This window comes from Nicotiana tabacum, chromosome 7 (assembly GCF_000715075.1).
Source record: "Nicotiana tabacum cultivar K326 chromosome 7, ASM71507v2, whole genome shotgun sequence".
Classification (NCBI taxonomy): Eukaryota; Viridiplantae; Streptophyta; class Magnoliopsida; order Solanales; family Solanaceae; genus Nicotiana; species Nicotiana tabacum.
In genome coordinates this window covers 50,957,895-51,029,983 of record NC_134086.1, presented here as the reverse complement: position 1 = coordinate 51,029,983, position 72,089 = coordinate 50,957,895, and the positions used below count along the sequence as shown (strand labels likewise).

General features: G+C 39.8%; 2 protein-coding genes across 3 annotated transcripts; both read left to right on the top strand.

The window, feature by feature from the left end:
- The first annotated feature begins 27,893 nt into the window (after positions 1–27,893).
- On the top strand, positions 27,894–34,832 carry LOC107775704 (S-adenosylmethionine decarboxylase proenzyme 4-like). 2 transcript variants are annotated; one of them, XM_075257215.1, is made up of 2 exons: positions 27,894–29,954; positions 34,573–34,832. In XM_075257215.1, the coding sequence occupies exon 1, from the start codon at positions 27,941–27,943 to the stop codon at positions 28,955–28,957; it is 1,017 nt and encodes a 338-aa protein (XP_075113316.1). In that variant the 5' UTR covers positions 27,894–27,940; the 3' UTR covers positions 28,958–29,954; positions 34,573–34,832. The 2 variants fall into 2 exon arrangements, with proteins under 2 accessions (XP_075113316.1, XP_016450940.1); XM_016595454.2 differs by having other exon boundaries at positions 34,570–34,832.
- On the top strand, positions 30,203–30,676 carry LOC142162084 (uncharacterized). The gene has a single exon (XM_075218391.1). The coding sequence runs from the start codon at positions 30,203–30,205 to the stop codon at positions 30,674–30,676; it is 474 nt and encodes a 157-aa protein (XP_075074492.1).
- Positions 34,833–72,089: the final 37,257 nt, after the last annotated feature.

The window sequence follows — 72,089 nt, the reverse complement described above, 5'->3', positions numbered from 1 at the left end:
TTTTATTTCCACACTTTGCTTCTCAACACTCCCACTAATTTCACTATTCTTAATGAATCTTGCATTGCCAGTTTTAACAGTTCTCGAACTATGGTTTGGACAGTAAAACACATACCCTTTAGATTTCTCTGGGTAACCAATAAAGTAACCACTTACTGTTCAAGAATCTAATTTCTTTTTTGTGGATTATAAACTCTAGCTTCCGCTGAGCAACCCAAACATGCAGGTGCCTTAAACTAGGTTTCCTTCATGTCCATAGTTTAAAAGGGGTCTTTGGAACTGCCTTACTAGGAACCCTGTTTAATAAGTATACAACAGTTTTAAGAGCATACATCCATAATGATTTGGGTAATGAGGAATTACTTATCATGCTCCTAACCATATCCATAAGTGTTCGATTACGCCTTTCTACAAAACCATTTTGTTGAGGTGTTCCTGACATAGTATATTGTGCACATATGCCATGTTCTCTCATTAACAAACACTTTGAGAGCATCCGTTACTTGAGATTTTTCTTTCAGCAAATAGATGCATCCATAACATGAAAAGTCATCGATAAAAGTGATAAAATATTTTTCTCCACCAAAAGATGGAACATCAAAGGGTCCACAAATATCGGTGTGTATAATTTCAAGAAGTTGGGTGCTTCTTGTGGCACCTTTCTTACTATGTTTGGTTTGCTTTCCCTTAATGCAATTCAAACATATAGTAAGATCAGTAAAATTTAGATTTGGAAGAATCTCATTCTTTACTAATCTTTCTAACCTTTCTTTGGATATATGACCCAAACATCTATGCCTGAAGTAAACAGAACTTTCATCTAGTGAACTACGTTTAATTCCAACATTATGTTGAACAGTAAGAAAGGATTCAGAAAAACTAATATCGAGTTTCAATTTATATAAACTTTCACTAAGAAAGCCAGAACCATAAAAAATAGCATTCTTATATAAATTGAAACATCCATTTCCAAACTTTAAATCAAATCCAAAAATATCAAGTCTTGAAAGAAAAATTAAATTCCTAGAAACTGAAGGTACATAAAGAGTCCGTAATAGATCAAGGTGACGTCTAGTCTCCATGATCAAACGATAAGTCCTTATGCCTTCAATTGGAGCCTTCATACGATTTCCCATAAACAAGAAATCCTTATTTGGATTTGTAGTTTGGATCGGAAGGAATCCCTGCAATGTAGTAGATACATGAGTAGTTGCACCAGAATCAAGTCACCAAGTATTATTAGGAACTTCAACTAAATTTGATTCCAAACATGCAAAAGCACTAATTGTGCCTTTCTTTTCGAACCAAACTTTACGTTTCATGCAATGTTTCTGACAGTGTCATTCCTTGTTACAGAAACGACACGTATCTGCCTTATGTGTTAGCATCCTGTGGAGCTTTAGCAGGTGCTTTCTTCTTCTTGAACTTGTTGGCCTTCACTTTAAGTCCTTTACCAGCTCCTTGACCCATGAGGATAATTGAATGACTCCCTTGTTTCTTAAGTCTTGACTCCTCCTGAGTAAGCATACTGGACAATTTACTAACATTCCACTTATCCCTATTAGTGTATAGTTAATTTGAAAAGGTCCATACTCAGGAGGCAATGAGTTCAGAAAAACTGAACCAAGAAGGAATCATTCACTTTCATCTCCAAGGTCTGAAGTCTTGCTGCAATGTTAGTCATCTCAATGATATGGTTTTGCATACTACGCAACCCATCAAACTTCATGGTCGTGAGTTCAGCCATTAGTGTACCAGCGAGAGACTTATCTGCAGAACGAAAATATTCTTCCACAAACTTCAGGTATTCTCTGATACTTTATGTTTGTGGAATAGTACTCTTAATATTGGCAATATTCATTCGCATAAATATAAGGCATAGCCTGTTAGAGCGTTCCCGTGCTTTATGGAATGACTTCTCATTCGCACAACTCGAATTAGTAATGGCAGCGACTTATCATTCAGCAGAGAAGTCAAGATCCATCACACCTAAGTGGAACTGGACTTGTTCACGCCATTCAGAGAAATTCAATCCATTAAACATAGTAACAGACGAAGCATGCGAATGAAAAGGAATAGCTGCAATATAGATAATACATTCTCACAAATCAATATGGATTCAACAAAACAGTTAAAGCATATCGCAATTCTCCTTTGGGTAAATACTACGACACACTATCATAATTTAAATGACATTTAGTCTTTAATAGGTAATTAAATATTTTTAACCAAATATATATGCCATCTTTGGACAGACAATATATATTTGACTAAGAATATTAATTTACCTCATCATATTCTCTATTCATAGAATAATTGATTCAGCTTTGGGTAAATCCTTAAGTTCTAGCAATAGTGAAAATTAATTTATCCACTAATTTTTAATTATAGGCATTTTATTAATTTCATGGATAAACTGTAATTTTATGTATGCATACTTTTGATAAACATACTAGTTTGGCGACTAACAAACTATATAAACATAAATGCACACATAAAATAAGCATCAGGAAATTTTATGCATGTGAATATTTTAAAATATTTTAGTTTGATCACTTTGGTGACTAACAAACTATATAAATATTAATAACATACATAAAATAAAGATAATAGCTCTATCAATAACTTAATGATCAAAGTACTTTAAACAGCTTAAAACACATTTACTTTATGGCCCAATAAATTTCAAAATAATCTAACAGATCAGACTTTAATTAAAATAAAAACATAGCTTCAGCTCCTGTTCCGTAAAAAGCTTGTATAATTTGGGTCTTGGAAGAGAATGAATACTTAAACTAAGTTAAATAAAGCCATCAAATAAATCCAATTTGCCATGTATAGGTATTTCTGCCCTTTATGGATCTGTATGTAATTGGTTCATGTATAACTTCAATAAGGCCGTCTTCATCAAGATTCTACTCAACTCCTTTATTTTTATTTTTATTTTATTTTTTATTTTTGAAAATTCAGTTATAGGGCAAATAAATAAAATCCAGTAAGACTCCCGGAATCCTTTGAAACAAAGAATCAATACTGGGAGTCTAATTTACCTTCATAATCATAATATAATCAATTACGTTAACACCGTTACACATAATTATAAGAATTATATATGTCAAAAGTTCATATTCACCAAAACGTTACTACATTCATTCGGCCAGATTCTATCTTTCTCTCGGTATGCTATAAAATTAATCCCTTCAATCGAAGATTATCAGTTCAAATATCCATGTTCATGATACCACAGGTAAACATAAACTTTAATTGCATATCAGGATCTTGAACATGATAATCTTATACAAAATCGTTACAAAAAATATACCTGAATCGTAAGCTATCATCGTGAAGCGGAAACGTTAATTAAAATTGATTTCTCGCCTAATGGGTGGGGAGAGCACCAATTTATGGAGGTTCTCATTTAATCTGGTACGTCCATTAAGTAACCGTTCGGACGGATGAGATTTGCTATTAAATATTAATTATGGGCCTTAAACTTATTGGGCCATCAATAAACCTAAGAAAATCTTACACTTCTTGCCAAAAGTTTTCCTATTTCTAAAACTTATACCTAAATATTTTTAAACTAAAAATAGATATTCTATCCAATTCTATCATGTGCATCAGATTCTGTTATAAAACCAAAGTATAGGGTTTATCCCACCTAGAAAATTTAAAATGTAACTTATGTACACTAGAAATTTTACTCTATTCATTAACTGACAGTAACATGTTATTTATCATTTTTACCCTACCAAACAATACTAGAATTATCTACAATTGTTTTTTTAAGTATTCGAAATATGTAAATATCTTTTGTACCGTCATCAAAGATGTTGACGTCTGAGGCTGCTTCTTTCCTCTTAAAATAAAACCGGTGAAATCCTGAATTAAACTTAAATTCATAAATTTATCATATAGCCGCATACATCAAGTTAAGAGGAACATTAATCACAAATCATATTATATTTTATTAATTAGACAATTGGAGTGTCACGATCCAAAAATTCACCGATTGTGATGGCACCCAACCCAACCCACTAGGTAAGCCAACTAATAACTATCTAATTCCATCAATATTAAATAAATAATTAAACATAGGAGTTATTTGAATCTTATACAATTTCCAAGGACTGGTAGTACAAATCATGAGCTTCTAAGAATAGAGTTTACAAAGCTGATATGAAATAATTCCATCTTCTGTTTGAAAAGTACATAAACAGAGTTTTATAAATCCACGGCTACCATAAACAAGAGGCAGCCACAACCGGAATGCAGGAACTTCTTTCAATTCAGCTCTCATCGAACACATCAACATCGACATCCGAAATCTACACACAATATGTAAGAAGTGTAGTATGAGTACAACCGATCTCATGTACTCAATAAGTGACAAACCTAAATTTAGGTTGAAAGTAGTGAGTAGTGACAAGCTGGAACATAGTCGGGTCCAACACCAGAAGCTAACAACAATTCATAACAATATAGAGTATATAATTAAGGAAGTAACTCAGAGATAAGATGCTCAGCTTTTTCATAATTTTTTTTCCTGAAAAATAGTTCTGTTTTTTTAAGAATATCAGTGAAAACCCAAATTCTTTACCGAGAACGCCATGAAGTATGAGGGTTTGAAAAACTATATTTCTTTTTCTAAAATTCTTTTCATAATAAATAAGATGTTTTATTTTCTTTCTAGATAGCAACTGTGAGATACCTCTCTATGACCACATATCAATGTGTGTAAAATGTCATGAATGACGCGATGCCGTACAACATGAGAAAAATGCGTTTCTATGCATGTATGTCATATATGCATGCCAATGCCATATATCTCAAAGATGAATCATGTACTCACACTCTCAGAATACTCAACCTCACTGTATCATACTTTCCACTCATCATACTCAACCACTCAGTACTGCATATGACCCATACGGCCCAGGAAAATCCATCCCAGAACATATACAACACTGACTATCAGTCACCCAGTACTGAGGAAATAGGCCAAATCCAGCCTCATGGAGAAGATCCATCTCCAGGTATCAAGTACTTCGGACCAATCCATGACCAGGGAAATCCATCCCTCCATAACAAATATATGCTCAACCACGCGGTACTGCATATGGACCATGCGGCCCAGGAAAGATCCATCTCGAAATATATATATCACTGACCATCGGTCTCCAGTACCGAGGAAAACATGCCAAGCCAGCCTCACGGAGAAGATCCATCTCTATACCAAGGGAAGATCCATCCCTGAATATAATCAACCGCGCCCACTAGGGTGTGCAAACTCCAGAGGGGCTCCTTCGGCCCAAGCGCTATAACAAGCCAATCATGGCATAAATCAATCAGGCCCTCGGCCTCACTCAGTCATAAATCAATAAAACATGCTGCGGCGTGCAGCTCGATCCCATAACTGCCACTCATAATCAGGCTCTCGGCCTTACTCAGTCATCAATCTCTCCAGTCTCACCCACGGGCTCACAATACCATAAAAACTGACCCGAAATAATGATATGATGTATCAATAAGTAATAACAGAGACTGAGATATGATATGAATGTATGAATGCGACTGAGTATGAAATATCAATGAAATCGATGAGATGACAACAAGAAACGACCACTATGGGTCTCAACAATATTAGCATAAAGCCTAAACAAGATATTTAGCATGATGTACAGCTCAATTTACTTTATCACATGGTGAAAACACAGATATCAAAAAATTAGGGCCACCATACAGTGCCATGGAAATAAGGGAGTCACAATTCATAGGGTGCACACTCACACGCCAGTCACCTAGCATGTGCGTCACCTAAACACCAATCACATAGCACATAAGTTCGGGTTTCATACATTCAGCACTAAGTTTAAAAGAGTTACTTATCTCAAACAAGCCAATTCCAAATGCCAAGCAAGCCAAACAATTCTCCAAGAATGCCATCATGCGCGTAGCGACCTCCGGACGGCTCAAAACTAGCCAAAAGCAGCTCCAATGCATCAGATAAAGCTCAAGGAAGTAATTACAAATGATAAAGATTGACTCCTACATCAAATCCCAAATCTGGCCAAAAATAACACCCCGGGCCTGCAGCTTGGAACCCGACGAAACTCACAAAATCCAAAAATCCATTCAATTACGAGTCCAACTATACTAGTTTCACTCAAATCTGACTCCAAATTGATGTTCAAAACTCAAAAAATTCATATTATAAAACTTTAGGCCAAAACCCCCAATTTTTATCTCAAAATATTAACTAAATGATGAAATCAGTGATATATCCACATATACTGACCAAATCCGAGTTAGAATCACTTACTCTGATGAATTTCTTGAAAAACCCCACGAGGAATCGTCACAATCCGAGCTCCCAAAGTCCAAAATGTGAAATAAAACCCTAAGCCTCGCTTATATAGTACTTCCTCTGAACTTCATTGTGTGGTTCGCACAAATCCAAGTGCGGCCACACACTGCCCAAATCCTACGGTTGCACAAAATCGTGCGGCCGCACACCACAGTTTCCTCCAAACCAGGTTTCAGTATTTTGACCATAACTTTCTCTACAAATGTCTAAATGAAGACTTTTTTACCTTTCTGGAAACTATACAGGAAGAGCTACAACTTTTATTTTGAATCATCTCAAAATTCTTTGTAGATCAAAAGATATAAGCTTCTGAAGTCGGACCATCGAGTCTGCAGAACTCCCTTAAGTACGGCCGCAGACAAAATTATGCGGTCCGCACTCCTCCTCTGAGGTCTGCATTTTTCTGTTGCGGTCCGCACTCTTATGTGCGGTATACACCTCTCCTTCGCCTCAGCACCCTAAAATTGTGGTCTGTACCCCTAAAAGTTACAGAACAATATCAGAGTGCCGAAATGCCCGAACTCACTCAAAACTTACCCCGAAACACAGCTGAGGCCCCCGAGACCTCAACCATAGGTACCATCAAGTCCTAAAACACCATATAAACTTAGTCGAGCCCTCAAATCACATCAAACAACATTGAAAACATGAATCTCATACCAATTCAAGCTTCATAAACTTGAAACCTCAAACTTCTATAACCGATATCGAAACCTATCAAATAATGTCCGATTCACCACAAATTTTGCACACAAGTCATAAATGATATAATGGACCTATTCCAATTTCAGGATTTCGATCTCGATATCAAAAAGTCAACTCCCCGGTCAAACTTCCAAACTTAAATTTTTGAATAACCTGAAAATCAAAACCAACGATTCACATAAGTCATAATACATCATATGGAGCCACTCATGCTCTCAAACAACCGAGAAAGGTATAAATGCTCAAAAAGATCGATCGGGTCGTTACATAGAGGTCAAATTTACGACTGCTATCTGAATCAACTTGTTTTAATTGTATTGACTATCAGTTATATATCCATGTTGATGAAATGGCAGCAAATCCAAAAACTATAAAACTATTAATTCCAATACCATATAAGAAAATTTAGCAACATGCATATCCTAGAAAGAAATCAAGAAACACGATCCACCGTGCCAAAGGCTGTGTTGATCATAACTAGCCCTCCATTTTATGTACGAGCTTTCAGTTTGAGTCCCGGGAAGAAGTTGTGATAGAGAGTACTCCTAATGTGAAATTTTTCGGCGCGAATTTGAATTTATCGGAACACAAAGCTAGTAAAAAAAAGAAGAAATTTTGATCCTTTTGTATGTCATTGATAATGGAAGAGTGGGAATAACCACACTATTAAATATCTTAACGTGAAATGAAAATGAAGTTGTGATGACCGGATAGGTCATCTTACGATTTAAAACTAAATTCTATATTTCGAGGCTTTAAACAATTTATTTTATCCCTCCTCCATTTATGTGCACAGTCCGGGCATGTTTCTGAAAAGGTTTTATGTTGAAAGATGATAAAATAAGAATTTTTGCCTTAAAAGTTAATTTTAGTTGACTTCAGTCAATATTTTGAGTGAATAGACCCAGACCCGTGTTTTGATGATCCCGGTGGGTCCGTATTGAAATATGGGACCTGGGCGTATGTACGGAATCAAATTTAGAGGTCCCTAGCTCGAGATATGAATTTTTTTGTTGAAAATTAAAAGTCTAAAAATTCAATGGTTTTAAGAATTGATCAATGTTTGGCCTTGTTGATACCGGGTCTGTATTTTAGTTCCGGAGCTCGGTATAGGTCCAATATAATATTTATGACTTGTTTGTGAAATTTGGTGAGAAACGGGGTTAGTTTGCATGATTTAGACGTCCAGTTGAGAAATTAGAAGTTTCAAAACCTTCTTGAAAATTTCATTTGATTTGGTGTTAAATTCATAGTTTTAGGTGTTATTTTGGCAATTTGATTCTGCGAGCAAGTTCGTATGATGTTTTAAGACTTGTGTGCATGTTTGGTTTGGAGCTCCAAGGGTTCGGGTGAGTTTTGAATAGGCTACGGAGTGAATTGAACTTAGAAATCATAGCTGGTGTGCTTCAAGTATGCAGACTTCGCATTTGCGAAGAAGTATCGCATTTGCGAGCAATGGGGCTGGAAGGGGACCTTCGCATTTGCGAACAATTGTCCCCATTTACGAAGAAAGTAGGACTATGGAAGCTTTGCATTTGTGAAGGATTTCTCACAATTGCGGGGTTCACAATTGCAAATCCCTGGTCGCATTTGCGATATCTGTAGTTGTGTAAAACATAACTTAGACAGGATTTTTGCTAATTTTTCAAAACTTTCAAAACAAGAAACCCTCTAGGCAATTTTTCAAAGATCATTTCTTCTCCAAATCATTGGTAAGTGATTCTTAACTAGTTTCTTTCAATCTTTCACTTCATTTTACAAGATTTCAACTTAAAATCTAAGGTTTTTGTGGTGAAATTGGAGATTTTTAAGTAGAAACTAGAGATTTCAAAATTTGGAAATTTAGACTTCAAATTAAGGTCGGATTCCAAAATCAATTATATATTCGGGCTCGGGAGTGAATCAGTAATCGGGTTTTGGTCCGAATTTCGGATTTGGACCAAGCGGTCTCGGGTGTTGACTTTTGTTGACGTTTTCAAAAATTGCCTAAATTGAATTCTTTGCAACCGTGGGTAGTTCCTAAAGCTTAAATTAAATTGTTTGGTCAGTACTTTTCTAAATTCCATTGGCCTGGAGGCTTGTTTGAAGGGAAAAGCTGTGGTTGAGCTTTGAGTTTGGCTTTAGAGCGAGGTAAGTATCGTGGTTAACCTTGGCTTGAGGGATTAGGTCTCATTTGCCTATTTGCTATGTGTTTGAATGTTTGGTAAATCGTATAGGTAAGGTGACGAGTACCTATGTGTTGGTGTCAAGTTATAGCATGCGAGTGGGTCATATTCTTGCAATTGTTGCTTTCCCTGATTATATTATCCATGTTTAGACTAGGTAATCATTATGTCGATCGCTCTTATCGTGTTTACAGACTTTGGTATTGATTCAAAGTTGGGATTGGTATTATGGAGCCAAATGTTGAAGTAAGGCTTATTCTTGTTATTTCTATCTCCCTGCTATTATTGTTCATTGTTTTGGTGAGGGAGAGTGTTAATGCACGAAGAGTGATGTCGTGTCATGTTTTGTGAGTATTAATGCATGAAGGGTGATGTCGTGCCATGTTATGAGAGAGTTAATGCACGAAGGGTGATGTCATGTCGTTTTCATTGCTTCATATGGTGAGGGTGAGAGTAAAAGCGCGAAGGGTGATGCTGTATAGTTTTCTTTACTACTTTTACTTGTTTCTATCTATTTAATGCATATTGGTTGATCAAGTCTTTATCACTGCTTTGATTCCTTATCTTGTGATCCCCTCAGCATTCCCCCTCCCAATATTACCTACCTTGTTTTTTTTATTACCGTTATTGGTATATGTATCGTTATACTGCACATGTTGTTTGTGGATGTTTTGTCTTAGTCTCATCACTACTTCGCTAAGGTTAGGCTCGACACTTGCCAGTACATAGGGTCGTTTGTACTGATATTGCATTCTGCACTTTCTGTGTAGATTTTGGTACTGGACCGAGTTGATCCCGAGTTTAGCTGCTGGTTTCATTTGATCAAAGACCCAAGGTAGTCATGTTGGCGTCCGCAAGCCCTGACATCCCCTTTTATACATTCTCTTTACTGTTTCATTTGTATAAAAACAATTGTATTTCCTTTAGACAAATTACTTGTAGTTAAATCTTAGAAGTTCTTGAATTGTGACTCTAGATTCTGGGTAGCTTTATATAATAAGATTGTTATGGATTTTTGCACTCTTTTCAACTTGTTATGGTTTAGTTGTTGTTAATCACTGAAAGGTATAAGAATTGGTTTAATGATCTCTAACGATGGCTTGCCTAGCAAGTGAAATGTTAGGTACCATCACAGTCCTGACGATGGGAATTCCAAGTTGTGACAAGTTGGTATTAGAGCACTAGGTTGCCTAGGTCTCACAATTCAAGAACATGCTTACTAGAGTCTGGAGGATCGGTACGGAGGCATCTGTACTTATCTTCTAGAGGCTATGAAGTTTAGGAACAAATATCACTTATATTCTTCTCTGTCATGCGATTTTGTCCTCTCATTGGTAATCGAACACTTCTACTCTTGTTCCTTCGCAGATGGCGAGGACACGTACCGCATCTTTAGCTGCGCAGGATCCAGAGCCCCCTGTGGCAGCTCCTACGAGGGTCAGAGGTCGAGACCGTGCCAGAGGCCAAAGCAGAGGCAGGGCTCAACCCAGAGCTCAGGCAGCAGCACCAACGGCGGAGCCTTAGGTAGAGTTTGATGAGGAGACTCTAGCCCAGATCGTTCCAGCAGGACCAACTCAGGTCCCAGAGGGGTTCATCGCCACCCCGGTACTTCAGGATGCATTTGTCCGTCTAGTGGACCTCATGGAGAGTATGGCACAGGCTGGCACATTTCCTGTAGCACCAGCTATCTCTCAGGTTGGAGGAGGAGAACAGACTCCCGATACTCACACTTCGGAGCAGATAACTCCCCAATTTTAGACTCTAGGAGCTCAGTCCGTTGGGGTAGTTCAGCCGGGTACTGCGGCACAAACCGGTGATGGATCATCTATGTCATCTGAGGCCTTATGGCGATTGGATAGGTTTACCAAGCTTTTCCCAGTTCACTTCAGCGGTGTATCTTCAGAGGATTGCCAATGTTGCTTGGCGAGTTGAGATGGTACTAGCTCATGGGAGTGGTCAGGGATCTGACAAGAGACCTCATCATTCCAGTATATTCGGCGGTGCCTCGTATGGAGGCAGAGGTACTTATGGTAGAGGCCACCCTCCCAAGTCATTTCATCGGCACTTCAGGATTCTCACAGTACTTCAGGTGGCCGTGGCCCTTATATGCATTATTCCGATCAGCTAGCCTATAGTACACCACCATCTCCTATTTGTGCACCTCCACTCCAGAGTTTTGAGGGTGGTTACTCAGGCCGATAGGGTCAGTTTCAGGTTCAGCAGTCACAATAGCCAAGGTCTTATTATACTTGTGGTGATCCGAGGCACATAGCTAGGTTTTTCCCTCGAGCATCAAGCAGTTCTCAGCATCAGGATTCTCATGCCATGACTCCAGCACTAGGTGGTTCACCGCCCGTGTAGCCAGCTAGAGGTAGGGGTCAGACAGCTAGAGGTGGATGTCGGGGCATTAGAGGTGGAGGTCAGGCCGCTAGAGGTGGAGGCCAGTTAGACAGGGCCCGTTCTCGAGATGTAGTTTATAGTGGTGGGGCCCAACCAAGATGTTGTGCTTTTCCAGCCAGGCCTGAGGCTGAGTCATCTAACGCGGTTATTATAGGTACAGTTTTAGTTTGTAGTAGAGATGCCTCAGTTCTATTTGATCCGGGTTCTACTTATTCTTATGTGTCATCTTATTTTTGCTTCATATTTGGTTGTGCCTCGTGATTCTTTGAGTGCCCCTATGTATGTGTCCACCCATGTAGGAGATGTTATTGTTGTAGATCGCATTTATCGCTCATGTGTGGTTACCATTGGGAGTCTTGAGACTCGTGTAGATCTCTTGCTTCTCTATATGATCGATTTTGATGTCATTTTGGGTATGGACTGGTTGTCACTCTATCACGCTATATTGGATTGTCATGCTAAGATAATGACCTTAGCCTTGCAAAGGTTGCCTCGATGGGAGTGTAGAGGGACTCTAGGCTATTCTACCAGTAGGGTTATCTCGTATGTGAAGGCTCAGCATATGGTCAAGAAGGGGTGTTTAGCTTATTGTCTTATACCTGCGATTCTAGTGTGGAGGTTCCTTTCATGGATTCAGTACCTATTGTTCGTGAGTTTCTAGAGGTGTTTCCTGCAGACATACCGGGGATGCCACCCGACAGAGATGTTGACTTCTGTATTTATTTGGCTCCGGGCACTCGGCCCATTTCTATTTCGCCATACCGAATGGCCTCGCCGGAGTTGAAAGAATTGAAGGAGTAGTTGCAATATTTGCTTGATAAGGGATTCACTAGACCTAGTGTCTTGCCCTAGGGTGCGACCATGTTGTTCGCGAAGAATAATGATGGATCGATGAGGATGTGCATAGATTATTGGCAGTTGAACAAAGTCACCATCAAGAAGAAGTATCCATTGCCAAGGATTGTCGACTTATTTGATCAGCTTCAGGGTCTCAAGATGTTTTCAAAGATCGATTTGAGGTCTGGCTACCATCAGTTGAGGATTAAGGCATCTGATGTCCCTAAGACAGCTTTTCGGACTCGGTATGGGCATTATGAGTTTCTAGTGATGTCATTTGGGCTGACAAATGCCCCAGCAACATTTATGGATTTTATGAACCAGGTGTTCAAGCCCTATTTGGATTCCTTTGTGATTGTGTTTATTGATGATAGTTTAGTATACTCCCGCAGTCGAGAGGAGCATGAACAACATCTTCAAATTGTTCTTCAGACTCTGAGAGACATCCAATTATATGCTAAGTTCTAAAAATGTGAGTTTTGGTTGAGCTCGGTTGCTTTCTTGGGGCATGTTGTGTTGGCAGAGGATATTCAAGTGGATCCTAAGAAGATTGAGGTAGTCAAAAACTGGCCTAGACCCACATCAGCTACATAGATTCAGAGTTTCTTGGGATTGGCAGGCTATTACTAACAGTTGTGTAGGTGTTCTCATTTATAGTAGTCCCGTTGACCAGGTTGACCTAGAAGGGTGCCCCGTTTAGATGGTCAGATGAGTGTGAGGCGAGCTTTTAGAAGCTCAAGACAGCTTTGACTACGACACCGATGTTGGTATTGCCCACAGGTTCAGGGCCTTATACAGTATATTGTGATGCATCTCGTATTGGTCTGGGTACGGTATTGATGTAGGGTAGCAAGGTAATTGCATATGCTTCACGACAGCTGAAGGCTCATGAGAAAAATTATCCTATTCACGACTTAGAGTTGGCAGTCATTGTTCATGCGCTAAAGATTTGGAGGCACTATTTTTATGGCATGTTGTGTGAGATGTTCATGGATCATCGGAGTTTGCAGTATTTGTTCAAGTAAAAGGAGCTCAATTTGAGGCAGAGAAGGTGGTTGGAACTATTGAAAGACTATGATATTTCCATCTTGTATCATCCTAGAAAGGTCAACATGGTGGCCGATGCTTTGAATAAGAAGTCAGTGAGTATGGCCAGCCTTGCATACATTCTAGTCGGTGAGAGACTGCTTGCATTTGATGTTCAGGACTTGTCCAATTAGTTCGTGAGGTTGGATGTTTCTGAGCCCAGTCGTGTCCTAGATTGTACGGTCGCTCGATTTTCATTGTTTGACCACATAAGGGAGCGGCAGTATGATGACCCTCATTTGCTTTTCCTTAGGGACACAGTGCTGCACGGTGATTCCAAGCAGGTTACGGTTGGAGACGATGGGTTTTGAGGATGCAGGGTCGTGTTTGTGTGCCTAATGTGTGTGGACTTCGTGAGTTAATTCTAAAGGAGGCCTACAATTCTAGGTATTCTATTCATCCAGGAGCTGTCAAGATGTATCAGGACTTGCGACAGCATTATTGGTGGAGGAGAATGAAGAAAGATATAGTGGCATATGTGGCTCGGTGCCTAAATTGTCAGCAAGTAAAGTACGAGCATCAGAGACTTGGTGGTTTGCTTCAGAAGATAGAGATTCTTGAGTGGAAGTGGGAATGTATTACCATGGATTTCATTGTTGGACTTCCACGGACTCAGAGGAAGTTCGCTGCAGTTTAGGTCACTGTGGATAGACTAACCAAGACAACGCATTTCATTCCCATGGCAGTTACCTATTCTTCAGAGAGATTGACAGAGATTTATATTCGTGAGATCGTTCATCTTCACGATGTGCCCATGTATATCATTTTTTATCAAGGTACACAATTCACCTCACATTTCTGGAGGGTAGTACAACGTGAGTTGGGTACGCATGTTGAGCTTAGCACACCATTTCATCCTCAGACGGACTGACAGTCCGAGCGCACTATTCAGATATTGAAGGATATGTTTCGCGCTTATGTTATTGACTTCGGAGGTTCGTGGGATCATCTCTTGCCGCTAGCGTAGTTCGCCTACAACAATAGCTATTAGTCGAGCATCTAGATGGCTCCCTATGAAGCATTATATGGTAGACGGTGTCGATCGCTGGTTGGATGGTTTGAGTTGGGGAGGTTCAATTATTGGGTACAGATTTAGTACAAGATGCCTTCGATAAGGTTAAGATCATTCAGCATAGACTTCGCACAGCTCAGTCCAGGCAGAAGAGTTATGCCGACCATAAGGTCCGTGATAATGCATTCATGGTTGGAGAGAGAGTGTTGCTTCGTGTGTCACCCATGAAGGGTGTAATGAGATTCGGAAAAAGGGCAAGTTGTGCCCTAGATTCATCGGGCCTTATGAGATTCTTGAGCAAGTGGGAGAGGTGGATTACCAACTTGCGTTGCCACTTGGTTTATTAGCAGCCATCCAGTGTTCCATGCTTCAGAAGTATCACAGTGATCCATCCCACATGTTAGACTTCAGCACTGTCCTGCTGGACAAGGATTTGACCTACGAGGACAAGTCGATAGCTGCTCTAGACTGGCAGGTTCGTCAGTTAAGATTGAAGAGTTATCCTTTAGTCCAAGTGCAGTGGAGAGGTCATCCAGTTGAGGCAGCTACTTGGGAGTCCGAGTCGGATATGCGGAGTAGATATCCCCACCTTTTCACCAGTCCATGTACTTTTCTATGTCCGTTCGAGGACGAACGATTGTTTTAGAGGTGGAGAATATGATGACCCGATAGGTCATCTTATGATTTAAAATCAAATTCTGTGTTTTGAGGCTTTAAACACCTTATTTTATCCATCCTCAATTTGCGTTGAAAGATGATAAAAATAAGAAATTTGCCTTAAAAGTTCATTTTAGTTGACTTCGATCAATGTTTTGAGTAAACGGACCCGGACCCGTATTTTAACGGTCCCGGTAGGTCCGTATTGAAATATGGGACCTGGGTGTATACCTGGATTCGAATTCGGAGGTCCCTAGCTCGAGTTATAAATTATTTTTGTTGAAAATTCAATGGTTTTAATAATTTATCAATGTTTGGCCTTGTTGATACCGGGTCCGTATTTTGGTTCCGGTGCCTAGTACAGGTCCAATATAATATTTATAACTTGTCTATAAAATTTGGTGAGAAACGAAATTGTTTTGACGTGATTCGGATGTCCGGTTGAAAAATTAGAAGTTTGAAAACTTTCTTGAAAATTTTATTTGATTTGGTGTTAAATTCGTAGTTCTAGGTGTTGTTTTGGCGATTTGATCGCGCGATCAAGTTTGTATGATATTTTAAGACTTGTGTGCATGTTTGGTTTGGAGCCCCGAGGGCTTAGGTGAGTTTCAGATAGGCTACGGAGTGATTTGAACTTGGAAAAAATAGATGGTGTGCTTCAGGTCTGCAGACTTCGCATTTGCGAGCAGTGGGGTTGGAAGGGGACCTACGTATTTGCGAAGTTTAGGATCGTAATTGCGATCATCACGGGCCACATTTGCAAATAATTGTTCGCATTTGCGAAGATAGCAGGGCTGGGGAAGCTTCGCATTTGCGAAGGATTTCTCGCAATTGCGAACCCCTGGTCGTATTTGCGACATCTGCATCTGTGTAAAACTTAACTTAGATGGGATTTTTGCTCATTTTTCAAAACTCTCATAACAAGACACCCTCTAAGCGATTTTCCAAAGACCATTTCTTCTACAAATCATTGGTAAGTGATTCTAAACTAGTTTCTTTCAATCTTTCACTTCATTTTACAAGATTTCAACTTAAAATCTAAGGTTCATGGTGGAATTGGAGATTTTTGGGTAGAAACTAGTGATTTCAAAATTTGGGGATTTTGACCTTAAATTGAGGTCGGATTCCAAAACCAATTATATATCCGAGCTCGGGTGTTAATGGGTGATAAGTTGGGATTTTGACTACTTATTTGCGCTCTTTTACTTTTGTTTTAGCTCAAAATTGCTTAAAGGTGTTCCCGAAAACTAATGAAATATGCTTTCTTGCAGGAGTGTTAGAACATGAGCCACAGAAATAAAAATCAACTCAAGAAGGAGTAAATTTGGACAAAGAACAAAACATGGCTAAAAGGGGCACAGTGCGAACCGCACAAAAGTGAGTACGGCCACAGAATCTAAGGGCGACCTTTGATAGAATTTCAAGGAAAAATGCGGACCGCACAATTCTAGTGCGACCGCAGAAGATGAAGTTTAGAGAATTGTATTTTTGGGCCATGAAGAAGTGCAAACCGCACCATTATTGTGCGGCCGTAGGATGTCAAGTGCGGCCACATTCATAATTTTGCGGTCCGCAGAAGAGAAAAATCAGAGAGCCATGTTTCAGTCCAAGTTCAAGTGTGCGACCGCACTCAGAATTGTGCGGTCCGCACAATCAAATGAAGTGCGGCCACATCCCACTTTTATGCGACCGCAGAAAGCCTAGTTGACCCGTCAAGCTCAGAGTGCAGACCGCACATAGAATTGTGTGGTCGTACAACCTCCACAGGGGCATTTTTGTCAGATATTTTCAGCTTAGTATAAATAGAACTTTTTATCATTTTTAGGTTAAGTTGTATCAGTGTAGAGCACCTGAGCCATTTTTCTTTAGTGTTTTGAGTAATATTGTACTAGATTAGCTTCTAAACATTATATTTTCTTTCCCTAATCAATTATTATGCATTCTACTTTAATTTCTTCATTTTTCATGAGTAGCTAAATTTCTAGCTAGGGTTGTAGCCCAACCCTAGTGTGAGAACTTAATGGGTGTTTAATTTAGGACTTGTTTGTGATTGAGTTAGTGATATTTAGCCTAGTTCTTGCTTGAATTCAAGAATTAATGGTTGCAAACATTGATTCATGCCTAATTGACTTAGTCTCTACTTGAGAAAGAGAGACTAAGTCTAGGAAAGCTTAGCTAACATGAAATTGGGGTGAACTCAAGAAATTGATAGCCCTAATAAAAGGGTCAAATATAGAGATAGTAAGACCTGACTTGAGCTTATATCACTTGTTTTGTGCAATACCCATTTGGACTTGAGAAAGCTAAATTGGGCAAAATCACTCAAACTACCGAGAGGTATAGAGTGGGTAATTGCGTGTGATTGCTATATTATAACTCTGACCAGTCAAACTTGCCCTAGAGTTTACAACCCATTAGATAACCACCTAGGTGGAAGTCACGACCCTAGATCTTTTATCATTTGAAAAATAACCAAAATCAAAAATACTATTTTCTAGTTTTATAATTGCAATCAATAGCTTAAAGTAGAAATAGAAACAACAAACAAGAATGTGGAAGTGTAATTTGAGGCACATCATATAATTACACTAAATATATACCTAATATCAATTGTAACTCCCTATGGATTCGACCTCGCCTTGAGTTGGGTTTTTATTATTGCTTCGACTGCCTCACTACCTATATTTGTGGTGTGAGTTTGGGCGACATCAATGGGTAATCGGGTTTTGGTCCGAATTTCGGGTTTGGACCAAGCGGGCCCATTGCCTTTTGTTGACTTTTTCAAAAATAGCCTAAATTGAATTCTTTACAATTATGGGTAGTTCCTAAGGCTTAAATTGAATCGTTTGGTTGGTAATTTGCTAGATTCTATTGGTTTGGAGGTTTGTTTGAAGGAAAAGGTTGTGGTAGAGCTTTGAGTTTGGCCATTAGAGCAAGGTAAGTGTCGTGGTTAACCTTGGCTTGAGGGATTATGCCTCATTTGCCTATTTTCTTTGTGCTTGAATGTTTGGTACATTGTATAGGTGAGGTGACGAGTACCTATGCATTGTTGTCAAGTTATAGCATGCAAGTGGGTCTTATTCTTGCAATTGTTACTTTCCGTGATCATATTATCCATGTTTAGACTAGTTAATCATTATGTCGATCGTTCTTATCATGTTTACGGACTTTGGTATTGATTGAGTATTGACTCAAAGTTGGGATTGATATTATGGAGCCAAATGTTGAAGTAGGGCTTGCTCTTGTTATTTCTATCTCTATGTTGTTATTGTTTATTGTTTTGGTGATGGAGAGTGTTAATGCACGAAGGGTAACGCCGTGCCATATTTTGTGAGTGTTAATGCACGAAGGGTGATGACATGCCATATTGTGAGCGTTAATACATGAAGGGTGATGCCATACCATGTTGTGAGAGAGTTAATGCACGAAAGTTGATGATGTGCCATTTCCATTGCTTCATATGGTGAGGTTGAGAGTAAAAGCACGAAGGGTGATGCCGTACAGTTTCCTTTACTACTTTTACTTGTTTCTATCTGTTTAAGGAATATTGGTTGATCAAGTCTTTATCACTGCTTTGATTCCTTATCTTGTGATCACCTCAGCATGCCCCCTCCCAATATTACCTATCTTGTTTCTTTTATTAATGTTATTGGTATATGTATTGTTAAACTGCACAAGTTGTTTGTGAGTGTCTTGTCTTAATCTCGTTACTACTTCACCGAGGTTAGGCTCGACACTTACCAGTACATGGGGTCGGTTGTACTGATACTGTACTCTGCACTTTTTGTGCAGATTTTAGTACTGGACCGAGTTGATCCCGAGTTTAGCTGCTGGTTTCATCTAATCGGAGACCCAAGGTAGTCCTGTTGGCGTCCGCAGGCCCTCGCGTCCCCTTCTATACATTCTCTTTACTGTTTCATTTGTATCGAAAATAGTTGTATTTCCTTCAGACAAATTACTTGTAGTTAAATCTTAGAAGTTCATGAATTGTGACCCCTGATTCTGGGTAGCTTTATATGTTAAGGTTTTTATTGATTTCCGCACTCTTTTCAACTTGTTATGATTTAATTATTGTTAATCACTGAAAGGTTTAAGAATTGGTTTAATGATCTCTAACGTTGGCTTGCCTAACAAGTGAAATGTTAGGCGTCATCACGATCCCGACGGTGGGAATTCCGGATCGTGACAGAAGTACTAAATTATATTTGGCTAAAAATTGAAGCGAATCGAGATAAAATGGCATAAAGAATGAAGGATCATGAGAAAGGAAACATTGGTTCCTAATTAGCCAAACAAAAGTCTAAGACACAGCAGCATTCAATTTACAAATTCAGAAACTCAAGAGGACACAAATGATGATTCACAGATTCGTATCAGAATTCAGAAGGAAGAAAGACATTTCCCTATAAGTTTTCTTCTATCTGAATTATAAAAATAAATAAATACACAAAAAATGAAAAGAAGAATTAATAATAAAGGCACGAGATAATGATTTGGCGTGTAAGTTTGCACCAAACACCGAGAGATTTGCTTCAGCTTGTGGCAGGGCTCGAGGAGAATATACATTGATGAATAGTCATGTGATTGTAGAGAAAAACAAACTCTTTTTTTTTTTCAAATATCATTTTATAGAATAATAAATTAAATAGAAACTGGTATATATCATTTGTAAACAATATATAATAATCAATAAATATTAAAAGCACTTGAAAGTCCTAACATGTCTTTGTTTGCTTCAAATAAATCTTCCACCTTGTGGCTTTTAACAATCACTAGTATTTGAGTACGTGCGTTGCACGTGTATCCTATCTCAATAAATATATAATTTTAAGAATGCACATAAATATTATATTAAAATTTTGCGTTTCAATTATAAAATAAAGGTTAATTAAAGAAAAGTGTGAGTTCCTGAAAATAATAATTGTTGATCTTATTTAGCTAATTCTATAAAAGAAGAAATGTGATAATAGAAGTCTTCATCAATCATCTTTGTTCATATTTTAAAAGCACTATTCCTTTTAATCAAATACCGTTCATTTTTTTTACTCTCCGTAAGTGCACTCTATATTGGATAAAATTATAAATACATACAAAGTACTTTTTTAGAAAATCATAGTTTTTTATTCTATTAAAAAAGGTCAAGTAATAAATATAAGAAAATAATAAATTTAGTACTTTACATAGGATAAATTTCGTATGATCAAGAATAGTTCTTTTAATTAATGTATTTTTTAAATCCAAGTAGAGTTTATTTGTTTCTCCATAATTAGAAATTAGAAAGGCAAATTCATTTCGATGTAGAGCCTCAGCTTGTATTTATGCAAACAAATAAAATTTCAAGAGGTAAGTTCATCATAATTAAAATTGTCTAGCAATAATTTAAATCAAGTACTAATAGTTTTTCACTTGATTTGTTATTCAAGTGATGGACTCACTTGAGTTCAAGTTGACTCTTTTAATAAATCGCAACCTAAACTAAAACTTGAATTCAAGTGAGGATATTACGTGTTTGCTATTTTATAATAATAGAATATTTATGATGTTAAACATTAGGAGTTCTTACACAATTCAAACAAAAAAAATTAATATTCGAAACATTTAATTTCAAATCTAAACATTCGGAATCGATAAATTTTTAGTTAATTTCAAATTCTTAAATATTAGAAAATAATTAAATGATAATTTTGTTAAATGTGAAATCTATTTTCAAAGATAAAAATACCTAACGATTCCCAAAAAGAATTCATGCTTTTATCTTGAAAATCATGTTATTCCCTTAGCTTTGAATTGAATTAAAATTCATACATTTAAAATTATGTCATTTGTTGCTTGCTCTCGGCCAGAAAACTTGGATGGAAGAACCTGCTTGTTTCATTGCCTTTTGCCTTTACAAGTATTTTTTCTGTCTTTTAAGAGGGAAATTTTGAAATGAGAAAAAGAAAAACCAATAATTTCTATGCTAAAATAAGATATGGAAAACACAGACTCCTAGATCTAAAAAGAATTGAAAGTAGGAGAAGATTTTACAAAATAATTTGATTATCGTGTATTATTATTTTTCCTTGGCAAATTTATTACTACCATAGTCATTTATTCAATTTCCCCAAGTCTCCTGCCTAACTTATGTATCTTTTAGATTATCAATATACAAGTATAAATCAGTACTAAACGTCACGGTAGGATAGATAGAATCCTTCCATAATAATAAGATGTTTCGAGTTTAAGCCCAAAAATAGAAAAGATTCTGATAGAAAACGCTTTCCCTTTTAATGAGTCTTACACGACAAAAATTTGAATTAGTCGGAACACTAGTGGGATACCAAACGCTGGATAGAAAATAAGAAAAATAAAACATAAAAATAAAAAAGACTATGAATCAAATGAGATTCTCCTATTTTATAAAATTTATTAACTTTATATGTGTATATTTTTTTAGTGTAATAGACTCTATCTTACCTTTTTTTTTTCTTCTCTTACTCCGTATCCTCTATCCGTTTTTCCTAGAGGTGAATTTTTATTTGGATGTTAACTATTAGGTGAAAGCTATTTGTTTATAAGTAATATAATTATAGATTACTAACAATTTTTCAAGTAAAATGTAAGAATAATAAATACTATATCAAGTAAATCAAAATGTAACGCGTGCAAAATTTTAATCTTACATAAAGGTCGAGAGACAAAGGATAGAGTTTCTTATGCTTTCTCCGTCAGTGATGTTTGCATACAAGAAATTATAGAGGGTAAACGAATTATCTAATGCGAAGACTTTGATAAATGATAATATATATAGTGATCTTTCACAAAAAAAGGTCAAACTATATGTTACCATATTAGAATATAAACGATAACTAGAAAAAGACTAATTAGATTCTTTGATCAAACATGCGAGAGAGAAAAAATTATACATAAGTCCTAATCTCAAAAGTTATGACCTTAGTTGGTGGTGTTACTATTAGAGATAAGTGCATTATTTAATTTGAAAATCGAGAAAAGAGAGGGGATTAGGGATAGGAGTTTGGAGATTAAGATTGAAAGTGATCTATGAACTAATCTTGTTTAACCATGGCAAATGCAAACTCCTAGCTATCCTCCAACCAAAGGAGTGGAGGGCACCACTCATGCACAAAAATTATGCGCATGAAACAGTTGCACTTACAAAATGTTCACATATCAATTTCTTATAATATTGGTGGCGACTTTTTTTTTTTTTTAATTTCCCCCACGATGCTCAGGTATTCGTTTTAGGGCACAACTAATTCGAATTCGCGCTAAGAAGTCCCATTTTGGAGGTAAGGCGTACACTATCAAATGCAATTATATATTTAAGGCTCAAATCCAAAATTTCTGATTAAGAATTGAGGAGTACTTATGACTCCACCGTAATCTTTGATAGCGGCGAGTTAATTTACATGCATTTCTACTATGTCATTGATTCTGTCAACTCTTACCACCATCACAAATATAAAGTAAGTTTGTCTAATCTAAACAAGTTAGAATGTACATTGCATTCATTTACGTACCTAAAAGTGCATATGTACATGTCGGTATGTATATATATTGTATATATCGAATACATACATAGATATAAAAAAAACAGACACCCAAACTCAACACTCCACTATGTGATCGAACACATACATAAGTTTTACATGGATGTAGAAATTTACGCGTGCAAGCATGTCTGGCGGCTAAAGTCACTTGTAACCCTCTCCAAACTCATATAATTGTCTCCCTATCCATTAACCCTATGGTCCCAAGTGGGGACTCTTTTGTTTCCATATTGCCAAGGTGGCATTCAAGAAAGTTTGGAGAGTTGCCTTTAAATGGGGTCCTTTGGTGCCTTGGAGGTAGGACAAGTACTTAGATGATGTAAGTTTATGTGGGGGTAATAACACAATTCTTGGAGTAGGTCCTAATCGTGGCTTTGGTAGATATCATTTTAGTGTGTAATAGAAAAATGTGATTACAAAAAAAAGGGTTCAATAAAAGGATATAAACTCAAGATTTGGGTCCATCAAAAGACATGTTTTGGTGTCTTTCTATTCTCTAGATCTCTTTTGTAGTTTATTGGTTTTTGTCCATTTGTAGATTCAACCCTCCACCCTTCCTTCCACTCCCCCCCGAACTCAATCCCTCTACCCTCAAGAGGGGGACATTGGTTGACTTGTACCTTTTCATGTAAAAGTTAGGATTTTCTTAGAATTTGGTTTTTGAGACATACATTCCAAGAAAGATTTGGATTTGGTTCAATATACGAAGTCCACCTTTCCCTCTTTCTCATGTATTTGAATTGGAAGAACTTTTATTATGCTTTTAATGCTTCAAGTATTCGAGGTAAGGAATTTTTTGTTCGATTAAATCGAATTCGTACAGTAACAAGTCTATTATTGGGGTGACCTTGTCCTATTGAAGAAAATTCTAGTATCTAAATCGACTTTGAGATCTAATTAAAAATAAATGAATTTTTACCATTCCACCACATCGTTCGATGATGAGTTGGAAGAATTGTTGGCATATATATACTCAATTAAATTACTAACATAAGACTAAATGAGACTAATATAATAGGCATATATCTTCCCAACTTAATTTGTTGTGGGTAGGTGTATGTGGAAAGTAGATCAATTTATGTGTGTGTGTGGATGATAGGTATACATCTACTAAGAGCAAGAGGGGATGGGTTGGTGGTTAGCGTGCAGCACAAAGAGGAAGGGATATTTGTGGTCATAATTTGAGTGTGCCATCCACCCATAAGAATATTGTTCATGAAGCATACACTTCTCAAAATCATTTCTATCCTGATCTCTTAAAACCTTCAATAGTATGTATACCTTTCTTGATTATGTAAAACTCACCACTTACCATCATTATCTTTTTCTACTCCCAATCCTTCCCCTTAACTCTTCTCTCTACTCTTTTCTACCCTCTAATTTTGACAGTCACACAAACACATATTTATACATATATTAATACTACGTACTTACTCTTTACAATGATTGAGGTATAAGTCTTGTAAGGTGAAACACCTAAAGTAACTTAAAAGCTAAGGGGAGAACAGAACCTTTTTTTTTTTTTTTTTTTTTTGCTATTTATGATGAGTAGATACTACATTACCTTCCTAAAGCTGTGTAATAATCTTCACAATCTTTCTCGAATTGGAATAAATTATTAACTTAGTTTCACCTTGTTGTATGACTTTAGAAGCACAGACAACTTCCATGCTTGATGTTATCATGCAAATACATACACTGTCTAACTAATTCTCATTTTCTTCCTTTTGTTAGTATATTCATCTTGAGTATAACTAATTAATTCTCATTCTCTTGATAAGGTTTGGTTCAATTTTCCTCCTTTTGTTAGTCTATTCGTTTTGAGCATGACTAACAATTATTGACGGTGTAAAAAATATTTTTCGTTATCCAATTCTTTAAGAGCCAGTTATAGTTAATCTTAAGCACCAATCATAGATTGGTAACTCACAATTAAAATGTCGTAAATAATTAACTTAATACAAATAGAAAAGTCGACATAATAATCTAATTTTTTTTATTATAGTGTCAAGCATACATGTTAAACCGAAAACATCTTCTTGATTGTTGTTTCTCCAAGTACTGAAAAAGTGAAAAAACAAACAAAATATTTCCACGATTTATGATTCATATATGAATTGGTAAAACTAAAAACTAAACCCCCTTATTAATTTCTATCTTAGGTCAATTTACTTTGTGTCATATTATTAAATTTGGCTAGGTAGTTGGCAAATTATTTAACGTATCTTTTGTTGTAATGAAATAATTTGAATAGTTTGAATACTATAAGTATTCTAGAAAAAGAAATGATGATGATGATGATAATACATTGTATGAAGCATAAAATATGATGTCAATTGGCTTCTATTTTCATCTACGGACCCCATCCTAATGTATTGTATATTATAATTATATTAAGTTGCCACGCCTGATACTTACTGTTTTATTATGCATATAAGAAATACACAATTGATTATATTTGGGCACGTCTATTAAACTTTATTTTGAAAAGATAATGGTGTCCTTTTCAACCAGTTGAATTTAGCCTCATGCCCCTCCAGTTTCCTCATAGCCATGTTTGTCAAAACAGAGTAGTGCCTTGCCAGGGCTTGCAAAAATAACCTCTAATTCTTTTCGAACAGATATATATATATATTTTTTCCGAAAAATAAAAATAAAAACTGATTTTCCTTGTAATATTTTTTTTGCAATTCATGTGCAATTACAAGCAGAAAAAACCTAAATTTTCACATCATTCTGCAAGAAAACGGATGTGTTAAAGCACAATTTTATCACCTCTATGAAAGAAAAAGATGGACTGATCTGTAGATCTTTAGCCGATCTCAATTTATTTGGGATTGACACATATTTATTTTTATTGTTGTATAAATTATTTTCAAAGTGTTTTGGCTTAGTGTGTCCACTTGAGCATATCTATATAAGGGAAGAGATATAGATTAGACAAAGCTTGCATGCCTCCTCGTAGCAAACTCTAATAATTGATGTCATGCATTCAAGCATCTTGTTTATAATTGTGTCTCTGTTTTACTAAGCTGCTATGTGATTTTCTAGGGTACATTGGTCTCTCATATTTTCAACCTATACACTACACGCTTATTACTAACACATGCAGAATTTCAAGTAAAAGATGTCCACATATATCACTATTTAGTTAGTACATGAGTTTAGATTTGAGATTCTGAAGCTTTCATAAGACTCTACTTTAATCCCAAACTAATGTTTACTTTGCTTATAAAATATTATGTACATATATATTATTGTTTTATTATTTTCGTACTGAACAAAACACTCCTTTGTTTGAAGTAAAATTAATACCTCAAATAAGCCATTTATATTTGTATATTTTACTCTCAAGGAGAAAAAATGAGAACAAATTTTTGAAACAATAGGAACACCAATTACAATGGTTTGATTTTTAACATGGGACTAGTTAATAAGAAAGTATGACAGGCTTAATTGATTAGCCTTGGTCAAGAGATAATCGAATTAGATAACATTTCCGATTGTAATATCTTGAATCTTGACCATTTAACTAACCCTCAATTATGATACGGAAATGGGTCAAATATGCCCTTGTACTATGAGAAAATGTTTAAATATACACTTCGTTATACTTTGGGTCCAACGATGTTGTATGAGACTGAGTATTGACCAGTCAAGATCGCTCATGTCCATAAGATGAAAGTAGCAGAGATGTGGATGTTGAGATGGATGTGTGGGCACACCAGGTTAGCTAGGATCATAAATGAGATTATTCGCGACAAGGTGGGTATGGCCCCTATTGAGAACAAAATGCGGGAACTGGTTTGGTCATGTGAGGAGGAGGAGCACAGACGCCCCGGTGAGGAGGTGTGAGAGGTTGACATTGGAGGGCTTACAGAGAGGTAGAGGTAGGCCAAAGAAGAGGTAGGGAGAGGTGATTAGGCAAGGCATGACGCAACTTCAGCTGACCGATGACATGACCCTTGATAGGAATGTATGAAAGTCGAGAATTAGGGTAGTAGAGTAGGTAGTCTAGAGTGTTCATAACAGTAGTATTGACACACAATCTCGCTTTCTGTTGGTAGTAGGTTTTTATTACTAACCGTTGTTTTCTTTCATTGTTGATCACCTTACTGTCTTGTTGTTTTTATTCTACTTTTATATGGCTTATTGGTACTGTTCCTTCTTGTCTTAATTTTCATTAATGTAGTGCTTATGCTTTCCAGAGCCGAAGGTCTATTGGAAATAACTTCTCTATCCTCACAAGGTAGGGTTAAGGTCTGTGTACACAGTACCCTCCCCAAATCCCACGGTGTGGGATAATACTGATTATATTGTTGTTGTTATATTTTGGGTCCAAATATACCCTTGCCGTAATACTATTAGTTCAAATATACCTCTCTTCCGTTAAGTTTGTCCAAGATAGACATCCAATCCTATATAGCACTGATATTTGATGAGGTGGATGCAACATGGCACGCCACCTCAGCGTCCCTAACCCATTTTGTAAAATAGATTTGGGGCAATAGTGGTGGAGGGGAAGAAAATTTTATTGGTGGATAAAAAAAATAAAAGGGAGGGGTAAAAAGGGTTAAGGTGCTCACCTCATCAAATGTCAGTATCACGTAGAATCGAATGTCCAACTTGAACAAACTTAACAGAAGAAAAGTATATTTAAACCAATAGTATAACAACATGGGCATATTTAAACCCAAAGTGTAATAAGGGGTATATATATTTTAAACTTTTTTCTCATAGTACATGGGTATATTCAGACATTTTTTATATTATAATAGGTTGTTTTCGAGGTTTGAGCGAAGGAAATAGAGTGAATAGTACTCAAAATATAGACAACAAATGAGGGGAGAAAGAAAAAAAACTTGCGCATGGAAATGAATTTGGATTCATGTTGTTGTCTCAAGAAAAGAAAGATATCTCTCTCTCTTCACACAAACAAAACAATTTCATACCATCATCTTGTATTCATTATGCCTACAATTATTATTCTTTGTTGCCTCACCCCCGCATGGCCCCTTTCTCCCCCACCCCCTAACACCCCCGTCCCCCATCTTATTCCCCTATATATACTCACTTCCCTGTTCCACTCTTCCTATCTCCACTTCTTTCTCTGTTTTTTGTTTTTTATCAAACACCTTTCAATTTCAAAGTTTGATCATCAATGGCTGTTTCTGGATTTGAAGGATTTGAAAAAAGACTGGAGTTACACTTCTCCGGTGACGATCCGGTGATCGGAATGGGCGGTCTCCGGCAGCTGGACTTTGAGTCAATAGAGGAAGTATTAAATGCAGTTCAATGCACTGTAGTGTCAGCTGTTGGAAACCAATATTTTGATTCTTACGTACTATCAGAATCAAGCCTTTTTGTTTACCCTACCAAGATTATTATCAAAACATGTGGCACCACACAACTACTGAAATCTATTCTTCCTTTAATCCAATTCTCAAACGAAATGGGATTTGTCATAAGTGAGTGTAGGTACACAAGAGGCAATTTTATCTTCCCAAAAGCTCAACCTTTCCCTCATACAAATTTCAAAGATGAAATCTTTTATTTACAAGAACAATTACCTATTCATCTTTGTTACAAAAAAGCCTCTGTTATGCCATCAAAATTCATTTCTCATTCTTGGCATGTTTTCACTGCTTGTGACAAATTTTATGACCCTCTTGAAATTAGCATTATACCAAATGAACTTTTCACTATAGAAATTTGCATGACAGAACTAGACCGAGTACTTGCTAGGAAATTCTTTAAACATCCAAATATGGCTGCAAATGAAATGACTGAGATTACGGGTATTAGTGAAATTAATCCAAATGCTTTGATTTGTGATTTTGTGTTTGATCCTTGTGGATATTCAATGAATGGTATTGATGGGGATCGTTATTCTACTATTCATGTTACACCTGAAGATGGTTTTAGTTATGCCAGTTATGAGTGTGTTGGATCAATTTATGATGATCCGAATGATATTATCAATATTTTGAAGAAAGTGGTGCAAGTTTTCCGACCGGGGACTATGTCGATTTCGACTACGTCGACAAGCAACGAGGTTTGGACGAGGATTGTTAAAGCTGTGGAGCCGCTAGGAATGAAATGCCGGAGCTGCACAATGGATGATTTTCTGGCAGTCGGAAGTGTGGTGTTTCAGACTTTTATGTCTTGCCGAAAGTAGGCGACGGTGGGAATGGCAGCGGTGGTAGGAAGGTGGTGAACTGGTGGTGCAACCATTGGTGATGGTAGATATGTGGGAAGAGGTTTTGAAAGCGTAAAGAGAGGGAGTAGGAGACCTTTTTTTTTGTATTTTCTTTTTATCTTATTTTTATTTTGCTAGAGTTTAGTTGAAATTTTTTTAATTAAAAATGAAGTAGAATATTGATATGCATTGGATTGGATAGAGGGATGATCTTGATGATCAATATTGTAAGCTTTGACTTGTGTAGAGTGATGCAAGTAAAAAGTTGCACTAAATTATCCTATAGTGTCATTGTTCGTTTCATGGAAAAATGCAATTACTTAAAATAAAATAAAAAAAGGAAATTTTCAAAAACGATGTAGAAGGAGAAGAGAAGGGAAGATAGTGGGCTTAGGTTGATATATCATGATAATGCACCCCACTTATGTTTGTCACGCCTATAGAAATTGTTTTGAGATTGCCTTGTTAATGTCTTGCAGTAGTGAAAAGTGCATGGATCTTTTTCTTGCTAAGTTTTCATTTTGTCTTCCTTCTCATCTCTTTGTCTTTAATGAGATCTAGCATGGGCTTGTGCTGGTTTTTTCCTCCACAATTAAGCATGCATCTTAATTAGATAAATAATTGTATATAGTTATGGGTGGACAAAAATATAGTATATTTTTATGTAAGCTATTGACATAACATGTTGGAGCGGAAGTCAAGTGGGCCAAGCCACCTTAGCTTAGTTTTAGCTTAAGTCAGTTTTATTGTTTGGCCCATTTGTGTAGTTGATAATTATTTTCATGTACCCAGCCCATTTGTTTATATAAGAGACTTGTACAGTGAATCACAAAAGAAGAAAAAGTACCCGATATTTCTCTTCTACAAAGGTGTATATTCTGCCATTTTTAATCTTATTGTGTTGATCATGAATTCAATAGTTAACATGGTATCAGAGCCCGGAATTGATTAATCCAGTACCGGAGTTTACTTTGTAGTAAGTTTCTAATCGTTTTTCTTCGATTATCAAGTCATTTCATGGTGGTAATCTGTTATGTCCGACGAGATATACTACGACGGTTTTGGTGGTCGTTTGTGGGCGATTATGTGGTTGATTTTCTTCGTTCTTCGATTCTCTTTAAGCATTCTGTTTCGTTGATGACTTGAGAGAAGTTTGGTAAATTTTCCCCAATTTTGAAACCCTAATTTCAATTTTTATCAAACATTTGTTTTTTTGTTGTTGATATGGGTTCAATTAGTGAGGAAATCCCTAATGTTGTTGATAATTCTGTTGTCGCACCTTCGTCCCCCTTGTATTTGCTCCCTTCTGATTCTCCCGACACTGTATTGGTCACTACGACTTTTGATGGCACGGGGTATGGGAGTGGGCGTCGGGGAATGTTGTTAGGTTTATCGTGCAAACATAAGTTGGGAATGATTAATGGTACCGTTACTAACCCGAGTTCCAATTCTGCACTTTTCGAACCTTGGACTAGGTGCAACGACATGGTTGTTGCCTGGATCCTTAATAGTTTAGATAGAGAGATTAGAGAGACTGTGAAGTACACTGAGTCTGCTGAAAAACTTTGGAAGGAAATTGAGCGTCGGTTTGGCCAAGCTAGTGGGATAAAGATTTTTCAAATCCGCAAGGAGATTTCTTCAATTTCTGAGGGTAATTCTACTGTTGCCTCTTACTTCAATAGGATTAAGAAGTTATAGGATGAACTTTCTTTCTCCATTTCACATCCTGAGTGCATATGTGGTTGCAAAGAGGCCTTCCTGAGGTTAGGCGAGGAGCAAAAAGTTCATCAATTTCTTATGGGACTGAACGAGTCTTATTCTACCATTAGGAGAAATATCCTGATGATGAAACCTCTGCCCGATGTTGATAGTGTTTATTCTATGTTGATAAATGATGAAAGTCAGTCTGGAATTCAACCTAATGCTCCTTCTTTCAATTCTGATTCTGTGGCCTTCTCTGCTGGGTTTCAAAAGCCTTATAATCAGCGGGTCAATTTTGATTCTTCCAAGAAAACTAATTTGGTGTGTCGGTATTGCAAGAAGCCTGGTCACTCAGTGGACAAGTGTTTCAAGCTACATGGCTATCCAACTGGTTTTCAGTCTAGGTTTAAGAGGAGTGCAACTTTTGCTCAAGTTTCAGATTCTCAGCCCCTAACACATCCTGAGACTCTTGTTTGTGAGAGCAAACAACTTCATTCTGAAGGAGGGGTTCGCAGTATTACCAAGGAGTAGTTTGATCAGCTTTTGATTCTTCATCAACAGTCCAAAGTCTCACCTGAACCTCATGAAATTTCTGCTGGATCTGCCAATTTTGCAGGTCTTGACTTTGTGAATTCTGGCTTACTTGCTTGCAATTTTTCTAGGGTAGAGAATAGTCCTTGGATAATATATTCAGGAGCAACTAATCACATGACCCCAAACTCTTCCTTTTTGACTAATATTAAACGACTCACTGTGCCTTATCTTGTGATTTTACCGAATGGATATAAGGTAAAGGTAACTTGCACTGGTACTCTCATTCTGTCTCCAGATATTTCTCTTTTCAATGTCCTTCTTGTTCCCGCCTTTCAATATAATCTCATTTCTCTTGCTCAGCTTATCATTCAAATAAATTGTCTAGCTTATTTCTCTTCATCTGTATTTATAGGGTAGAGAATAGTCCTTGGACTTCTACTTGGTAGTCTTCATGATGGGCTCTATATTCTCAATCCTGCCACTTTTACTGGTTCTTATACTTCTGCTGTAAGTGCACCCTTTGTAAATACCATTACTGCCAAACATTTACATGAAATGAATAAGAGCAGTAGTTCTATCTCAAATGTTGCATCTTCTGTTTCTATGCCTGATGTTACATCTGATGTTTCTGTGAATAATGTTGTTGTTTCTACATCCACTCAGGCACATGCATTGTCATTTGACCATTCTTGGCATTTAAGACTTGGACACATGCCTTTTAGTAAAATAACGACTATCCCTTTTTTATCTAAGAAGTTACCCAAAAAGCAATCTTTTATGTGTCCTATGTGTCCTATGGCTAGACAACAAAGGCTTCCCTTCCCTGAAAGTACTATGCGTTCCACTTCACCTTTCCAGTTAATTCACATAGACCTTTGGGGTCCTTGTCATACCTCTGCTTACAATGGGTTTAAATATTTTATGACTATTGTAGACGATTTTTCTAGAGCCACTTGGACACATTTGTTATCATCTAAAGGAAGTGCTTTCACTCTGCTTCAATCATTCATTTTCATGATACAAACGCAGTTTAATTCCACTATCAAGGTGGTAAGGTCTGACAATGCCTTTGAACTAAGGTCTAGTACTACAGCTTTAGCTTTCTTTTCCACTCATGGCATATTGCACCAAACTTCTTCTCCACATACACCTCAACAGAATGGTATAGTAGAAAGGAAGCACAAACACCTTTTAGAAACTGCTAGAGCACTTCTTTTTCAGTCCAAGTTGCCTCTAAAGTATTGGGGTGAATGCATCTTAACTGCTACCTATTTGATAAATCGATTCCCTTCTCCTTTATTGTGAAACAAAACTCCTTTTGAATTGTTTTATGGAATTATTCCTTCTCTGAACCAACTAAGAGCTTTTGGCTGCCTCTGTTTTGCTGTTGTACCTAAACCATACAGGGACAAGCTCAAGTCCAGGTCCATTACTTCTGCTTTCCTTGGGTACACCCCTGGTAAGAAGAGTTACAAATTATTGGATTTGTCCACTTACAAAATATTTTATTCTAGGGATGTCTTGTTCCATGAAAATGTTTTTCCATACTCCGATCCTACCTCATCTCATTTGTTTTTTCCCCCTGCACCATCATTTGATTCAGTTCACATCCATTCTTCTCCTTTTTCTTCTCCTGTTCCCCCTCCTTCTCCTCCTACTTTTTCTCATGATTTGTCTGCACTTTCTCCTATCACATCTGATGTCCATCACTCTTCTTCCTCCTCTGTTCCTGTTCCACCACTTGCCCTCAGAAAGTTCTCTAGATCTCACAATCCTCCTCCTTATCTTGGTGATTATGTTTGCAATTCTGTTTCTAGTTCTAAGGTTCTTTCCTTGTTCTCTGATAATTGCTTGCAAGAGCCTCTGTTTTATCATCAAGCTGCTTCTCATCCTTCTTGGCAAGAAGCTATGATGCAAGAGTTTCAGGCCTTGGAAGCTAACCACACCTGGGATATTCTTCCCCCACATGCTGGTAAGAAGGCCATTCCTTGTAAGTGGGTCTACAAGATGAAACAAAGGGCCGATGGGTCAATTGAGAGGTACAAAGCAAGGTTAGTAATTAGGGGTGACAACCAACAAGAGGGGGTGGATTCCACTGAGACTTCTCCCCTGTAGTCAAGTTGACCACCGTCAAGTGTCTTTTGTTTATAGCTACTAAAGGAAATTGGAAAGTATACCAACTTGATGTCAATAATGCATTTCTACATGGGAATTTGGACGAAGAGGTTTTTATGAAGATCCCTCCAGGGTTGTCTGTTTCAGCATCTACTTCTGTACCTTCTTCCTTTTTGGCTTGCAAACTGAACAAGTCTCTATATGGTCTTAGACAGGCCTCTAGGCAGTGGTATGCCAAACTCTCTTCTACTCTTCAGTCTTAAGGTTTCCAGCCTAGTATCAATGATTACTCTTTGTTTAGAAAGGCTTCAGGTTCTAGTCTCACTTTAGTTGCTATCTATGTTGATGATATTCTGTTGGCTGGTGATGGCATTTCTGAAATCCATGCCCTTAAACAGTTTTTGGATGACCAATTCAAAATCAAAGATCTTTGTGAGATTCATTACTTTCTTGGGCTTGAAGTTGTCAAGCAGCCCCAAGGGTTCTTGGTTAGCCAACACAAATTCACTATGGATTTGCTCTCTAAATTTGAGTGTTCTTCAGTGACTCCAGTGGTGGCTCCATTAGACCCTCATGTTAAGTTGTCAGCTGATATAGGAGAGTTACTCCCTGATCCATCTGTGTATTGAAAATTAGTGGGGAGATTGAACATTTTGCAGCATAACAGACCAGATCTTTCTTATACCGTGCAACACCTAAGTCAGTATATGTCTGTTCCTAGGATTCCTCATTTGACAGCTGCTTATCATGTCTTGAGGTACCTGGCTGGTTCCTCTGATTTAGGTGTTCTTCTTTCCAACTCTCCTGACTTCTCTTTGCACGGCTATTGTGATTCTGATTGGGCTAATTGTGCTGATAGCAAGAGATCCGTTTCTGGTTTTGTGTTGTTTTTGGGTGGCTGTCCCATTTCATGGAAGTCTAAAAAGCAGCCCACTCTTGCCTTGTCCTCTGTTGAGGCAGAGTATAGGGCTCTTAGGCTTCTGGTTGCTGAGATAACTTAGTTAGTCCGACTGTTGGCTGACTTTGAGGTGGTTGATCTTCGTCCGATTGCAGTCTATTGTGATAATCAAGCAGCCATCCACATAGCCAAAAATCCCGTTTTTCATGAAAGAACCAAGCATGTTGAGGTGGATTGCCATTTTCTTCGAAATGCCTTGGCTGATGGTTTGATTTATTTGCATTCTATTTCCACTTCTGCTCAGATTGCTGATATGTTTACTAAATCCTTGCTTGGCATGCAGCAGTAGGCTTTTATTCCCAAGCTTGGAATGGCAAGCCTTTCCAGCTTGCGGGGGGTGTTGGAGTGGAAGTCAAGTGGGCCAAGCCACCTTAGCTTAGTTTTAGCTTAAGTCAGTTTTATTGTTGGGCCCATTCGTGTAGCTGATAACTATTTTCATGTACCTAACCCATTTGTTTATATAAGAGACTTGTACAGTGAATCACAAAAGAAGAAAAAGTACCCGATATTTCTCTTCTACAAAGGTATATATTTTGCTATTTTCAATCTTATGATGTTGATCATGAATTCAATAGTTAACATAACAAGGTGAAAAAATTGAAGCAAAAACTACAAAACATCTCTCAAGATTTCTTCCTTCTTTAGTTTTTCTATCTTTTGCTTGATAGCACTTTTATTTCATTAACTTCATTTTGAAATAGCTATCATTACTTAGTTAGGTGTTATATGTTTTTCTCTTGCTTATATATGCACTCTCATTATAAAGACATACGTTCCATATTACATTGCTAACAAGAAAATAGCTACCTAATTAAACAGCAGAGATACAACCAAATCAAACTTGTGACATTGTGAATTAAATTATGATTTTTCGATCACTGAACTGTTTGGGATAAACATTCGCCCTTCAAAAAGTGGGGATTAACGTAGAAATAGTGCCTAATGACCACTTTTTGATTCTGTCTTTGAAAAATAGCTATTATCCTAAAGTTCTAAATTTTCACAAGTGAAATATTCATTATCCTCTCTAGGACAATAGCTATATTTCAAAGTTATTAACTGAGAAATGGCTATTCACTCATTTTCCTTTTTGGAATTTTTACATTCCTATATACTATTTGAAATATTTTTACCCTCTCTACTTAAGTTTCAATTTAATTACATCTTATATATAAATTTACCAATTTTATATACTTTAGGAATTAAATAAGTATCCTTTTATATTAGGAATCAATTATTTCTCATCTCTACGTCTCTCTTTATCTCACAATCCATAATTCCAGTAATGTAGAGCAAAGAAAAAGAGAGGAGCAATTCCACCATTGACAACCATTAAGAAGCTTTGAATTCGAATTTGGGTTTTCAAAAACTATTATTTGTTTGGATTGGGTGTTGTTGCAAACAATTAGGAATATTGTTTGTGTTAGTAAACTATATTTGTAAAATAATTTTGGAAAATATAAATGAACATAAACAGAAATGAAAAACAGAATAGAATTTTAATCCGAGCCCACTGAATTCACAGTGTTTCCTTAAGGAATTTAATCCCCTCCTAGTACCCAAGGTCGTGGATTATTTCCTCCCAGGATATAACGAATTATACACTGCTGTAGTGGTACTTCAAACCCTAGTGTTTCAGCGAACACAAAGTTCGGTAGCAAATCACACTTATTGTTGCTTGTTTGATGTTAAAAGTATGCAGAAGGAGGAGAAACTCAGAAAATCGTATGGAAATTCTGAGCAGAATAATCTTGTATCTATAGCCAAAGTTGGGCTGAAATCTGAAGAGGTGCAACTCTTCAGAATGGCTGTTTATGCAAAACGGCCACAACATAAATGCCATAACACAAATGGCTATTTACTAAACAATAAAGAGGGAAAATAAAGAGGGAAAATTGAAGAAAGTAGTTTAATTTTCAGTTATACAACTGAAAAATGGATTGGATTTAATATTAATATTTATTTTAATATTAATATTATGTTATTAAAAAAAATATTTAATAATATTTCTGTTAATATTTTACTATTAACAAATAAATTTGGTCCCAAAAAATTAATCAATCAATCGATCATTTGACCAAATCCAAATCCGAATCCGAAGCTGAGCGAGGGATGACGACGACGACACGAGGCTTGCCTTTTCTTCTCAACTCTTTAAGAGCTGGAAGAATAGCAATTGCTTATATACCCATAAAAAACCTCTTCCTCTTCCAATATGGGACAATGTCCCTTTGCCAAGGGGGAAAACTTAAAATTTCACTGAAATATTTTATTTTCCTCCATTTCCCATTCGCCCTATTTTAAGCATATCATATAATTAAAATCCCACCAATCCCCCACATGAATGGGGAATGGCTATATCACGGAAATATACATGAAAAAATGTGTGATTCGCAAGCAAGGATTAATTGCATCTGCATAAGTAGGTTTCCCTTTGAACTTTCCGTAGTGAACTTATGTCGGATATACTCGGTCAATCGGTAGATTTGATATCTTTGAACTATCGAACTTTAGTGTATACCTAGACAACCATAAGTCACACAACCAACCCTTAACCGTCTTTGGTTCTCATTGTTGTGTTCGTTTCAGCCTTGAACGCCGCCTGTTTTCATAAGTGCATAGAGAACTGGCCTTGCAAGATTCTCCTTGAAGCGACTAACACTTCACACTTACATAGGTGATTCCTAAACGTGTCATCCCATAGATACACTATTTGATATACCACGTATCAAATTTAGAAATCATTAAAAAGCCTTAATGCTTTATCCTTAGTACTGAACATTGTCTCATCACGAGGATGGACCAAAAGTTTAGTTGACAATGTTGAACCGTCATTAATGACTTTGTTTGATCTCCTTGAACCTAGATCTTGGGATTTCCGGTCTTCTAGATAGAGTTACCGCCACTATGACTTGTTCTCAGCCATAGTTCATTCCCCTTGATGATTTCTCAACTACCTCTCTAGTTAGGCCTTTTGTAAGTGAATCCGACACATTATCACTTGACTTTACATAGTCAATCGTGATAATTCCTCTAGAGAGTAATTGCCTAACGGTTTTATGTCTTCGTCGTATATGGCGAGATTTACCGTTATACATAACGTTCCCAGCCCTTCCAATTGCCGCTTGACTATCGCAATGTATGCACATTGGTGCCAACAGTTTGGGCCAAAATGAAATATCTTCCAAGAAATTTCGGAGCCATTCAACTTCTTCACCAGCTTTATCTAAGGCTATGAATTCAGCCTCCATTGTAGAGCGAACAATAAAAGTTTGTTTGGATGACTTCTAAGATATCGCTCCTCTACTAATAGTGAATACATATCCACTTGTGGACTTAGAATTAGTTGAACTGGTGATCCAATTTGCATCACAGTATCCCTCAATCACTGCAGGATATTTATTGTAGTGCAAAACAAAGCCCTGGGTATGCTCTAAATATCCCAAAACTCGTTTCATTGCCATCCAATGAGATTGACCTGGATTGCTCGTGTATCGACTCAATTTACTTATAGCAGAAGCTATATCTGGTCGTGTACAATTCATGATGTACCTTAAGTATCCCAACACACGAGCATAATTCAATCGTGATATGCTTTGGCCTTTGTTCTTTGCTAATGCAAGATTCACATCAATTGGAGTCTTTGCAACTTTAAACCCTAAGTGCTTGACCTTTTCAAGTACTGTCTTAATATAATGAGATTGTGACAATGCCAGACCTTGAAGAGTCTTATGGATCTTGATCCCCAGAATTAAATCAGCAACTCCCAAGTCTTTCATATCAAACTTGCTAGTTAGCATACGCTTAGTAGAATTTATGTTGGCAATGTCATTACTCATTATGAGCATATCATCCACATATAAGCAAACAATGACTATGTGATTTGGAACATTTTTAATGTACACACATTTATCACATTCATTTATCTTAAACCTATTTGACAACTTTGTTTGGTCAAATTTCGCATGCCATTGTTTGAGCGCTTGTTTTAGTTCGTAAAGGGACTTAACAGGTCTACAGACCTTCTTTTATTTACCTGGAACCACAAACCCTTCAGGTTGTTCTATGTAGATTTCTTCCTCCAAATCTCTATTCAAGAAGGTCGTCTTAACGTTTATTTGATGAATTTAAAGATCATACACAGCAACTAATGCTACAAACATCCGTATGGACATAATTCTCGTAACTGGAGAGTATGTATCAAAGTAGTTAAGACCTTCTCGTTGTCTATCCCCTTTGACTACAAGTCTTGCCTTAAATTTATCAATAGTGCCATCATCTTTCATTTTCCTCTTAAAGATCCATTTAGAACCCAATGGTTTATTTCCAAATGGAAGATCAACCAATTCCCATGTATGGTTGTTCAATATGGATTCTATTTCACTATTGACTGCCTCTTTCCAAAACAATAATTCCGAAGAATACATAGCTTCTTTAAATGTTCGAGGCTCATTTTCCAATAAGAAAGTCACAAAATCCGGTCCAAATGAAGTAGACGTTCTTTGACGTTTACTACGTCTTTGATCCTCCTAATTAAATATACTTTCTTTTGTTTCTTCCCGAGGTCGTTTAGATCCTTCACCAATCGACTCAATTCCTTTTTATATGGATATATATTTTCAAAAAACTCAGCATTATCTGATTTTATAACCGTATTATTATGAATGTCGGGATTTTTTGATTTATGAACCAGAAATTGATATGCTTTACTATTGGTCGCATATCCTATGAAAACACAATCAACGGTTTTCGGTCCTATTTTTACCCTTCTGAGTTTGGGAACTTGCACTTTTTCCAAACACCCCCACACTTTAAAATAATTCAAGTTGGGCTTCCTTCCTTTCCATTTCTCATATGGAATGGATTGTGTTTTTCTATGGGGTACTCGATTTAGTATTCGGCTAGCTGTAAGAACGGCTTCCCCCCACAAGTTCTGTGGCAAACCAGAACTTATCAATAATGCGTTCATCATCTCCTTTAATGAACAATTCTTTCTTTCTGCAATCCCATTGGATTGGGGCATGTAAGGGACCGTTGTTTGATGAATAATTCCATATTCTAAACATATTTGTTCAAAAGGAGATTCATATTCACCACCCCTATCACTTTTTATTATTTCGATTTTCTTGTTAAGTTACGTTTTAACTTCATTTTTGTATTGCTTGAATGCGTTTATTGCTTCATCTTTATTATTAAGTAAGTAAACATAGCAATATCCAGTGCTATTGTCAATAAAAGTTATGAAATACTTCTTTCCACCACTAGATGGTATTGACTTCATGTCACAAATATCTGTGTGAATTAAGTCTAAAAGATTTGAATTCCTTTTAACTGACTTATAAGGATGTTTAACATACATAGATTCCACACATACTTGATATTTTGATTTGTCACATTCAACTTAGGCAATACTTCCAAATTAATCATTTTCCGTAAGGTTTTATAATTGACATGACCCAAACATATATGCCATAATTTATTTGACTCAAGTAAGTAAGAAGAACCTGGAATTTTATTATTATTTTCAACAACCATTACATTCAGCTTGAAAAAGCCCTCGGTGAGGTAACCTTTTGCTACAAACATCTCGTTCTTACTTATTACAACCTTATCGGATACAAATACATATTTAAAACCATTCTTAATAAGAAGTCCAGCAGAGACTAAATTCTTCCTAATCTCGGGAACATGAAGGACGTTGTTCAAAGTCACCACTTTGCCGGAAGTCATTTTGAGAAATATCTTCCCACATCCTCCAATCTTGGCCTTTGCAGCATTTCCTATAGAAAACGTCTCATCGGGTGCAACAGGAGCATAAGTAGCAAAAGCTTCTCTAACAGCACAAACATGGCGAGTGGCTCCAGAATCAATCCACCACTCTTTAGGATTTCCCATCAAGTTGCATTCGGAAAGCATGACACACAAGTCATCAACATCATCATGCTTTTCAACCATGTTTGCTTGACCCTTCTTCTTGTCTTTCTTCGGAGCAGGACACTCCGTAGATTTGTGTCCAGCTTTTCTACAGTTGTAGCAATTTCCACTGAACCGCTTCTTACTTGGGTTGTATTTCGGTCTAGAAGCCTTCTTCCTCTTTTTGTTCTCTTCAACAATATTTTCACCCTTTATTGTTGAGTTTCCACGGCCTCTCTTGTCAGCAGCTTTATTGTCCTCTTCGATTCTCAACCGAACAATGAGATCTTCAAGGGACATCTCCTTGTGTTTGTGTTTCAAATAATTTTTGATATCCTTCCACAATGGAGGAAACTTCTCAATCATCGCTGCTACTTGGAATGCTTCATTGATGACAAGACCTTCAATGAAAATTCTGTTAGTAAACATAATAAAATTAATACTACCAACACTAGTATTAATTCTACTTATACCTTCAGTAAGGAGATCGTGAATAATCACTTGCAATTCCTAGACTTGGGTAATAACAGACTTGCTATCTACCATTTTGTAGTCCAAAAACTTTGCAGCAACGAGCTTCTTCAACCCGACATCTTCAGTTTTGTATTTCTTTTCAAGCGCAATCCACAGTTCTTTTGACATTTCCACGCCACTGTAGACGTTATACAAAGCATCCTCCAGCCAGCTTAGAATATAATTCTTGCACAAAATATCTGAATGCTTCCACGCCTCAATCACGAGAAAGTGTTCAGTCTCTGGAGTTTCATCGGACAGCACAGGAACATCTTCCTTGATGAACTTCTAGAGACTTAGAGTAGTAAAGTAGAAGAACATCTCTGCTGTCAGAGCTTGAAATCAATCTTGGAAAATTTTTCGGGTTTCTCCGCCGGTGCCAATGCTGCCGGTATTGTTCGGCTCGTTAAGGCATTGACAGTCACCATTGGAACAACTTGGTTCACATTATCATTAGTCATTTCTGTAAAAGAATGACACAAGCGTTAAAATCACGTAGATTTTAATTTCCAATAGAGTACAAAACCACAAAAGTTTTACTCTCCAGAAACAGTTAGTACAAATACAAAAAATATATTAAATTCCTTAAGCTTGTTAGTAAACTGTATTTGTAAAATAATTCTAAAAAATATAAATGAACATAAACAGAAATGAAAAACCGAAACAGAATTTTAATCCGAGCCCACTGAATTCACAGTGTTTCCTTAAGAAATTTAATCTCCTCCTAGTACCCAAGGTTGTGGATTATTTCCTCCCAGGATAGAACGAATTACACACTGGTGTAGTGGTACTTCAAACCCCAGTGTTTCAGCAAACACAAAGTTCGGTAGCAAATCACACTTACTGTTACTTTGTTTGATGTTAAAAGTATGCAGAAGAAGGAGGAGAAACTAAGAAATTATATGAAAATTCTGAGCAGAATAGTCTTGTATCTATAGCCAAAGTTGGGCTGAAATCTGAAGAGGTGCAACTCTTCAGAATGGCTGTTTATGCAAAACGGCCACAACATAAATGCCATAACACAAATGACTATTTAATAAACAATAAAGAGGGAAAATAAAGAGGGAAATTGAAGAAGGTAGTTTAATTTTCAGTTACTCAACTGAAAAATGGATTGAATTTAATATTAATATTTTTTTAAATATTAATATTATGTTATTAAAACAAATATTTAATAATATTTCTGTTAACATTTTACTATTAATAAATAAATTTGGTCCGAAAAAATTAATCAATAAATCGATCATTTGACCAAATCCAAATCCGAATCCGAAGCCGAGTGAGGGATGACGACGACAACACGAGACTTGCCTTCTTCTCAACTCTTTAAGAGCTAGAAGAATAACAATTGCTCATATACCCATAAAAAACCTCTTCCTCTTCCAATATGGGACAATGTCCCTTTGCCAAGGGGGGAAACTTAAAATTTCACTTAAAAATTATTTTCCTCCATTTCCTATTCACCCTATTTTAAGCATATCATATACTTAAAATCCCAATAGTTTGGAGTTTATATCTCATTTTTGAGGGTGTTTTGGTGAAGATTAGACTTGACTTTGGCTGAATTTCAGATTGAAACTCGAAGAAGAAAAAGAAGAAGACATGACATACATTATACTTACGAAATTGTAGTAAAATTGTAGAAAAATTATATTGTAATGTTTATATATATATATTATTTATATATTGTATGAAAGTTGAACATCATTGTATAAAGGTTGTATTTAAATTGTATGATATTATATTTGTATATAACAAGGTAGAAATAATGTATGAAAGTTGTAGATAAGTTGTATAATATATAATTAGTTGTATGAACTTTTATTTTTATTATGTATAAATCAAATACAAAATATACAAAAGACATATTGTATAAACTTTGTATTAAAATTGTGTTTAAGTGGTATGATATTGTAGTTGTATATAACTGGACAGAAATAATATAAGAAAGTTGTAGATAAGTTGTAAATTGGAACTGTATCATGGATCCTGCAATTAGCAATAGAATAAAATTGGCAAAGCATTTACTTGAATATTTGCTTGGTGAGACAAAGCGTTCTGTTGATTTCTGTTCTACTTGTCTTAACAGGGTGATTCTAGTAAGGTTATATTTTCTTTTTCGTTCTGTTAACCATTGCATAAATTGAAAAGAAGAAATGAGTCTAAAGGGATCAAAAGAAGGAAAAGACGACATCAACCATGAAAAAAACTCGTCTGCAAATTATTTTCCCAAAAAACTTACTGATGTGATTTTTGTATTTTTTTAAGTGGGGAATTGGTAACTGTTCAAACTGAGTCTGAATGGCAAATTGACAAACTTCGTCGCAAGGAAGAAAGAAAGCATAGACGAGGAACAAATAATGGGGCTGAAGATGATTTGTCTACCGTGAGTTTTAGTTATTTACTTCATGCAAGTGAGAAGAAAAATATATTTAAGGCTGAAGAAAAATAAGGAAAGAGAAGAGGAGAAAAAAAGAAAAAGAGTGTAACTAAATCTCTTAATTGAAGGCACAAGTAATAGATTTGGGAGGCTTTTAAGGTGGATTGTATATATTTTATAACTAAAATTTGTTTAGGTCGAGTAATTACAAAAACACGAACATTTTTCGTAATAAGGTTTTAAATAGGTAAAAATAGCACGACTTAGCCAGTTTTCGGACCGGTCATTCACAAGTAGTCAGCATTTGCAAAGTCATTGAAAAATAGCCACTATTTTGCTGTAACACAGAAAGTTCCAGCATAATATATTGGAGATCGGTGCACCTATGTATGAATTTTCAGCATATTATGCTGGACCGACAAATTATATTGGAACTCTAGTATAATGTACTGGAACTCCATTATAATATACTGAAATTTCAGTATACTTTGCTGGAACTCCAATTTATTATACTGGAGTTCAGTATACTTATGTTGGAACTCTAGTATATTTTATATTATGCTAGAGTATTTTCGGATTTTGAACAGTATTTTTGTTCAGATTTATCTTTACATGGAAAATGGCTAAATTTCAATTACTTTTGAAACTATAGCTATTTTTGAATGACTACTTGTAAATCTGGCTATTTTTGAATTTCTTCCTTTAAATGGTGTATAGCAATGAAAAAACCCTTTTTTTTCCCCGAGATTCACCCATAATGAGGGGCCCAAGTGTATTCGTTACTATTTATAAGGCCCATAATAGACCCAAAGTGGAGTGGACTCTTAAAATTCCAAAGAAGAATCAAGGAAAAACTACTCAAACTAGGGAATATTACGAAAATGTTCAAAATAAGTCCAAAATTACCAATCTCTAGCCATTAGTCACATACTTACCAAAACTGCCCAAGCGCATCCAAAAACTAAAAACCTAGATAAGTAAGGATTTTCTCTCCAAGAATCATATGCAGAAATGTCCTTCCATATTTTTAAGTGTGATAAGCAATATTAGATACAAGACGGGAAGAAAATTTCATGGGTGAGGTAGCAAAGATGAAACACAAAAAGAAAAATATGTAAGATTCTAAAACCTAAACAAAAAAGGACCTTTTTCAATAGATATGGTTGAATATTGAAAACATATAAATGAGTCAATATACAAAATTTAAGGAAGATTGGAGGTGATTTGGACTAGTTTTGAGTCAAAGTTCGTAGTTGAAATCGAATTTAAAAATTTCTCTGACATATGAATCAAACATATATCTCATATATATGTATACATGGATGTACGAGAGATATATAAGAGATATATATTTGATACAAAAGTGATACACAAAAGATACATGGAGATACACAGTGAGATACACATATCAACTTCTTCCATGCTCATCATGTGTACTTCAAATTTCGCTCAAATTTCAATTCAGACCACCTAAATCTCCACCAAATCATCCAAAAATTGAGATTTACACTCCTTGAGGTGTAACCAAACATTTCTAACAAATACCCACTCGAGATAAATTCTAATTTCATAAATCTAAAATTTTGAATTCAAGCTTAAACAAGCTTCAATGGCTGTCCATGATGTTTTCAGTTTAATCCTTCGACTCAATCCAACAAACTAACATTTAATAGTGATGTATATGGTGAAATCGGAAGGTCAGATTTCTCGCCATTAAGGTGTGTTCGGGGAGTCATATCGATATCTTGAGGCTGCACGACTGCAACCAAGTTCTCCCCCTCGAGGTTCATTCACGATCGACCCAACAATAATCCCGAGGGTAGGGAATCCCCTAAGGCGAGCAAATGGCATCAGTAGAGTCTGATATCATGTCTAGCCGTCCCATCTCTGTGTCTTTACAATTAATGCATTCTGTACTATGTTGTATTTCCCCTCCTATATAAAGGGGATCCTCACCACTTTGTAAGGGGTTTCTCTTGCTCCAACCATTCCATACAAATCAATAATCTCTCTCTCTCTCTCTCTCTCTCTTTTCTCTTTAACTTACCCGCTTGAGGCTACTCTTTCCATTTATTGCTTTCATGCTTGTTCTTCATTTATTGCTTGATATTGGTCATAAAGAGCCTTCTTTAATTATATCTTAACTGTTATCCCCTTCCCGGTTACCTTCGACAGCTCGAGCTCGAGTCGAGTATGGACCTCGAGGCCTTTCATCAATCAACCCGAAGCCCGGGCAGCAAGCCTTTCGGTTTGTTTACAGTCCCATTTTAGCTTGTATTTCATCATTAAACCTCATACGCCTAGAATCAACTGCTATAACAACTAGCATAAAAATAGATCACATATTTTTAGAGTCCCATTTACAAATTCAATTGTTATTACCATTTTCACGGTAAACAGTTTGGTGCCCACCGTGGGGCTAAAAATAATAGTGATTATTTTCTTGCTGGTTTTATTACACAAACGCAAGTTATCTTTCACGCTTTTTCTTGTCCAAAATCTCTTGATTTCAGGTCAAAATGTCTGGTTCAGTAAATAGAGTTGAGAACGACTACCTTGAAAATCACGGAGAAAATGGTGTGGCTGTTCTAGTCGTTGGCGCGCCCCCGCAGAACCCCTATAACACACCTGGACTGATTCCAGCAGACGCGCAGCAGGTCGACGAAACCTCACACTCTGATAGAAGCATACAACATGGCGACCAATAGGAAGCCCTGAAGACCTCGACTCGGGAAGTACAAGAAGTTAGTCTTCATGATATTTTTGAAATATTGCAGGCACAACAGTTGGCTATCGCTCAGTTACAAAGCCATCCAAAGACTCCCAGCACCGCAACGCCGAAAATAGCTCCCCCAGAATAAGTACTTGTGAGATCGAGCAATAACGGGTCGATAGTCGACCCAGCCATAGTAAAAATGCTTGAGGATCTCACCAAAAGGATCGAATCGGGCGAGAAAATGATAGCGGCTAACGACAGGAAGGTCGAGACCTACAACTCTAGGGTCGACCAGATCCCTGGTGCTCCCCCTGTCCTCAAGGGCGTGGATTCGAAGAAGTTCATACAAAGGTCGTTCCCCTAGGAGGCAGCCCCGAAACTTATTTCAAAGAAGGCTAGAATGCCAAAACTCCCTAAGTACAATGGGACCACTGACCCTAATGAGCACGTTACAACCTACACCTGTGTGGTAAAAGGCAACGATATAAAGAACGATGCGATCGAGTCCGTCTTATTGAAGAGGTTCGGAGAAACGCTCTAGAAGGGGGCCACGATGCGGCATCATAGCCTAGCTCCCAACCCCATAAACTCACTTACAATACTGGCAGATTCCTTCATGAAGGCACACCTTGGTGCCATCAAAGCAATGATGAGAAAGCCCGACGCATCCGAGATTGAGCAAAGGGAGAATGAAATGCTGCTAGAATTCGCATCTCATTCCCAAATAGAACGAATGAAACTATCCCCGATCTCAGACGACCAGGCAGTGAAGGTCTTCACTCAAAGCCTAAACGACCAAAGCCCGGTGATTTCAAGGCGGTTGAAACTGAACTTGATCAGGTATCTAGCCAAGACCTGGTCGGACGTCCTCATCCGGCACCAATCACAAATTAAGGTCATGGATGACCAGCTGGGAGCCCCCTCGGGCTCAGTATACCCAAACAGGCTCCTGGCAAAGAAACCGATGCCAAATAAGGGGGGATACCAGCTATACACCGCAGATAAGAGAAATGCCCCGAGATGCAACCTACCTCGCTACGATCGGAGAATGGATAGAGGACAATATCCTCGAGGAATCAAAAACAGAGCCAGGTTCGACGGGGACACAAGGGCAATGAGGCCGCCTCGCCCATCAGGATACAATTTCAACATCGCTATATCAGACATTGTGTTCACCGTCGGCAAAATCAGGGATGCCAAATGGCCCAGGCCTATTCAGTCGAATCCCTGTCAAAGGAATCATAGCCTGGTGTGTGAACTATATGATACACATGATCACGGGGCCGAAGATGGCCACCAGCTCAGAAGGAAAAAGCCAAGCTACTCAATAAAAATCACCGCCGAGAACTGTCGAGCGATCAGGCTCAAGTTTAGTTCCGAGTAATGAAGGCGGCCAAGAGGAACAAAGCGAGTGGGCTGAAATATATTACCATGATAGTGGAGGAGCGACGACACTCTCCAAGAACTTATAAAGAGGAGGGTAAAGATGCCCTTCACCGGAGAAAAGAGAATCCGGGGATATATTCCTAAGGACGCCCTCACGTTCAGCAGAAAGGACACCGAGACAGTGTCTTAGCCTCATACCAACGCACTGGTAACCTTCTTCCTCATTCAATCCATTTCAAATAAAACATGTGCTCATGAATTCAGGTGGATCGATCAACATCGTCGGGCTGAGGATGATAGGGCGGCTCAGACAGCTGGACCAAGTCCCTCTCGCCTCTCGAATCTTTGGCGGATTTCACACGGTGATTGAGACAACTTGAAGAAAGACCATTCTCTCAGTCAGCACAGCTGGCCCAGACCGGAACGCCAAGTTCCGTATCAACAAAGGAGGCGCAAAGCATGAACGCCTTATTCAGATGACCGCAGGCGCATTGCATAAAGACAATGCCGTCCCCCCTTCGCCAAAGTATTAAACCCTCCGCAAGGGACAGAATTAAAACCGTTGGCAGGGAGCAACACGTGGCAAGGGGAATGTTTGTGTCGCATAACATATCGCTGGCACCAATGTCTCCACTCTCGAAAGAGTCAAAGGGTAATCAAACCATGTCTTCGGCCAAGCCCGATTAAACACAGTAGAGAGTTGTACAGAGTCCTCGCTCCAAAATGGCAGGGACATATCGGGCCTCAGAACATCGCCTATACGCCCCGCGGTAAAGTAAGACCACCTCCCTCCTTCGTTATTTTACACTAACCTGTATGCAGACACCCGGCCAGGGCATCCGAAAGTGTTAACCCTATCCGAAGATCCCAAGGCCTTAACGACACCCGTCGCACTCTTTCCCCTCAGCCGAACTTCCGCCCTGAAGAGGGTCTCGCCAGCAAGGTTCTAAGCGGAGCGACATGCCTCTTAAGGATGATCTGACAAACTCAGCAAATTCTCAAAACTTCTCTTGCAATCAACCCCGAACGCGGGAAGGTGCCCCCCTTGAAGACGTCGTCCGCTCGGAAGGGCCGGGGAATGACAGACTAAGTTCTAATAGAAAACAATGTACCGGGCCAAACGGTCAAAATAGCCATGCCCGCGCAGGCTGATCTCACAACAAAACAATATGTACTTATATTAAGCAATCAAAGAATATCTTTCGCCAAAGGCATATCGTACTCCATAAGAAAATTCAGTATACTCGCGACAAATATCCTTCCACCGAGTATGTTCCGAAACACTCGGAGATTGAGCGTCAACAATTTGGCATCCACACGACCTCAGGGTCGGAACTCCGTGCTTATGAGGCCCCAACGAGGCAATTTCGAGCTCACGAGTAACAACCTTCGAGCCTAAGCAAACTCGATGACTGTCATCAATCGCCATTCACTAGATCTAACATTCGAGGCCGTAAGACCCCGAGCGGGCAAACTCGATCTAGCCAAGTCTATTTTACATAACAACAAAAAGTAAGACCTCAACAGGCATGAAAAAACTGTAAGACCTCAACAGGCATGAAAATTTTGTAAGACCTTACTATAGGCATAAAACTCAATCCCGAAGTTTAGGCTATGTGTCACATTTGTAAGACTCCCGAAAGGGCATACTCTTGATGCAGATGCCTAAACTATCACACTCGGGATCAAAAATGGCTCCGACAAAACATATATGACTACGGTCAAAACGGCTACACCAGCCAAATTAACGCGACTCGGGGATGCCCAACCGTTGCTAACAAAATCATAGGCCATTACTTCACTCTACTTTGAAAAGAACCGGTTAAAACAGGCTACCCTCAATAGGCAAACGCGCTTCGACCATGTCAGCTGCAAATCACAAGGCTTCGAGCTACTCAGCCTACGAGCTAAATCTTCGGAGGTGCTTGAACATTGCCGCTAACGACATGAAATCGAGGTTCTTCCCGAACCAACGACGGGTCAGGCAAAACTATTTCAAAAAAGACCTTAACGAGGGAAAAAAGCTTACATATGCTTAAGGAAAAAAGCATAAGAGCCATAGTCGCCAGCCAAATGAGCCTCAGGGACACACACTAAGAGGTCGCAATGACCAAAAGCGTAAGAGCCACCGTCGCCGGCTTGATATTTGAAAACTTGAGGATTAAAATGAGCTCGAGTCATAACCCGATTCGGAGACCGGATCCAAAATAGTTAACTACACGTACCTAAGGGCATATCGTAAGAGCCATCATCGCCAGCTCCACAAGCTTCACGGCTACATACATAAAAGGTCACTTCGACCCAAGGCGTAAGAGCCATTGTCGCCAGCCCATGCAGACGTAAAACTTGAGTGTCGATTAAGCTCGAGTTAAAGTCCGACTTGGAGACTGAACCCAGAAATGGTTAAAATACGTATGCCCAAGGGTAAAAAAATAAAAGCCATCGTCATCGGCCTATCGAACACTAGGGCCATATTACAAGTTCGAAGATTTCTACCAATCCAAAGGTCGAATCGACCCGATTGAGATCTTGACGAACAAAAATATAGAAGATACAAATTGCGGGGTTCCCCCTCTTATTTTTACATACAGGCAGTGAAACACAAGCTCAGTCTACAACATATTATGAAAGCTATGTACACAAGAAGGAGGCAGGGAATAAACATTCCCCCCTTCGGAAACTATGGCCCGGCGGCTCCATCCTTACCGTCTTCAGCATCGGACAGAAGGAACTTGGCACATACTCCTCCCCTTTGGCTTGTTCGATCTCTCCCGAGAGATCAAAGCCCCTGGAATGAATCTCCTCAAGGACTTCCCTCCGGGATCTTCACCTCGCATACTCCTTGCTATTGCTTGCACGATCAAGGGCTCTCTCCAGCTCGGCTTTAGCAGCGGCCACACACTTCGAATAGGCTGCCACTTTCTGTCCCTCCCTGGTATTACTCATCACAACCTCAACCCGGACATTCACCACCTCGGTCTTCGCCTTCGAAAGCTCGGACGAAAGCCTTGCGATCATGTTTGCCCGAGTAGAATCGTTCGCACGAATGGTCTAGATTTGCGCCTCAGGAGCAGAAACCTTGGCTCAAGCCCTCTCTTTGGCCACAAAATGGTCACTTACATGCGCATGCAGCTCATTGAATTGGCATTTGGCTCGGCCAACCTCGCCCTAGAGCTGTCCCAGCTCATCCGCCTTGTCCTCCAATGCTAAGATAGAAAGGGAGTGCAAGCTAGTATGAAATACAGGATACTTGTTTCTCCAGGCAGATCTCACTGCTCTGGTTCCGGTCCACCTCGTGCCATAAGGAAACCAGCTTGCTTTCCTTTGCCGCACAAAGAAGCTTGAGGGATTTCTCCTTATCCAAAGCCTCCCGCAATGGGGCCTTGCTACGAAGTAGCTCGGATTTAAGCTTGTCAAAGGCCTATGAAAGAAAACTAAATAAAGAAAAAGAAAAGGGAAAAAAGAAAAGCACGGGGACGGAACAATCTTACAACAGTCAAAACTCACCATGAGGCCAAACTGCTGAGCCGCGCCGAAGGCCAAAGCAACGTCCGATGGCGTACCACTTCCGGAAGATGGTTGATCGACCGAATCACTTCTCCTTAACCGCTGAGAGGGAGTCGCCTCACTTCAAGCCTTCTCGCACCTAGGAGCATCTTTTCTTTTGTCAACAGTCCTTGATCCCAAGGCCAGCAATCTCTCCTCCTCCCCCGGAAGACACGACCTCATTTCAAAAGAGCCCCCAGCACCTGCAACAGTTGAATCAAATGAGCCGGCAAGAAAAACACCATTCTTTAAGAGACAGAACGTTGGGCACCTACCATGATGCTTTGCCTCCCATCTCCCTTTGGGCAGTCACGCCACCGGAGCCTATCATAAATTGAGCAAGCTGCTAGCTTACGAGACCACTCGGCTAAATCAGGGACCTCGCTCGGTGACCAATGAGTTGCTACAAATAAGGAATAGAAGGATATCGTTACAGAGCCTGCCTCCGGTCAAAACGATGATAGTTCATATAAGGCACTTACGTGTGAACTTCCATTTCTAAGGAAATGGAAAAAATTCTCTAAGAATGACATCGGTCGTTCAAATCCGATGAACCGATTCATCCATTCTTGGTCCTCGTCCTCCTCGCTGCCGACTACAGGAGCTCGGGTGGATCGACGCTGAAGAGCAATCCGGCCCATATAACACAGTGGCTGATATAACCTCACAAGATGGCTGAGGGTAAACTCTATCCCAACCTTATCGGAAAAATATCTCATCGCCTGCGCTATTTTCCAAAGGGAAGGATGAGCCTGTACCAGTGTAACTTGATATCTCCGACAGAAATCGAGAACGACCCAATCGGGGGAACTTGGCATGAAAACATGCGTGTATACGCTCAAAAATCCCTCAATATATGTCGTAACGCTCTCATCAGGAGATGGTACTTGTAACATCACGCCTTCTCCCCATCCGCAATCTTTTCTGATCATCTCGAGGCTTTCCTTTCCCACTGATGAAATGATCCTGGACACATGCTCCTGATGGCCCGGAACATTGGGAGGTTTCCCCGGCGTGACAGCTCTCCCCGAGGCAGGGCATCCCGAGCCTCGCTCACTTGACATCGGAGGAGACCTGCTGGTACCAGCCGAATGCGGAACACATGAGGAGCTCCCCTCCGCCCGACGATCGGACGTTGACGTAGCAGCCATCTCTATGATAAAATAGGAAGGGAAAGATGAGGGTCTGAGCAAAAAATTCTTTCTTAGGGGAGTAAGAGGGCTAACACAAAGCGTTAGGCTCTGCGGAAGAGATAGCCTTTTCAAAATAGCAAATTCACCATTGGAAAGACGGATGAAAAAATATATAGGGGAAAAGCAACAACTACCCGCCTACCCAAAAGGGACAATTATTTCTGGACGAGTTAACGTCACCCTCTCCCAGGGAAACGAACTGGCAGAATCACCCCGGGCCCCTTTTCTATCGGATCACACAAATATTGTTACCCTGCGTAACTAAAAAAACTACAAGGCCTCGGGGAGCTCCCCGACGTCATGAGTATTGGCCCGAGAGAAGCTGTCGATTTAACCCCAGGGCATGGCCAGTTTCAGGATTCCGGTTGCTCCGAGAATAGGTTCCGAAAGGCTAACATCGAGAGTCAAAAGCTAAATCGCGAAAGCAAAAGGGCAAAGGAAGAAGAGATTGAAAAAGGTTGCATTAACAAAAAACGTATCCGCAAAAAACATCTTTGCACAACCCATCCCCCGGGGGCCGCATACAAAGGGAAAAGGAAGGGATACAAAATGACTTGGAGACTACTCCTCATCGCTATTATCTTCGCCCTCATCGGGGGCAACTAAAAGTGCCAGTTCTTCCTCCAATTCACGGGCTTCCTTGAGATCAGCTGATAGGTTGATACCTCTGGCTCCGATTTCTTCCAAGGTCTCTCTCCTCGCCTTCGCCTTAGCGTGCTTAATAGCTCGGGTTAATTTCTGCTCAGCTGCTATTGATATGTCACGAGCTATTCTATGCGCCGTGGGTGCATCCTCCAAATAAGTGGCAGCATTTTGTTCAGCCTCAGACTTAGCCGCGGCCAAAGCAACAACCTCCTTGCGAGCATCCTTGAGAAGATCCCGAGATGTCTCCAACTCACCAACCGCTACTTCGTTTCGCTCCCTCAGCCCGAAGATCTCTGAGTTCAGTTGGTCAATCTGTGAACCATTCTGCTCGACCTACAAAAGAAAGGTGAACCAATTTACGTCGAAGCACATGAACGGAAGTCGGGTACAAGCAAGGAAAAATACCTGCGCGGCAAGGCCGGCCTTTTCCCGAAGCGCCGTTTCCAAAGTAGCTCGGAGCTCTCCTAGTTCTTTCCCTCCCTAGGCAGAGCGAGCCTCCGAATCCCACATCATCGAGGTAGCTTTCTTGCACTTTCATGATAAGAAAGCTCCTCGTGGAGTCGAAGGATGGCATGATCATACGCCTCCTTGTACTGCGACATAACAGATAAGTTAGAAAGACAAGGGATGACGTCCGAGGATAAAAAGAAACGCACGAGAAATGGTTGTCTCCTGCTGTATGAATTTCTCCGCCACTTTGACGGCGCTGGGAGCATCAAGATCAGCACTATCACTAACACCATCAAAGATGTTGGCACTAGAGCCTCCCCCTTGGAAAGGAATCCCCACTTTGGTGCTGACCACTGCGTCCCGCAGTTTCCCTGACGAGACCTAGAAGCATGAGAAGAAGTCGTTCAGGTCGCCGACTTCTCCAGAAGGCAACCCATGCTCCTAAAAGGCTCCGGCACCCGACCCTTCAGGATCGATGGCAGCAGTCCCCCCGGTAGAAACTGCATCGTATCTAGTTGCGCGATTTGAAGCCGTATTAACACCCTCTTTGAAGGTCTCCAGTTCGCAAGATCGATCGAAATCAGTTGTTCCGGGCTCAGTAGCCTCCGATCGAGGCACCTACAAGGCTTTCACATCCAACCTCACCCTCCGCTCTAGCTGACATTCGTCTTCATCCTCTTCCTTGTTGTCAGGATTCGCCTCTGAAGTTAAAGTAGAAGTTCCATCAGTGGCTCGATGCTTGAGTGATCTGGATCTCTTTGCCACAGGAAGGACAACAGCTGCCTTGGTTTTCCTCTTCTTGCTCATGTCAGGCTCCAAAGCCCCTACATCACCACTAGGAGGCGGCCTCATCAGCATATTCTCACCAAGACCTGCACAAGTGCGGTAATCGCAGGACGTCACCACCAAGGGCGCAGGGTAAACATAAACATAAGACATAGGCGGTAAGGAAACTCTATCGTGATTCTTGGACACCCATAGCCCCTTGGCCAGGTCGGTCCAAGACCGAACAAAATATGGGAACTTCTCGTCCAACCACCTGATCCATCCCGACAAATCTTGAACTGCCTCGGGGCACCAAGCAGCGGCTGCAGGAAGCACAACGAGATCGTTATTTCAAAAAGAAGAACAGTTGAAAAACGGTTAAGGGAAAAATTGCTTACGTTGGGTATTCCACCTCTTCGAAAAGGGCATCCTTCGGGCCGGGATGATATTTGAGGTCTTTACCTGGATAAACCTGCTCATCCATCCTTGATCCTTTCCCTCGTCGACGCTCGAGAAAAATGATTTTTTGGATCGATGACGGAGCCTGATTAAACCTCTATAAAATCGAGGGTTGTACATCCTGATCAGATGATTGAGGGTAAAGATCTCACCCTCAACCCCTTTGGTGAAATGGCGAAACATCAACACTATCCTCTAAAAAGAAGGGTAGATCTGACCAAGCATCACTTGGTATCGGTCGCAGAAGTTAAGGATAATCGGGTCTATCTCCGGGGGAGAGGATTCGGAAGAATTATCAGGACCCAAGATGAATGGGTAGGTGTACACGCAAAGAAATCCTGCCATGTGGTCCATTAAATTATCATTGGGACCAGGAATCTCCACCCCCACTGCCTTGCTCTATCGGCAGTCCGTCCTCACCGTGCTAATATCGGTCACGACACTAACATATCGGGACACATGCTCACACCGGCCCGGTGTAGATGAAGTGGCATCGACGTTAAAATCCTTCGACATATTGAGATTATGTGGGGTACACTGTTCCAAAGAAGGAATCGCTCTGGTCTCCTCCTTAGATGATCGAGATGATGATGCAACGTCTTTCCGCCATTATTCTAGAAGTCCTAGCCATATCAATGGCAAAAATTTCTTTAAAAACAAGATGGAAAAATTGAAGAGGCAAAGGGTTCTGACTCGTGAATTTAGAGATGGGGTGAAAGTGAGAAGTATCAAACAGTTGATGCATTTATAGGAACCGCCTGGGCAGCGGGAAAGACGAGCCAATGGCAGTTCGTGGGTTCCTCGATTATCGCATTTTACGGCGATCTTTGCACAGTTTTTTGGAATATGGCATTTAATGCTCTTATTGATTGGCGTCACAACAATGATGACCTCGAGACGATGGTTCAAAATCGTTTCCTATTATTTCTTTCTAGGAAACGCGGAGACTATCTGTATACGGTGAAATCGGAAGGTCCGATTTCTCGCCATTAAGGTGTGTTCGGGGAGTCATATCAATATCTCGAGGCTGCACGACTGCAACCAAGTTCTCCCCCTCGAGGTTCATTCACGATCTACCCAACAATGATCCCGAGGGTAGGGAATCCCCCTAGGCGAGCAAATGGCATCAATAGAGTCTAATATCATGTCTAGCCGTCCCATCTCCATGTCTTTACAATTAATGCATTCTGTACTATGTTGTATTTCCCCTCCTATATAAAGGGGATCTTCACCACTTTGTAAGGGGCGACTTTTGCTCAAACTATTCTTCATAAGATCTATAATATCTCTCTTTTCTCTCTAATTTACTCTCTCTCTCTCTCTCTCTCTCTCTCTCTCTCTCTCTTTCTCTCTCTCTTTTCTCTCTAACTTACCCGCTCGAGGCTACTCTTTCCATTTATTGCTTTCATATTTGTTCTTCGTTTATTGCTTGATATTGGCCATAAAGAGCCTTCTTTAATTATATTTTAACTCTTATCTCCTTCCCGGTTACCCCCGACAGCTCGAGCTCGAGCTGAGTATCGACCTTGAGGCCTTTCATCGATCAACCCGAAGCCCGGGCAGCAAGCCTCTCGATTAGTTTACTGCACCGTTTTAGCTTACATTTCGTCATTAAACCTCATACGCCTAGCATCAACTCCTCTAACAACTAGCATAAAAAGAGATCACATATTTTTAGAGTCCCATTTAAAAATTCAATTGTTATCACCATTTTCACGGTAAACAAGTGATTTCTAAATCGAATTAAGGTGCTCGATTCTCTGAAACTCACTTTAGCTCACTGTATGCTTTAAAAACTGACATTAATTAAAAATTATATGGATTAAAATGACACTTAAGCCTTTTTTGGTAAATATTTTATTTTTGGGTTATTTTTAATTGAAATTGCTTATGAACGGGTTAAATGAATTGTGTCACTAAGCGGGTTGCAACTCAACTACTTTAGGGGTCGTTTGGTTAGAATACAATTTATACCGGCATAAGTTATGCTGAATTAAGTTATATTGGGATAAGTTATGCTATGATTAGTTATGCTGGGATTGTTGTTTATTCATTGCTTGGTATGTTGTATTAAGAATGACAATTGCATAATTTATAAGAAGAAGGTATAAGTTATACCGGTGCTAATTACCCCACTTCTATAAGGTATAAGTTATCCGAGTGTTAAAATTAACACAGGGATAACTTATACCTGGTTTGCTAACCGAACAAAGTATTAAGGTGGTATTAAATTTTTATACCACCCTTATACCTTCTTATACCTCGTACCAAAAGATCCCTCAAAGTTTTCCCTTTTATAAAAAAAAATAGAATCGCTATTCATATTTTTAATAATTATTTTTTGCTCGTATATGTTAGTGGATCACATCGTTACAATCGTTAAGATAAGACGTTTTATCATGAAACACTTCGTCTTTTCAAGTAATAACCCTGTTGAAGACATTAATGATCATATGTTTAGTAAAAGAAATAGTAATATTTAATGTTTGAAGAATAATCGTAGTCTCTATTAAAATTAAGTTTTACATCGACCTTTCTAACCTTAGTTTATTTCACAAAATCCCCCCTATGCTTAGTTTCGAACTCAAGGAAACATAATAAAGTCAAAGAAATAAGTACGATTCAATAATGACTCCTCTTACATATAGTAATTTTATACTCATATAGTATAAAATTTCGCAGCAGTATAAAACTCCTTATGCAGATAATCACTAATCACAGCATCACGAGTTTGAATTTTAATACACTAACCTTTTTTTTGTTGTTTTATATATTCAAATTGAAAATTTTCTAATTCACTGTTATTTATGTAAAAAGAATAAAAAATCCAAACCATACCTCCAATTCGGAAGGAAAAAAATAAACATAATAAGAAAGCTTCTAGCCTAGCTAGTAGCTAGCAGTTTTATTATCATATGATATAACCCTAATACTATAAAGATAGCATGAGATATAAGGGAAAGGAGGAGAAAATGAATTTAAAAAGACAATTTTGTTAACTTATAACACCTAAAAGAAGTATGACATATAGTACGTAACTATAAAGGGAAACAAGAAACTTACAGATGGAACAACAATGAAGAACCTGCTGTCTATTCTGCACTCAAATCCTTAGAATTCCTGCTGAAGCTATCAAAACAAAGGGAACACTTAAGTTTATGGAGTCACTTCATTAGCTTTAACTTAAACTTAAATAAACATAACAATTGACTGATTAATCAAGAAAAAATAAATTTTCACTGTGAATGGGAGGGGGGGGGGTTAGCTAGGGTATAGCTTGTTTAAATTAATACCAATTTGAATCTAACATGTGAGTGGGAATGAAATTGCCTTTCAGTAACATTAATGATTAAACCAGAAATTAATTGTTAATTAGTGATTAGTTTTTGGTTAACACGTATTAGTCTTTCATTGAAAGAGCTTGGCATGCGTTTAAGCACAAAAGAAAGCTCTAAATGTCACCTTTTTGCAACTAAAAACTTGGTGGGGGTTAAGTTTTGCATTTACTTTGGTTTATTTAGATTAAAATATGATGATTGGATTTCATTTTTTTTAAGTAGTACGGGTAGTTCTACTCATTTGATTTCAAACACAGTTCCTTAGCCATGTTTTAATGATTCACAACATTTTCTTTCTTCTTTTTCATTACTTTTCCGGATTATCTAGCCGGGAACTTGTACATGTGTTACGATCCGGATTTTTCATCTTCGGGAGTCGTGATGACGCCTACTCGTGGAAGCTAGGACAAACCGCGTATTGTAGAATTTCTAACTCATTTAATAGTCCTTTTTAACATCTTAAACTAACATGTGATCAACAGTAAAACATAACGTTAAGTAAAAATAAGCAGAAGACTTAATCTGATATAAGTAACCATAATCAATACGACTACGTCAACACACATCTCTACCCGGAATCCAGTGTCACAATATCACAGACTGTCTATGAATACTACAACAAATATCTGAAAAGAAAGTACAATCTGTCTCGGAAACAAATGAAAACAGAATACATAATAGGATAGAAGAGAACGCCGGGCCTGCGGACGCCTACAGGACCACCTCGGGATCTCTAGCTGGACTGAAGGCAGCCACCCCAAATGCTACTATCCAAAAGTTGCTCCGGGATCTGCACATAGTGCAGAGTGTATCATCAGCACAACCGATCTCATGTGCTGGTAAGTGTCTGGCCTAACCCCGGCGAAGTAGTGACGGGACTAGGACTAGACTACCAAATAAACCTGTGCAGTTATATAATATGCAACGGACTAATAAAACAGGAATGACAAGTAAAGATGGGAGGGGATACATGCTATGGAGGAAATATCAGTACCAACAGTAAATTAAGAGAAAAGCATAAGAACAATTTAGAATTTACAGCAAAACAAAAAGGAACTCGTAACTAATCTATAAACACTTCGTATTATTAATTGTTGTGGCGCGTAACCCGATCCCAAAACATAATAACTATGTTGCGGCGTGCAACCCGATTCATATCATTTATAACTGTTGCGGCGTGCAACCCGATCCAGTTATATACTATTATTGCGCCGTACAACCCGATCCAAATATAATATTGTTGCGTCGTGCAACCCCATCCAAATATAATATTGTTGCGGCGTGCAACCCGATCCAAATATAATATTGTTGCGCCGCGCAACCCGATCCATATATACAGTTCAACACCAATCACAACAAGAGTCCCAGCAAGGGATCAATAAAGAAACAACACTATCCCGGCAAGGGAATCGACAATATAAGTAACTACGTCCCGACAAGGGAAATCAACTATAACCAAACTTGTTCCAACATCTAACTACCTCAATTAGCACCAATACTCAATCCTAAGTAATTCCCACGAGAATAACCATAATCCTTGGTCAACACAGAGAATCAACAACTTAGGCATTCATAGAATTTATCAAGAACACAACAATTTCAATTTAAGACTCACGGTCATACTTGACACCAACGTATAGATACTCGTCACCATTCCTATACGTCGTATTCGACAAATAACATGTAGCAAATAGGACACAACTCCTAATCCCTCAAGCTAAGGTTAGACCAAACACTTACCTCGAACTTCCGCGACCAACTCAAGCCTCAAACACCGCTTTTCCTTTAGAATTCACCTCCAAACAACTCGTATCTAGTCCAAATTGATTTAACAACATCAATAAACGCAAAACAATCCAATTCTACTGCTCAATTATAAAATTCCCATCATTCTTCCCAAAAAGCCAAAAATCGATCTCGGGCCTGCTTGGTCAAAATACGAGGTTCGGACCAAAACCCGATCATCCGTTCACCCACGAGTCCGAATATGTATTTAGTTCCAAAATCAGACCCCAAAATGAGGTTTAAATCCCAATTATGCAAAAAGCCCTAACTCTACCCAAATCCCTAATTTTTTACCCTTAAGAGCATGATTTAAACCTAGAAATCTAATGGGTGTTAATGGAAATTGAAGAAAATGAGTCTAAGATTACATACCTATGAATTGGTGGTGAAATTCCCTTTCAATAATCGCCCAATTTGGAGTTTAGAAGAAGATGTTATGAAATTTTGGTTAAGTCCCGTTTTGCTTCTATTTTAAAATCACTGGACATGCCTTTATCTTGTTCGCAATAGGCCTGTCGCGTTCGCGATGAGTTAGGCCTTGGTGACCTTCGCGTTCGCGACCTTAGGCTCGCATTTGCGGATCTTTGACTCCTCGATCCTTCGCGTTCGCGGGCCAGTGGCCGCGTTCGCGTAGAACAAGTGAGAACCCCCTCCCCTAGGCCCATTGCCTTACGCATTCGCGAGTGCTTGGACGCGTTCGTGAAGGGTATCCTCCCTCAGCCTTGCGTTCGCGTCTGAGGCTTCGCGTTCGCGAAGAAGAAAACTGGCACCTGGGAGATTTGCCTTACGCGTTCGCGAGTGGGACCACGCAAACGCAAAGAACAAAATCCCTGTGCACTGAACAACAAAACCTGCAACTTTCATAAGTTCAAAAACTTTTTGAAACCTATCCGAAACTTACCCGAGCCCCCGAGGCTCCAAACCAAACATACGTACTAACTCAAAAACATTGTATGAACTTACCCGTGCGATGAAATCGCAAAATAACCTCTTAAACAACGAATTTAGCATAGAAATCTAAGAAAAAGCTCAACACTTTCAAAATATGAATTTTCACAACTACGGGTCTGAATTACCTCAAACGACTTCCGTTTCTTACCAAATTTTAGAGACTCATCTTGTTTCACATATAAGACCTGTACCGGGTTCCGGAACCAGAATACGGGCCCGATACTATCAACTTCTAAATGCATTTCATTTCCAAAACTCAAAAAATTTTCCAGGAAACAATTTTCTTTAAAAATTCATTTCTCGGGCTTGGGACCTCGGAATTCGATCCCGGGCATACACCCAAGTCCCATATTTTTCCATGGACCCTCCGGGACTGTCAAATCATGGGTTCGGGTCTGTTTACACAAAATGTTAACCGAAGTCAACTTAAATACATTTTAAGTAAAATTTCAACATTTTTCACAGATTTTCATATAATAGCTATCCGGCTACGCGCCCGAACTATGCACACAAATCGAGGTGATGCTGGAAGAGGTTTTAAAGCCTTGGAATGTAGAATTCATTTTAAAAGGTCATCACATTCTCCACCTCTAAAACAACCGTTCATCCTCGAACGGACATAAGAAGGAAGTACATGAGTCAGTGAAAAGATGGGGATAATGGCTTCGCATATCGAACTCGGACTCCTAGGTCGATGCCTCAGCAGGCTGACCTCTCCACTGAACCCAAACAGAAGGAAAACTCTTCGATCTCATCTGACGAACCTGCCGGTCTAGAATAGCTACCGGCTCCTCCTCATAAGACAAGTCCTTGTCCAACTGGACAATGTTGAAGTCTAGTACGTGGGATAGATCAACATGATATTTTCGATGCATGGACACATGAAACATTGGATGCTCGGCTGATAAACTCGGTGGCAATGCAAGTCTATAAGCCACCTCTCCCACTCGATCAAGAATCTCAAACGGGCCAATGAACCTAGGGCTAAGCTTGCCCTTCTTCCCAAATCTCATCACGCCCTTCATAGGCGACACTCGAAGCAATACCCGCTCACCGACCATGAAAGCCAAATCTCGAACCTTGCAGTCGACATAACTCTTTTGCCTGGACTGAGCTATACGAAGCCTATCCTGAATAATCCTGACCTTGTCCAAGGCATCCTGAATCAGATATGTACCCAACAACCTAGCCTCTCCCGGCTCAAACCATCCAATCGGAGACCGACACCGCCTACCATATAAAGCCTCATAAGGAGCCATCTGGATACTCGACTAGTAGCTGTTATTGTAGGCAAACTCTGCTAAAGGCAAAAACTGATCCCACGAGCCTCCAAAGTCAATAACACAAGCTCGGAGCATACCCTCCAAAATCTGAATAGTCTGATCGGACTGCCCGTCCGTCTGAGGATGAAATGCTGTGCTCAACTCAATCCGTGTGCCCAACTCTCGCTAAACTGCTCTCGAGAAATGCGAGGTAAATTGTGTACCTCAGTCCGAAATGATAGACACGGCCACACCATGAAGACGAACAATCTCCCGGATATAGATCTCAGCTAACCTCTCGGAAGAATAAGAGACTGCCACATGAATGAAATGTGCTGACTTGGTCAGCCTATCAACAATAACCCACACTGCATCGAACTTCCTCTGAGTTAGTGGGAGTACAACAACGAAGTCTATAGTGATACACTCCCACTTCCACTCGGGAATCTCAACCTTCTGGAACAAACCACCAGGCCTCTGGTGCTCGTACTTAACCTGCTGACAATCCAAACACCGAGACACATATGCAACGATATCCTTTTTCATTCTCCTCCACCAATAATGCTGTCGCAAATCCTGATACATCTTAGTGGCGCCCGGATGAATAGAGTACTGAGAGCTATGGGCCTTCTCTAAAATCAACTCTCGAAGTCCATCCACATTAGGCACACAAACTCGACCCTACAATCTCAAGACTCCATCATCACCTAAGGCAACCTGCTTGACACCTCCGTGCTACACCGTGTCTCTAAGGACACACAAATGGGGATCATCATACTGCCGATCACGGATACTCTCCAATAAAGAAGAACAAGCGACCATGCAAGCTAACATACGACTGGGCTCAGAAACATCCAACCTCACGAACTAATTGGCCAAAGCCTGAACATCCAAAGCAAGCGGTCTCTCACCGACTAGAATATAAGAAAGACTGCCCATACTGGCTGACTTCCTACTCAAAGCATCGACCACCACATTGGCCTTTTTCGGATGATATAAGATGGTAATATCATAGTCTTTCAACAGCTCCAACCACCTTCTTTGCCTCAAATTCAACTCCTTCTGCTTGAACAAGTATTACAAACTCTTGTGATCCGTGAACACCTCACAAGCCACACCATACAAATAATGCCTCCAAATCTTCAACGCATGAACAATGGCTGCCAACTCCAAATCATGAATCAGATAGTTCTTCCCATGAATCTTCAACTGCCATGAAACATAGGCAATGACCTTGCCATCCTACATCAACATCGCACCAAGCCCAATACGAGATGCATCACAATAAACTGTATACGGCTCTGAACCTGTGGGCAAAACCTACACTGGTGCCATAGTCAAAGCTGTCTTGAGCTTCTAAAAGCTCGCCTCACACTCGTCCGACCACCTGAACTGGGCACCCTTCTGGGTCAACCTGGTCATCGGGGCTGCAATGGACAAAAACCCCTCCACAAACCGACGATACTAGCCTCCCAACCCTAAGAAACTCCGGATCTCAGTAGCTGATGCTACTCTAGGACGGTTCTTGACTGCCTCAATCTTCTTCAGATCAACCTGAATACCTTCTGCGGATACAACATGACCCAAGAATGAAACTAAACTCAACCAGAACTCACACTTCAAAAACTTAGCATACAACTGACTATCCCTCAAAGTCTGAAGAACCACTCTAAGATGCTGCTTGTGCTCCTCCTGACTACGGGAATAGATCAAAATACCGTCAATGAAGACTATCACGAACGAATCCAAGTAAGGCCTGAACACTTGGTTCATCAAATCCATAAAAGTTGCTGGGGCATTTGTCAACCCGAATGGCATCACCAAGAACTCATAATGCCCTTACCGAGTGCGGAAAGCTGTCTTAGGGACATCAGATGCCCTAATCCTCAACTGATGGTAGCTGGATCTCAAGTCAATCTTCGAAAATACCTTGGCACCCTGAAGCTGATCAAACAAATCATCAATCCTCGACAATGGATACTTATTCTTGATTGTAACCTTGTTCAACTACCGGTAATCAATACACATTCTCATCGATCCGTCCTTCTTCTTAACAAACAACACTGGTGCACCCAAGGCGAAACACTGGGTCTAATAAAACCCTTTTCAAGCAAGTCTTGCAACTGCTCCTTCAACTCTTTCAACTCAGGTGGGGCCATACGATACGATAGAATAGAAATAGGCTGGGTGCTTGGAGCCAAATCAATGCAGAAGTCAATATCCCTGTCGGGTGGCATCCCCGACAGGTCTAAAGGGAATACCTTAGGGAACTCATGAACAACAGGTATAGAATTAATAGAAGGAACCTCGGCACTAGAATCATGAACATATGCTAGATAGGCGAAACACCCCTTCTCGACCATATGCCAAGCCTTCACATAAGAGATAACACTATAGGTAGAATGACTAGGAGTCCCCCTCCACTCTAAACGAGGTAAACTTGGCAATGCTAAGGTCACAGTCTTGGCATGACAGTCCAAGATAGCATGGTAAGGTGATAACCAGTCCATTCCCAATATGATATCAAAATCAACCATGTCTTGGAGTAATAGATCCACACGAGTCTTAAGACCCCTGATCACAACTATACACGAGCGATGGACTCGATCTACCACAATAAAATCACCCACCGGTGTAGACACATATATAGGAACACTCAAGGAATCACTAGACATGACCAGATACGATGCAAAATAAGATGACACATAGGAGTATGTAGACCTTTGATCAAATAAAACTGAAGCATCTCTGCCACAAACCAGAATAGTACCTGTGATAACTGCATCGGAAGCCTCAGCCTGGGGCTTAGCTGGTAGAGCATAATATCGGGGCTGAGCCCCACCACCCTGAATGATATCTTTGGGACGACCTGCAGTTGGATGGCCTCCATCTCTAGCTGTCTGACCTCCGCCTCTAATACCTCTACCTCCACCTCTAGCACCTCTACCCCCACCCCTAGCTGGAGGAGCAGGCGGTGGAACACCTGGTGCCTGAACTATAGCATGGGAACCCTGCTGCTGCGATTGAGTACCCACCAATCTCGGACAAGCCCTCCGGATATGACCATACTCACCACACTCATAGCATCCACCTGAGTGCTACGATTGAGGAAACTAAGACTGACCCTGGCGACCTGAATGACCACCCCAAAAACTCTGGAGCAGCGGTGCACTGATAGGAGCTGGTGGTACACTGTGGGGCTATTGATCAGAATATTGCATGTGAGAACCACGTCCACCTAAAGCACTGTGAGAAACCTGAAGGACTGACTGAAAAGGCCTAGGAGGATGGCCTCTACCATATGAATCTCTGCCTCCAGACGAGGTACCATTGAAATCGCCCTGAATGACGAGGCCTCTTGTTAGACCCCTGACCACTTCCCTATGATAGAACCATCTCAACTCTCCTGGCCACATTGGTCGCCTCCTGGAAAGTAATCTCACTGCTAGTCTCCTTGGCCATCTAAAGTCGAATAGGCTGGATAAGGCCCTCAATGAACCTCCTCACCCTCTCTCTCTCGGTGGGAAGTATGATAAGAGCATGACGGGCCAAGTCGATAAATCTGGTCTCATACTGAGTAACAGTCATAGAACCCTACTAGAGACGCTCAAACTGCCTCTGATAGATCTCTCTCTGAGTAATAGGGAGAAACTTCTCCAGAAATAGCTGGGTAAACTACTCCCAAGTCAAGGCTGGTGATCCGGCTGGTCTAGCCAAGCAATAATCTCTCCACCAAGTCTTGGCGGATCCAGATAAGCGAAAGGTAGCAAAATTGACCCTATTGGTCTCCACTATCCCCATGTTCCTGAGAACCTCATGACAGCTGCCTAGGAAATCATGGGGATTCTCTGAAGATGCACCGCTGAAAATAGTAGGGAAGAGCTTGGTGAACCTGTCCAATCTTCATAAAGCATCGGCAGACATAGCTGCTCCACCACCGATCTGAGCTACCACACCCGGCTGAACTGCTCCAACTGGCTGAGCTGCTGGAGTCTGAAACTAGGGAGTCGTCTGCTCCGGAGTGCGAGTAGCAGGAGTCTGGGCTCCTCCTCCAGCCTGAGAGACGGCTGGTGCTACAGGAAGCAAGCCTGCCCGGGTGACACTCTCCATAAGGCCCACTAGATGGACCAGAGCATCCTAGAGTACTGGGGTAGCAATAAATCCCTCTGGGACCTGAGTTAGGCCCACCGGAACTGTCTAGGCCAGAACCTCATCATCAAAGTCAACCTGAGGCTCCGCCGCTGGTGCTGCTTCCCTGGCCTGAGCTCTGCCCCTACCTCAGCCTCTAGCACGACCTTGACCTCACCCTCTGCCCCTCGTGGGAGCTGCTGCTGGGGACTCGGGCTGCTGATCGGTGGATGAGGAAGCACGTGTTCTCGCCATCTGCGAAAGAACAAAGTAGAAATTCAATTAGCATTGAAACACCAAATCGCACGACAGGAAAGAATAAATGTGATGTTTTTCCTAACTCTGTAGCCTCTAGGGATAAATACAGACGTCTCCATACCGATCCCTCAGACTCTACTAAGCTTGTCCGTGAATTGTGAGACCTATGTAACCTAGAGCTCTGATACCAACTTGTCACGGCCCGAATGTCCCACCCTCGGGAGTCGTGATGGTGCCTACTCGTGGATCCTAGGCAAGCCGCGTATTGTATAATTTCTAACTCATTTATTAGTCCTTTTTAACATCTTAAACTAACATGTGATCAATAGTAAAACATTAACGTTAAGCAAAAACAAGCGGAAGACTTAATCTAATATAATTAACCATAACCAATATGACTACGTCAACATACATCTCTACCTAGAATCCAGTGTCACAATATCACAGACTGTCTAAGAATACTACAAAAAATGTTTGAAAAGAAAGTACAATCTGTCTCGGAAACAAATGAAAACAGAATACATAATAGGATAGAAGAGAACGCCGGGCCTGCGGACGCCTACAGGACCACCTCAGGATCTCTAGCTAGACCGAAGGCAGCCACCCCAAATGCTACTGTCCAAAAGATGCTCCGGGATCTGCACATACTGCAGAGTGTAGCATCAGCACAACCAACCCCATGTGCTGGTAAGTGCCTGGCCTAACCCCGATGAAGTAGTGACAAGGCTAGGACTAGACTACCAAATAAACATTTGCAGTTATATAATATGCAACAGACAAATAAAATAGGAATGACAAGTAAAGATGGGAGGGGGTACATGCTATGGGGGAAATATCAGTACCAACTATAAATTAAGAGAAAAACATAAGAACAATTTAGAATTTACAACAAAACAAAAGGAAGTCGTAACAAATCTATAAACACTTCGTATTATCAATTGTTGCAGCACGCAGCCCGATCCCAAAACATAATAACTCTGTTGCGGCGTGCAACCCGATCCATATCATTTATCACTATTGAGGCGTGCAACCCGATCCAATTATATAATATTGTTGCGGCGTGCAACCCGATCCAAATATAATATTGTGGTGGCGCACAACCCGATCCACATATACAGTTCAACACCAATCACAACTAGAGTCCCAACAAGGGATCAATATAGAAACATTACTATCCCGGCAAGGGAATCGACAGTATAAGTAACTACGTCCCGGCAAGGGAAATCAGCTATAACAAACTTGTTCCAACATCTAACTACCTCAATTAGCACAGATACTCAATACTAAGTAATTCCCACGTGAATAATCATAATCCTTGGTCAACACAGAGAATCAACAACATAGGCATTCGTAGGATTTATCAAGAACACAACAATTTCAATTTAAGACTCACGGCCATGCTTGACACCAACGTATAGATACTCGTCACCATGACTATACATCATACTCGACAAATAACATGTAGCAAATAGGACACAACTCTTAATCCCTCAAGCTAAGGTTAGACCAAACACTTACATCGTACTTCCATGGCTAACTCAAGCCTCAAACACCGCTTTTCCTTTAGAATTCACCACCAAACAACTCGTATCTAGTCCAAATTGATTTAACAACATCAATAAACGCAAAACAATCCAATTCCAATGCTCAATTATAAAATTCCCATCATTCTTCCCAAAAAGTCAAAAATCAATCCCAGGCCCGTTTGGTCAAAACTCGAGGTTCGGACAAAAACTCGATTACCCATTTACCCATGAGTCTGAATATGTATTTAGTTCCAAAATTCGACCCCAAAACGAGGTCTAAATCTCAATTATGCAAAAAGCCCTAACTCTACCTAAATCCCTATTTTCCTACCCTTAAGAGATGATTTATGCCTAGAAATCTAATGGGTGTTAATGGAAATTGAAGAAAATGAGTCTAAGATTACATACCTATGAATTGGTAGTGAAATTCTATTTACCGTGAAAATGGTAATAACAATTAAATTTGTAAATGGGATTCTAAAAATACGTGATCTATTCTCGAGCTAGTTGTTAAAGCAGTTAATGCTAAGAACGTGAAGTATAATGATAAAATGCGAGCTAAGAGGGGGCAGTAATGAAACCAAAGGGGCATGTTGCCCGGGTGCAGAGATGGTCGATGAAGACCTCGGGGCCAAGGTTCGAGCCAAGCTCGAGCTACCGAAGGCAATCGGAAATGGGATAACAGGCGAAGATATGATCGAGCAAGGCCCTATGTTACCAATATTAAGCAAATTGGTGAAGAACAGATAAGAGAATGATAAATGCCAAAGCGATCTCGGGCCAGTGAGAATGAACCACTTAGAAGAAAAGAGAGAGAGAGATATTATTGCACTTGTGGAGAAATGGAGCAACATCAGCCCCTTATAAGGTGGGGCAAGTCACCTTTATATAGGAGGGGAGACTCAGCTACAAGTATGTGGGGATTAATTACAAAGTATGGTGATGGGATGGCTTGACATGATGCTTCAGCATAGGCTCTGGATAGTTCGGGTCTGTCAGACATAGCCATGTGCCTAGAGGGCTTCCCCCTTTGTCCTGGCTTCGTTCTTCATTTTCTCCGAGTCGGGCTTCGACGAGTCCTGAGGTCGAGAATTTAGTCATGACCTCCTACCCTCGGGGTCCCGGGGCATGCTCCCGAAATGTCTCGACAGCGAGAAATCAAGTCTTCTAATTTCGCCGCGACAGATAGTCTCTGTGTTTCCCATAATGAAATGATGGGAAATGATTCTGACACTTGACTCCTCGAGCTTCTTTCGGTGATGCCATATCGATGATGCGACCCCTGGCTCATACTTTTTGACCTCATTCATAGCACTCCTTGATTTTTGCTTCCCAAGGTATAGGTACCGCCGACGGTTCAATTTTTCATAGATGCATTAACTACGCCCATAGGCCAGTCTTCCAAATCCTAGATGACCATGTCGTAGTCCCCTATAAATGGGTGGTGACTTGGCTTTGTTTTTTCTATCTCAATGCTTCCGTTGGCTTGCTTGCTCGTTCCTCCTTATTATCTTCTTTCACCATTGAACATCATGTTACGGGTTTATGACCTTAAAGCCATTTGGAGGAGTTACCTTAGACTACATCGTGGCTTTTTGTTGGGGTATCCCTTCATCGAACTTAAGCGTGCTGTCCCGCTATTGCTGTGGTCACCGGTATGCTGGCGCTTGTTGCTGCTCCCGGTTCGAGATGATGAAGGACGGGGAGTCGGCTCCTCTCTTATGTAGACAGTCGTTTGGGTTATGCATTGTTGCTCAAAATGGGGCTCAGATTATACACCACTGATCACCTTCATACCCCGGCTCGACGTGGTGCTCTACTCCGAGTCGGGGGCTTGCACGGCTGAACATCCTAAGAAGTGGATTGAAAGTAGCTGTGCAAGTGGGACCGAGGATTGTTCGGTCCGCTGTCTCTCCGAGGCTTCCTTGGCCAAAGAAGGTCCTCGAGCCTTAAATAGCTACAACATTTTTTCTCCCCTCTCTTCCACTCGCCTTGTCCCTTGGGGATATCAGTGTGTGTTGTTAGGATAAAACTTCCGCGGATGAGTGTCCAGAGGCGCCTGTTGTGGACTTTCGAAGGTGGGTTGGTCATCGGGCTTATATCTAGCACGCGCATCCCTTTGCCTCTTTCTCTAGGCATGGACTCCTGTAGGTCTTTGTAATTGTATATAATGACCTCTCGAGGGCTGCTTGTACACAAATTTTTATGAATAAGAATATACTTTGCTGATTTCTGCTTTCCTTACTTAGCTTTGTTTCTGTATGCTCTCATGCCCTTCGAGGATATTTGAATGCCTTCTTTTATTTGTTTACCACTGATATCTGACTTGAGTGCGAGCGCTTATTCTGATCTTATGCTAATCGACATGGCTTTCCTCCGACCCGTCGTCGTACTTCAGACTGATCTTGGATTGATTCTGATAGATTCGGGTTATCGAGGCCCTTAGAGTTGTTTGGAGATATGCGTTGAATTCCGGGTCTTTCGGGAATGTTACCTTGGATGAAGGTCCTCTTCGGGTACCAGGGGGTCCCTATTGATGTAGATAACCTTTTTAGAATGGATAGGATTGACTTCTATTGGGGAGTTTGCTCGTATTTGGGCGCTTCCTCGGACCTTCGTGGAGCTTTCGCGATCAGAGCTTCCTGTGTTTATTCCTCTTTTTAGGAAGAGGGGATCATGAAACTAGGTGCTTGCCTTGCGTCGAGTGTCGGCGTTTAAAACTCATCGAGGTCCGACTTCTTTGGCTGAGGGTTCTTGACGTAGAGTGCTGCCCCGAGCATGGAGATAATATGAATGGCCCCTTGAGTCTTGGATCCTCATTAGAGGATGTTTTCTTGATCGGGTATCGACCCGTCAATCTGTATCAAGGCTGTTGGCTTTCCGGGGCTTGCCTCGGGCAGGCGAATCGTCGCTACTTTTCACATATATGTGGGGCGACTTCAGCTCCTTGGCAAGAGTTCATCACTTTTAGATAGCTGCCTTTCTGTTTTGGCACGAGGTACTTCATCTCTTTAGGCGCAAAAAGTGTTGGTGCGTGCCCTTGCCTTGACCTGTTAGTTTCACCATAGTCATGGGAACCACTTCGGGGCCAATCCGGCAAGTGACGAGGGGCGCTGCTCCTGGTGCTCAGGAACCGAGGGATTTTGCTCTGGAGACGGCGTCCTTGATAGGAGAGGAACACCTGGAGATGGTAAGAAGGTACTGTGGCTAGAGCGAGGGGGTAACACTGCAGGTGCTTTCCCCAGATGATGGCATTGTGGACTCCACTGATGGGTTCTTGAGCGTGTACCTATACCCTTTCACATTTGGCCCCCCTGATAGGGTTGTGCTTGATTTTTGCTTGAAGTATCGGGTTACCTTGGCACAGATTCATCCGTCGTTTTGGCGAACGACGCTAATGACGAGATTCTTCATGGAGAAAGCCGGGCTCGAATTCATGCTTGACCACCTTGTCAAGCTATATCGGCCCTTTTATCATCGAGGCCTACTAACTCTGAGGTGTCGTTAATCCACGCCTTTCGTTGTTGATGACGAGGATGACGGGGATCGAGAGTGGGACAGTTGGTTTATCCGGGTTCGGATGACCGATATTATCCTTGTGGAGTTTTTGCCATTTCTCGAAGGGTGGAATTATGCGCGTGAGTGAGGCGTTTGGCGCTTTTTCAGATTCCACATATAGCGAAAATCAGCTAAGTAATAATGTTGTTTCCCTTGTTGTAGCAACCTCGTGGATGCCGGGTGAGGTCCATGACCTACCTGGCTGGGTCCGAAGGCTGATGACCCATTCATCCAACGACGAGCGCAGATTGCAAGCTGTACTCTGTACCGGATAGGGAGCGCAATACCAAGGTATGCACGTATGCTGCCTTTGCCCTGCCTTTGTATATCGAGGTAACCCTTTCCCCTTCTATTTGTGCCATTTACAAATATCGGGCGGTTCCCTAGGATGGGGCAATAATCTTCCGAAGAGGGGAAGGAGTCATTGGCTTTCGGGCCGAGAGGCGATATTGGTAAAAAAGGTCGGCACCCGCGGTGTGACGGAGCCTTAAGTGGCACTGGTCTAGCTCACATTACCGAGGAAAGGGTGTTCCCCGAGTCTACTGCTCCCAGAGTGCCTGATTCCCTGCTGACGGTTCCTTTGAGCGAATATGCTGTGCCCGGGGTTGTTTCTTCTAGGGCCTCAAGGGCAAGATCAATAGGAGTGTTTTCCGACTTCGAGGAACTCCATCGGCTTCACTTTGTGGTGAGTTTTATGTAGAGTTTCCCTGTATCCCGTGTCCTCCTCCCTCTATTGAATCTTCCTTGTGCAGGCCTGTGATGGGCTTAGGTCTGAGCTATTTCATCAAGGGGCCAAACTTCAGAAATTTCTGGGTGAGGGGAAATCTCTTAGGCTCCTTAGCGAGGAGAAGGAAGTTGAGCTGCAGCATTGGCGATATTAGGCATACCGGAGCTCAAACTATGAGAGATATTTGATGGAGCAGGTAACTTCCTATAGTGAATGCTTCGCTCCTTTCTAATCTCAAGGCTAATTCCCTTTTGCCGTATCAGTTACAGAAAAAGGCGGAGGCCTTGGAGTACCTCAAGGGCGA

Bases quoted from the DNA above. Each gene is read 5' to 3' on its own strand.
- LOC107775704 (XM_075257215.1), top strand. From the start codon at position 27,941: ATGGCTGTTTCTGGATTTGAAGGATTTGAAAAAAGACTGGAGTTACAC.
- LOC142162084 (XM_075218391.1), top strand. From the start codon at position 30,203: ATGGGTTCAATTAGTGAGGAAATCCCTAATGTTGTTGATAATTCTGTT.